This window comes from Pan paniscus, chromosome 7 (assembly GCF_029289425.2).
Source record: "Pan paniscus chromosome 7, NHGRI_mPanPan1-v2.0_pri, whole genome shotgun sequence".
In the NCBI taxonomy this organism is placed as follows: domain Eukaryota; kingdom Metazoa; phylum Chordata; class Mammalia; order Primates; family Hominidae; genus Pan; species Pan paniscus.
The window spans coordinates 21,704,983-21,776,665 of record NC_073256.2 but is presented as its reverse complement, the minus strand read 5'-3'; the positions used below and the strand labels follow the sequence as shown (position 1 = coordinate 21,776,665).

General features: G+C 46.4%; 3 protein-coding genes across 3 annotated transcripts; 2 read left to right on the top strand and 1 right to left on the bottom strand.

The window, feature by feature from the left end:
* Window positions 1-11,630: 11,630 nt before the first annotated feature.
* Window positions 11,631-12,404, bottom strand: LOC129395843 (histone-lysine N-methyltransferase SETMAR-like). Its single transcript, XM_055107263.2, has one exon. It carries the CDS (start codon window positions 12,065-12,067, stop codon window positions 11,654-11,656), a length of 414 nt encoding a protein of 137 aa, XP_054963238.2. The 5' UTR covers window positions 12,068-12,404; the 3' UTR covers window positions 11,631-11,653.
* Window positions 12,405-35,334: 22,930 nt separating this feature from the next.
* DEFA4 (defensin alpha 4) lies at window positions 35,335-37,820 on the top strand. Its single transcript, XM_003805345.6, has 3 exons — window positions 35,335-35,415; window positions 36,730-36,913; window positions 37,500-37,820. The coding sequence occupies exons 2-3, from the start codon at window positions 36,742-36,744 to the stop codon at window positions 37,619-37,621; spliced, it is 294 nt and encodes a 97-aa protein (XP_003805393.1). The 5' UTR covers window positions 35,335-35,415; window positions 36,730-36,741; the 3' UTR covers window positions 37,622-37,820.
* A 9,203-nt stretch (window positions 37,821-47,023) lies between these two features.
* Window positions 47,024-49,280, top strand: DEFA6 (defensin alpha 6). The gene is made up of 2 exons (XM_003805346.5): window positions 47,024-47,491; window positions 48,414-49,280. The coding sequence occupies exons 1-2, from the start codon at window positions 47,299-47,301 to the stop codon at window positions 48,521-48,523; spliced, it is 303 nt and encodes a 100-aa protein (XP_003805394.1). The 5' UTR covers window positions 47,024-47,298; the 3' UTR covers window positions 48,524-49,280.
* Window positions 49,281-71,683: the final 22,403 nt, after the last annotated feature.

Genomic DNA, 71,683 nt, shown 5'->3' with positions numbered 1-71,683 from the left:
TCCTCTGTTCATCTAGGGCTGTATGAAAAGACACCACAAGACTTAATGGATTAAAACAACATGATCAGGTCTTCATTCACACATTTGCAATTGGGAGGTGGCTCTCTCCACAGGCATCAGAGGAGAAGTGCTGCTGGGATCTGAAAACCTCAGGCCCAAGACACTTGTGAACAGGTGGCAGGGGGTGCTGGCTCAGCTGCAGCTCTGACAGGGCTGAGGGATGAGACCCTGTGAGGCACTGACTTCAGATCATGCCGGTTCATGAAGGAGGAGATTGGTGTGACACTTTGTATCCCACTCATAGCTAGCAGGATTTGCAACACTTAGACTTCCTCCAAGCATCGTATCCGGGCTTCAAAGACACAAGCAATCTGAGTGTATGTGGAGTGCTGGAAAAAAATACCATACACCAAGTGACTTAGAAACAACAGAAATATATGTCTTGGTGTTCTCGAGGCTGAGAAGTCCAAAACAAGGTGCCAACACACTTGGTGTCTGGTGAGGACCGGTTTTGTGATTCATAGACGGCACCTTCTCACTGAATCCAACTCGCTGCAGATGACATAATTTCATTCTCTTTTATGAATGTAGTATCCCATCATGTATATGTACCACATTTTCCTCATCCAGTCCAACACTGATGGGCATCTAGGTTGACTCCATGTCTTTGTTATCATGAATGATGCTGCCATGAACATACGAGTACATGTGTCTTTTTGGCAGAATAATTTGTTTTCCTTTGGATATATACCCAGTAGTGAGATTCCTTGGTTGAATGCTGGTTCTATTTTAAGTTATTTGCGAAATCTCTAAACTGCTTTCCACTATGGCTGAACTCATTAACATTCCCCTTAACAGTGTATAAGCGTTCTCTTTCTCTGCAGTCTTGCCAATATCAGTATTTTTTAACTTTTCAATAACAGCCATTCTGACTAGTGTCAGCTGGTATCCCTTTGAGGTTTTATTTTGCATTTCTCTAATGATCAGTAATGTGGAGCATTTTTTCATGTTTCTTGGCCTCTTGTATGTCTTTTTTTGAGAAGTGTCTGTTCATGCCCTGGCACGCATTTTAAAGGGGTCATTTCTTTTTCGCTTACTTATTTCTTTAAGTCCCTTGTAGAGGAAAATCACTTTGACCACGAGATCACCACCAACCAGCCTTTCCTTACTGCTACAAACACGGACCTCGCCATCTCCAGTACACGGGGCTGGCTCATGGCCAGTACCCAAACCCTTGCCTTGCTGCTTCCCTGACCTCATGCTTTGCTGATTACCCCAAAAATTACCTCAGTAGAGTGGAATTTTGCTGAGATCTCCATGTGCTTTCAGAATAAGCCCATTACTTTATGGTGCAAGGAACCCATAGAGCCTCAGTGAGATTGTAAAGCTGCCCTACAAGCTACGGAAAACTATGGACTTGGGAGAACTGTGTGTAAGAATACCACGCCCGAATCTCACCAGCTCTCCAGTGATAACGCTCATGCAGTGCTGCGGAAATGCCTATGGACTGGAGTGTGTTCTGTGTGCAGGAAGCAGGTCCAGGTTTCACTTCCGCAGGACATGGGACATTTCCAGAACCCGGAGATCTTCCTCTCGCTCATATACACCCCTTCATACTTAGTCCCTATAACCTCATCATTGCGACCCTGCAGGCACCTACTAATGCCCTGGAAGCTAAAACTGTCACCAGAGCCTCAGTTTCCCCAAATAACCCAAATTTCTTCTTATGCTGGGGTGAGACTGGTGCTCACTTCCTCCAAAGCTGAAGTTCCTGGGCCTGCCACACATCAGGAATTCACTGCTTCCTCAGAGGGACAGGAGACCCCACTGCTCTGCCACAGCGACTGCCCCTAGCAAGGCTTGAGATGCCTCCTCTACCTTAATGTTGAGGGAGATGCTTTAGTTCTCACTCCACTGCCCCCAGGCCTCCACCGGCCGATGCCTGCTGCCTTCACACAGAGCTGCAGGGGAGGACCTGAGCACTCAGCCTGTGGGACCAGCACTGTGCATGACCTTCCCATGGCAGCAGGCGCTGTCTGGCCTGTACACTGGGTTCAGCAACATCACCATAGGTATTTATTGCCTCTCGAGTGACTGCTTTCTTTTCTCCTTTCCAGAAACCTTATCACATCTACCTCACTATGAGAAGGAGGAGGAGGGTGGATAGTGGTACATTTTAAAATGTGCTCTAGTTTTCCTAGGACTTCTCCTCAGATAACACAGGAGGGACCACAGGAGCTCAATCCTGCATATCTCGAGTGGCCAGTGATCTTCCCACTCACGCTGTGTGTATGGAGGCTCTTAAGCCTGCCCAGAATTGACTTAAGAGCAAGGTATTTGAGAACACAGCACCAGGTGATGTAAGCTAACATCCATATTGCTTCTACCTTGGCCGCCTCCCTGAGAGACTTCCAAAAGACATTAGATCTCAAGCAGGAAACTCAGGAGTCCTTGGCGCCAGTGGTCCTAGACACTCGTTTAGCCTTAAACTGTCCATTGCCCAAGCAATGAGGCAATTGTCCGCTCCAGGGAACCACATGCTGTGTGCACATCCTTAACGAACCCAACAAAACCTGCCCTGCCTGGTAACAAGCCGACGTGGGATTCAGTCTCAACCAGGTGGTCTGCAACATCCCAACCCAGCCAATCGGCTTTGATGTGTTGTTATGGTTAGAGCACAGGTACTTGGGAGGCTGGTTCAGGCAAGATTCCTCATCCTCTCCTGTGCATGGGTGTCAGTCATAACTTGTCTCCCTAACAGAGTGTATCCTGTGATATGCAGGCCAGGCTCTCCTGGGGGCTTTAAGTATTCCCTGGGTGCAATTACCTCAGCCTGAGCCACCAGCACAGGCGTCTCGGGGTCCATTGTCTTAGGAGTCATGGAATCCATCATTGGTTGCTGCCTGGGCCTGGCCAGGGCTGACCGAGTTAGATGCGGGGTTCTCTGTGGACTCATGTCTACACCACAGCGTCCCTCCAAATTTCTCAACTGCCCTTGCCACCAGAGTTATTTAATGTACCCAACAGAAAGTAACCCAGGATATTAGGACACCTGATCCCAAATCACCCTTAAATAGGGAAGTCCCCTTCTGTTTGTGCACGGCTGCTCTTGCTACAGGAGACCAGGGACAGAGGACTGCTGTCTGCCCTCTCTGGTCACTCTGCCTAACTTCAGGAGCTGTAAGTAACACAGACCTTAAACTCTCACATTGAGGTTTCAACATTGAAGCTGTGCCCCCAGTCTGACCTGTGACTCCTGGACCACCCCAGAGGGACCTAGTGGGTGAATCCCCTGCTGTGCATTTCTCTCTGAACCTCTGGTGGTTGCCTGGGGCATTGGCTACGAGCTAAGTTAATAGAGACACTCAGGAAATTTCCTTCGAAATACACGTGTCCTACTTGACATGTCTAACAGAGACAATAGTAGCTCCTTGAAACATTATTTTATTTTGAGAGGAGCCTATCCTGCTCCTTGGCCTGTTTTTCAATCAGGTTATTTGTTATTTGCTATTGAGTTGTTTGACTTACTTATGTATTTGGATATTTACCCCTTCTACCACTTAGGGTTTGCAAATATTTTCTCGCATGTTCTGGGTCACTTTTTCACTCAGTTGTTTGTCTTTTTGATTTTTGCCATTCAGATGCTTTAATGTTCAATGCAGCCCCACTTGTCTATTTTTCTTTTCATTGCCTGTGTCTTTGCTGCCATAGCAAAGATATCATTACCAACATCAATGTCAAAGCATTATCTTCATATGTTCCTCTCGTCATTTTACGGTTTCAGGTCTATGTTTGGGTCTTCAAAACATTTTGAGTTGATTTGTGTATGCAGTATATGATAAAAAACCACATGTATATGAACATGAAATCCTAACACAGTATACAGTAGATTTATACCATTTTTAATTCCTATTCATATCTCAGTAGAGCTGGAAAAATTTCTTTTGGATGTGGATGAACTTTTTACCTCGATGTCATTGTGTTCATTTCACCTATCACGTGATAGGGTCATGGTCCTCTTCACACTGGCTCCTACAGGAGACTACTCACCCCATGACTTCATGAGGGTGGTCACGCCCTTGATGCCTGCAACAAATGGCTCTTCACTTGATAGGAATTTATGCCTGCTGCCAGAGTGTAGACCTCCAGGGAGTACTGGGGCCATCTGCAGAAAATGACACATTTGCTCCCTGAACTTATTGAACGAAAGCACTGCTGTTATCTTTTGGTTATTAAAAAGTAAATATGTAATGAAGTGAGAAACATGAAAAACATGCCAGGATCCTCATCTTCACCATCTTCTCCAAACACCTGCTCCATCTACTCACACTTTCTAGTGTGAATAGAGATTCACACTACAATAAAAGCTGAGAGATCAAAGGAGGAAAAGAGGGACATTGAGACCAAAGGGATCCCACACAATTCCCAGTGAAATGCACACCTCCTCTCACTGAGAAGTTTCCAAGTTTCTTGTCTCTGAGCCTTCTCTCTGCAGATCTATAAACCCAGGCTAACTCCTCTCTCCCCACACATCTGCTCCTGCTCTCCCTCCTCCAAGTCTCTGTAGCCATGAGGACCCTTGTCCTCCTCACTGCCACCGTTCTCTTTGTGGCCCTGCAGGCTCAGGCGGAGCCACTTCGGGCAAGAGCTGATGAAGCTGCAGCCGAGGAGCAGCCTGGAGCAGATGATCAGGAAGTGTCTGTTTCCTTTACATGGGATGAAAGCGCTGCTCTTCCACTTTCAGGTGAGACAGGCCGGCATGCAGAGAGCTGCATAGTCTAGAGGGTTGGACGGGAGAGAGAGTCTGGAATCGAGTCTCAGTGGTCCATGTCACTTAGGTGGCTTCATTTAGCATCTCTGGTCCTTCGTATTCTCATCTATAAATTGAATAGAGAGCCCAATAAATCTAACAGGTTTTCTGTCTTTAAAGACTTAAGGCTGCTCTGCCTGGAGAGTAGCCATTATTTTACTCTTTTACTTTCTTAATAATCCTTTCACTTTAGAAAAAATAAATAAAAAGGAAAGACTTGATTCCAAGATATGCCTGTGAAACTCAGTAGGTTTAAGATATGAAGAGATGGTCTGACTACTTCTTTCTGGATCTAAACAAGTAGACTTCATTATAGGGAGAATATTTTACTGTATCTATAGAATGGTTTTTAAAAAGTAGAGCCAAGCCTAAGAGTGTGTTCAGCTGTGTGTGTGATGGGGCAGAAGCACAAAAATGAGCGCAAATGAGAATGAGTCTCAAATCCTGTGTGACCAGCACTGCTCTGTGTATTTATTCCTATTGACTGAGGTTGTTCATGCTACCGGCCCTAATGCAGACAACATCACTCATCAGCTGGCACGTGACTTCTCCAAGATTCCCTTTACAACCCACTGTTGACCTTGGTGATCCATTTCTGATGCTGTCCCTGTGTCCCCAGGCTCAGGGAGAGGCTTGAGGTGCATTTGCAGATGAGGAATTTGCCATTTCTTTCAATGTCGCTTTGGGTCCTGTGCCCTTCCTGGTAGATTATACCGGATCTGCTGCTGCTGAGCTTGCAGAATCAAGAAAAATAAGCTCATTATTTAGTCTGAGAGTAAAAGAAATTCTTGTTATTCCTGTACCTTGTCCTTAATTTCATTTTCTCATCCTAAATAAATACCTTATCGCAAGATTTCTGTCTTTACATCTCTTTCACATTTGATGTGTCTTTGTGTCTCAAGACACTTGGCATGCACCTACCAGAATCCTAAGTTTTTAAACAAAACAAAATTCCACATTCTAGGAATTTCAAGCAGGAGTTTGGGCTTCAGACTGTAATTGAAAAGAAGGCCCATATGACACCACCAATCTCCCCATCCACTGCTCTGTCTTTTCACTCTGTCTCATTTTCTCTGGATCCACTCAAAGAGCTCCCATGTACTGGGCAAACAATCGGTGTCAGCTTAAAGTTCATGCAGTCACAAAATTGTTACTTCTCTGGGAAAACCACCATCCTCTGTGCTAAAGAATTGGAGTTTCACTGAACAATGTCAAATTGTACATTTTCCTTTTAAGACATAGGGTTACATGAGATCCATGGAAAAAACTTTCTTTAAGAGGGAAATGTGTTGTTAGCAAAGGTGGGATGCATGGAACAGAAAGCACAGCAGCTTACACTGGCATGTCCTCATTAAGAGCACCCACCAGCCATGTCTACTAAGACCTGGATTTCACACCCATAGACTCTTCTTCACACCCAGAAAATGCACAAACACAAATGCTCCACTGCCCTTTGCAACAGGCACTCTCTTGTGTTGCCTTAAAGCTTCTGAGAACTGAATCTGCCTGGAAAATACAGCTTCATAGGAGATAAGTGATGAGGGAGGGAAAGCATTTCACTGGGAAAATCGTAGCCTTCTTGTTGTTGCAGGGTGCTGAGGCAGCTCAGAGGTCCAGGCACCCCACTGAGACACTGCATGGATGGGGAAGCCACCAACACCAACCACAAATGCCCAGACCTCAGGAGGAGGGAGTAGGCATTCCCCACGTCCACCTCATGCAGATTCTGAGCAGGTCTCGGCCCCAGACTGAGGCTCTGCCTGTCTGAAGTGGCAGCTCAGGGATCCAGGCACCCCACTGAGATGCTGCATGGCTGGGGAACTCAATACAGATCTTAGGGACTATAGATGAGTCTATGTCTGACACATAAATGGTCCCAGCTCTACCTCTTCTTTGGACAAGGAAGGACACACATTAAGATTGAGAATGCAATGGCCAGACAACATTCCTTAGGTTCCTATAACTGCCACTGACTTGAAGTCACATGGTGCTTGCTTTAACTCTGCATATTGCTCCTAACTGTCCGCTGGGCTGGGCTGACTCCCTCACACGGCTTTTGCACTTCAACCAGAAGTCTACCTTTCTTGCACCCCAGATCCTGGAGTCTCTGCTAAAACTTCCCTTTGTCACTGAGGGCTTTACTGATTTCTCAATTTTAAATTGCAACTAGTTCCCCCTGGAAACCTCAATCCCTTTCTTCTCTTATTTTAAACTGTAGAGTTTCACACCATCTTACATTCTGTACATTTCACCTGCTTTCTGTAATGTTTGCCTCCCTACTCTAGAAGGTGAGCTGCAAGTTTTACTCATTGTTGGGCCACAGTACATAGACGACTCCCTAATAAATAGTAGAGGATCAGCAAATTCATTATGATTACATTAATTAGTCATATCTAACATCACATATTATTACAAAATCAGATTGTTATTACAAAACTTCATAGAATAAACCTGACACCTATGGGGATAAAGCACCCATGTGCCTAGTCCATGTGACAGCATTGCTTTAAAAATCAATAAAAATCATTTAAAACTAACAGGAGAATATCATGGGTAAAAAATGGCTTTGTGAAGCATCACTACCTTCTAATGAAGAACTAGCCATTTTGGCCTGTAGTGGCGAGACAAGAGTTTATGATATATCTTTAACTGAAACATACAAGATATTGAAAAATTCAATACATTAAAAAGAAGAGGTAGAGCAGTATTCTAGGTAAAGAAAATGGCATTGGGACAAGAAGTATGCAGGGTCAGAGAGACCTCCATTGAATTTAGAGGAATTGCTTTTGCAACTGAGAAGAGTAGAGCAGAATTCCGGCCGACGTGCTGAGAAGTATCCATCAATCCAAGGGAAGGGGGCAGATGAGGACGGAGCATCCCATCGTCCTCAACTGGGGGCACCACATGTGGCTTCTGCTACTGCAGTCCAGGGTGGCCAATGAAAGCAGCAAACTCTAGGGACGGAGAATGCAGGGAGAGATGTGAGGGTTTCCAGACAACCAGGGTAATTTTCGCAGCCTCAAATAAGACCCCGAAATCATTATTGAAAACACAAACTCTGTATGTACACTGAAGACCTACTAGGCATTTTAAAGAACCCACTCATGTGATCGAACGATAAAGAATAAGTCAGAGGTGGGCCATGTTTTCACAATGTGATTATCCCAAGACATAGCATCCCTGTCTCATTGTAGGGCTTCCACTGTGAGGCTCTGAATCCCTACAGGGCATGGAAGCACAAAGAAAAGTGTGCTTGGCAGTTTCATTTCCACTCACCCCCTTCTATTCTTAAGCCCTCATCCTTAAGATGTGAAGCTGTATCTAGAAAATCTCCAGGAATCTTCTCATCCACAATTTCCAGTCTAAACTCACTTGCCATTCCCCATGTTTACAACCTTCCTTCAGTGAGCACAGTCTACACAGCGTCCTACTGAATGTCTTCATACATTTCCTCTACACACTGTTCTCCACACTTGGAACTTAATCTCTCACCTCTCTCCTTGCCCCAGTCCTGTCCTCCTTCAAGAAGGACATGAAGCCTCTACTGCTCCACAGTGTCACTTGACTTTAGTTAGGCACTTACTGGGGACACGTTTTTTGGCACCAATGACAGGTGTAAGACAATTTTTCCATGGGTGGGGGTGCCGAGGGATTGTTTCTGGATGAAACTATTCTACCTCATATCATCAGGCATTAGTTAGATTCTGATAAGGAGCACACAGCCTAGATCCCTCGAGTGCACAGTTCACAATAGGGTCCACATTCCTGTGAGAATCGAATGTCACCGTTAATCTGACAGGAGGTAGAGCTCAGGCGGTAATGTTCGCTCACCTCCTGCTGTGTGCCCCGGTTCCTAACAGGCCATGGACCGGTACTGCTCCTCAGCACAGGGCTTGGGGACCCATGCCATAAGCACATGAAGGGATTTGGAAAAAGGGGCCTGGGATTCCAGCCTAGCTTTGACGATACTGGACCTTTATCCTTGGAGGCAACACTTTAATCCTATGGATCAAACTATAGTATTCTGTAAAATGAGAATACTAATGCATTCTTCCCATTTATGATGGGTTGAAGGCAGCATTGTGTGACATCATAAAAGTGCTATTAATTGGATAACTCCTATAGGCCAGACAGTATTCTCAAAACACAAAAAGATTTAATATACTAATATTAGCTAATATGAACTGATTACTAAGAAATATCCATCCATTATAATAACTAATACATTAATCCTATTAACTCTCAATTACCATTAAATATTTTTTTCAGAAATATACATTAAGGAGACAATGAACATTAGACAGATTATTTACCTTAATCAAAGTCAAAAATGATTGAGCAACAAGACTGATGCCAAATTCCATATACTTCATTCATACCCTATACTCTCTATCCTCTGAATTCTGCAGTGCTGGCTTCTGTAAGCTGCTGGGTTATTTGTGTTCTGAGCCTAGAACCTGACAGCTGCTGATGCTCAAGGGATATTTGCTGACTGAGGGTCTTACATGAGCATCACAGGCTCTCATCGGCACAAGCCTTTGTAAAGCCCCTCCTTTGGGATTTCATGTGAAGCATCTGGGATCTGATCTTTTGGTCCACATCCTTTAAGTAGCTGAAGTCAAGTTTATTACCAGACGCCACCAGTCAGAATTCCCATTGATCATCATTACTGAGTAAAGAGATTTATTGCTCTCAGAAAATGGTGGCTAGGAGTACTGTTGACCTCTCCACAGACTGGAGATAATGATATGGCCAGCAGGATGCACCCATCGGGGTCTACAGGTGCATGAGATTGTAGCAAGAACAGGTCCCCAAGACTGCAATTCATCTTGGGATCCAGCCCCTCCTGTGCAGAAGCAGGATCTGAATGTCTCTGAGGAGGGAAGAGACATGGGCTTCCTGTGTGTATAAGTCAGTCAGGTGCAAGATCAGAGATAAGGGCCTTCAGAAATGGAATTCTGTGCTTACACTGAAATGTGTGTACTTTGGGGAAGACTGAGGCACAGCACAGTGGGACAGAAGAGGTGAAACAGACCACACAGAGCACCTTTGTTGCTACAATGTCGCTTTGATGTTTCTCTGATCTAGCAGCTTCATCTACGGCCATGTTTCCTACACACTTGTTGGGCCTCTGTATGTGCCATTCATACGTCCAGTTGGTATGGATCCTGATAGCCCTCCCTGGGACAGCACAGCCTCCTCAGGGAGGGTGGCAGCAGATGGAAAGGCAACCCTGACTCATAGCGCAGAGCATGAACGAACACATGCAAGACTGAGTTTTACAAAGTTAAGTGGGAAAGACACAAAACTCAGAAAGCAACAAATAAATTTTAAATCTACATAAAAATAACTACACATCAAAAGAAACCCTATAGAGAATGACAAACTAAAAATATTTCTAATACACATGACAAAGTGTTAATTTCAAACTATATAAACAGATGCTACCAGTCAATAAAAATAAATAGGCCAAGAAGGTTTAAAAAAAAAAAGCACTTCAGGAAAAATAAATACAAGTGCTTCTTGGGCATTAAATCCTCTTGAGCCTAATTTACATGAAAAATGCAAACCAAGACTCCACTGTGATATCAAATTTTGCTTATCACGTTGGAAAAGATTTAAAAAGCTCTATAATGCATGTACCAGCTGCTTTCATCCACAAAGACCAGGAAACCCAAATAAACAGTGGATTTCAAAGGCCAGATCATGTTTCTCCTAAGTCGTGACACAACCAGAGGTGGGCAAAGAGGAGTGGATGCAGTATCTCAACCATGGCCTCAAGAACCAAACAGTCTTGTATCTTTCTGCTCCTCCATCCATATGGAGGAATTGTCTTCTTCATGGTAAAAAGACAGCTGTTTCTGCAAGTCCAAGTGCTTCCATGATCCAAGAAGAAAAAAGTAAGACCACATAAAACAATAATGGAAAATTATAACATGAAAACAGAAATTTATTTCATTATTTTAAAGACTACCCCTCTTAGGGATTATCTTTTATTGCTCAGAACAGAGCTGTCACTGAGCTGCAAGAGAGTCTAAGACGTCAAGTATTCCTAGAGGAACATATTGCTGCCCTAAACATAGGCAGGAAGAAAGGGCAATGACAATTGGTAAAAATTAGGTTGGTGCAAAAGTAATTGCAGTTTTGGACCATGAATTTTAAATCATTATAACTAGGCTCCAACACAGCTTTGTTAATCAAAATAGAAACCATTAAAATCAACACATTTTTGCCAACAAGAAATAAGTTTGTCTATTCCTGTAGCATAAAAATCCGTGCTTCTGGATTCAATGAACTCTTGGAAAGCATTTTCTGCATCCCGCTGGTTGTGGAAGCATTTTCCTTGCAAAAAAAGTTGTCCAGATGCTGAAAGAAGTGGTAGTCGGTTGGCGAGAGGTCAGGTGAATATGGCAGATGAGGTAAAGCTTCGTAGCCCAATTCGTTCAGCTTTTGAAGCATTAGTTGTGTGACATGCTGTCGGGTGTTGCATTGATAAGAATTGGGCCCTTTCTGTTGACCAATGCCGGCTGCAGGCATGGTAGTTTTTGTAGTTTTTGATGCATATCATGGATTTGCTGAGCATATTTCTCAGATGTAATGGTTTCTCAGGGATTCAGAAAGCTGAATCAGTAGTGGATCAGACAGGCAGCAGACCACCAAACAGTGACCATGACCTTTTTATGGCGCAAGTTTGGCTTTGGGAAGTACTTTGGAACTTCTTCTTGGTCCAACCATTGAGCTGATCTCCGCTGGTTGTCATATAAAATCCACTTTTTGTTGCACATCACAATCTGATAAAGAAATGGTTTGTTGTTGTTTCGTAGAATAAGAGAAGAAGACACTTCAAAGCGACTTTTTTTTATTTTCTGTCAGCTCGTGAGGCACCCACTTATTTAGCTTTTTCACCTTTCCAATTTGCTTCAAATGCTGCACAACTGCAGAATGGTTGATGTCGAATTCTTTGGCAACTTTTTGTGTAGTTGTAAGCAGATCAGCTTCAATGATTGTTCTCAATTGGTTGTCGTCAACTTCCAATGGCCGGCCACTATGCTCCTCATCTTCAAGGGTCTCGTCTCCCTTGCAGAACTTCCAGAACCACCACGGCACTGTAAGTTGGTTCGTGCAGTGGGCCACAATGCAATGTCCTGGGCCAAATGCATTGTTGATGTTGAGAGTTGTCTCCACTGCCTTATGACCCATTTTGAATTCAACTAAGAATATTGCTGGAATTTGCTTTTTGTCTAACATCATTTCCATAGTGTAAAATAAATATAAAATAGACAGAAACTAATAAGTCATTAGTAAAAAAAAAAAATAAAGTGAGCAATGTGCATTAAAATGGTCTATAATATAACCACATTTATTTAAGAATGTATTCCAATATCAAATGGCAAATTCCAACAATGCAAAAACTGGAATTACGTTTGCACCAAACAGGGCCTTCTAAAAGAAATTCCACTGGGCACAGCGATGGTTGGAGTGATTTTTGTTTCACTGTATTGGACAATCTTTAGTGAGGACAATGTAACAATAAATTCAAAATATTTAAGACACGTTCTTTAACCCAGAATTCTACTTCTAAAGACATATTCAAAAGATATTGTCACTTATGGGCAAACTGATGTCTACAAAATTATATTCATTGCTGTTTAAAATTGTCATGGCAAAGCTTAGAAATATACAAATTATGACAATTTGACACTATTTTCCCAGTATAAAAATAGTAAAGTGATGGCATGTGCAAACGCTGGAAAAGTATAGGGTATAATTGTAACGTTGAAGCTTGATGTGTTTTGATATACAAAGTGTACAAGACACAGCATTAGAGGGAAAAAGCAAGTGTGGAAGAATGTGTAAAACTGGGAAATGGTGGTTTCCAAGAGCAGAGCTGCAGGGCTGGGGAACAGATGGGAGCCTATTACCCTTTCTACCTGTTGTTCCGTCTGCATGATTTAAGATTTTATAATTAAAACAATCACAAAGATCCTAGAAGAGGGCTATAGGCATGTCAATTGTTTCGATATTTCTTAAAGTACAGATATGTTAATGGTACAAATTTTACCTGATCTGTCCAAATGACATTTGTTTATTGAAATTAACCTACCATTTGGCTTTAGTTTTACTTATTCTTGACCTAGTATCCTAATGAGCTCATTTCACCTGTAGCCTGATGAAGTCGTTTTGTCCTCTTCACACCGGCCCCAGGAGGAGGCTACACACCCTACAACCTCTTCATGAGGGTGGAAATGTCCCTGAATTCTCCAATGCATTAATTTTCTATGCCACTGGGTTCAGATCTGGGGCTCCAGACTGTGGCAGGGCCCATCTTCAGAAAATAAGAGGCATTTGTTCCCCAACTTAATGAATGAAATCATGGTTTCTTTACATTTTTCAATATCAAAAAGAAAATATTCAAGTAGATTGTAAACAGAAAAATAAATAAGGGTACTCAGCCTCACTATCAGCTTGGATCCAGTCCAGACACTAAACATAAAGCCTGAAGCTATGATGAAAGCTGGGAAAACACCAGAACACAAAAGGGACCTGGAGGGCAAGGGTAGCCCTGCCACAACCAATCACAAGCTCCACCTCCTGTCACTGCAGCATCTGTCTCAGGCCTTCTCCCAGTAGAGCTATAAATCCAGGCTTGCTCCTCACTCCCCACACATCCCCTCCTGCTATCCCTCCTCCAGATGACCCCAGCCATGAGGACCCTCACCCTCCTCACTGCCATTCTCCTGGTGCCCCTCCAGGCCCTGTCTGAGCCACTCCAGGCAAGAGCTGACTAGGCTGCAGCCCAGGAACAGCTTGGGGCAGACGACCAGGACTTTGCCATCTCCTTCACTGGGGACACAAGCTCAGGTTTTAGAGTTTCAGGTGAGAGCCGCCAGCATTGCAGAGCTAGGAGTCTAGAGAGGAAAACCAGGCCCCTCTAGAATCAGACCCAACAGCTGGCTCTTTCTCTTAGGTGATCACCTCCCCAGGCCTCAATTTCCTCATGTGTAGACTAAAAGGAAAGAACCAGATGATACTCCAGGGATGACTTTTCTCCAAAGATTTTTGATTCTATGACAATTCTGAGAAGCACACTTATTTTATGCTCTGCAGAAACATACTGGGCCATCTTCCCTGCATCATTGATGAGAGCCCACTCTTGAAGAAACATGTTTCACTTTGTCTATTAGAAGAGTTTTAGAAACTAGCAACAGGCCTATGAGTGTGATCAGATGCCTCGGTGATGGAGCAGGACTACAAAAAGGTGAGCAAATGAGAATGCGTCTCTAATGCTGCCTGTGAGCAGCACTGCTGTGTACATTGATTCCTACTGATTCGGCTGATCTTGCTGCTGCTCTGATGGGGCCACCGTGATTAACGCAATCAGCCCAGCAGGTAACTGCACGGGGATTCTGTCTACCACCCACATCTGACCCCAGTCCTAATGCCTGATGCTCTCTGTATCCCCAGGCCCAAGAACCTTCTTGAGATGCTCTTGCAGAATAAGAGATTATCATCTTCAAGAACGCAACTATGGAACCTGCACCTCCGGTGAGATTCACTACAAATTCTGCTTCCTCTGAGCTTGTGGAACAGAAGAAAGTAAGTTCATAACTAGCTTTCAGACCTAGAAGATAACTTTCATTACTACTGTACTTGGTCCCCAGCTTCCTTTCCTCATCTCTCATAAAGTCCTTGTAGCAAGTTTTGTGTTTGCACCTCTTTAATGTTTGATATGTGTCTTAGTCAAGACCGTGGGATGCAAGTACCAGAACAGTAAATTCTACATGTTAAACAAAAGCCAGTTCCAATTCTAGGAATATTGGAGATGAACAAAGGCTTCAGACACACATTGCTAGGAAAGCTCAAATGATGCTGCTCATCTCCCCATCTACTGCTCTGCCTTTTCACTCTGCCTCATTTTGATTGGATTCATGCAAAGATAATGCTTACGTGTTCCATAAACCATCATTATTGTCAGCTTCAAGCTTATATAGCCATAACACTGCTACTCCTCAGGAAAAGCCAGCACGTTCTTTCCAGAAGTGTTTGAGTTTCCCTGAGCAGTTCTGGATCGTACACCTGCTTTTTAGACCTGACGTGGTATCAGCTCCATGGGAAAAAAAACAATTCAATTAAAGTGGAACTGGCTGTTACAAAGACGTGATGAGTAGAACAGAAAGCACAGAGGCACCCCTCTGGGATGTCCTCATTAAGAGTATTTTCCAGCCATATCCACCAAAATCTAGATTTCATACACACAAAGTTGTCTGCACACATAGAAAATGCGCACACACAATTGCTCCACTGCACTGGGTGGCAGGCACTCTCTTGGGTTACCTTAAAGCTGCAGAAAATCTGGTTCTGCCTGGAAAATACTGCTTCTAAGGCATCAGGAAAAATGAAGAGAGGGACGAGAGTTCTCCAAGTAACCTGAGTCCCTGCTGGTGCTGCAGGGCGCTGAGGTTCTAATTCCCAAAGCATCCTGCACTTCAGTGAGTGAGCAAGAAACCAGGTCTGGGGAAAAGGGAATGAACCAGGAGCGCCCTGAGATGCTCACAGCATTTGTCGGGAAGGCCACAGCGCCCCCTGCTGTCCTGCCTCCAGCTGCAGCCTCCCCACCAGGCACAGCACACGCGGGGTCTGCGCCTTCCTGATCCTGTCTTCCTCCTCCCTTCAAGAGGACAGGGTCACTGCCTAACCCTGGTGTACCTGAGGCCAGGCTGACATCTTGCTGGGATGAGATGTGACCCTTCCACCTGTCTGTTCTCTCTTTCGCTCCCCTGATTCCCACAGACCCTTGAACCCTTGTCCAATATGTCCTGCAAATGTCCTTTCAGGACATGACCCCCCAGCCCAGAGGGGGAGTCCAGTGTGAGCCCCTCATATTTACTCTGGATCGTGTAGTTGCAGTCAGTGATTTCAAAACACATGTTTGGAAAAAAAAAAAACTATATTCAAACCATGCCTACTCTTAGCAGGTAGTCACTGTTAAAAGGTCCTAAGGAGTTTGACTGGGATAGAAAAATTACAGGCTTCAAAGAAAGGAAGGTGTCTCAAGTGGGTTATTCACCATTTCTGACTAAATCGTCTCATGGCCCAGACACTGCCGTGACCACCAACATTAACGACAAATGCCCAGAGCCCAGGAGAAGAATGCAGGTGTTTTCACGCCCACCCCATGCAGATTCTGAGCAGACCGTGGCTCCAGACTGAGGCTCTGCCTATCTGAAGAGGCAGCTCAGGAGTCCAGGCACCCCTCTGAGACACCGCACAGCTGGGGAACTCAATACAGGTCCCAGGGAAGACACAGTAAGTCTGTGTGTGACAGAGAAATGGTCTGAGCTCTTCCTCTTGTTGAGACAGTGACGGAAACATATTGGGATTCACCGTTGGAAGTGCAGGAGCCTTCCTTAGTTTCTAATAACTGCCACTGATTCAAAATCATGCGATCATAAGTTACTTTCCATATTGTTCCAAACTGTCATGGGGGCCGAGCTGACTCCATCTCGGGGCATCTGCACTGCACCCCGAAGGGCACCAGCTGGTTGCCCAGACCTGGAGTCTCAGCTAAAATTTCACCTTGTCACTGAGGTCTTTCTCGATTTCTCAATTTTAAATTGCAACAAGTTCCCCTAGTGGCCTCCATCCCTCTTGTTCTCTTTATTGCTAACTGTGGAATTGTAACTATCTCACCTTCTGTACGTTTCACTTACCATCTGTAACATTTCTCTCCCTGCAATAGAAGGTGAGCAGCATGTTTTGCTTATCGTTATACCACAGTGCGTAGATAACTGCCTAATACATAGTAGGGGATCAACAAATTCATTATGGATAAATTAATTATAACCAATATCATGTAATTATATAGAATTCTATTATCATCACTAAACTATATAGGAAAAAACTGAAACCTACTGAGGTAAGGCAGTCCATGTGTCTAGTGCCTGTGATAGCAAACCTTTAAGAAACAAATCAAAAACACTGAAGTCTGAAATGTAGAACAATATCCTGGGTAAAATGTGGCTTCATGAAGCATTAGGACTTTAGGAGAAAGACAGAGATCATTTTGTCTTAGAGTGGCAATAAAGGATTTCATGGTGAAACATGAGATATTGAAAATGTGAATTTTCAATGGTGAATTTCATGGTGAAACATGAGATATTGAAAATGTGAATAGATTAGAAGAAGGTGTAGAGCAGCATCTGCAGTGGAGAGAATGGCATCCTGGCCCTCAAACCAAAGTCGCGCCCCCCAACTTTAGACGCTGGAGGCTGTGGCCACTTTAGAGGGTACCCTAGGCCACTGGTGCCTCTCACCAGATCTCCAGCCAAGCAAGGGATGCTCAACTGCAGATGCCGTGCCCTGGTTAACACAGGCTGTGGCCAGCACTCCCTTGTTCCTGGGCCATCACCCTTTCAGCCCATTGACTTCACTGGGCCCCTCCCACACAGCCAGCACCTTTGCGTGCAGAAGCAGACACACAACCCTGCACTTCCATCAACTCTTCCAACACAAGACCCTTGGTGTAGCAGGTGCTGTCTTGCTGTGACATTTGCTTTGTGACATTTCCCTCTTGGAAACCACCCAATATCATTGATCAAGACCTAGGCTCCCACTTCAAGGCAGCAGTGCTGACATAGGAATGGGCATCACAGCATGAGGGTTTAGGGGACTCTCACTTGGCCCATTGCCCCCAAGCCACCAGCCTCCCTAAGCAGCACGGTGGCCTCCTAAAGTCATTCTTATTGAAGTTGTGGCATGAAACCCCAAGGGGACCAAGCCCCTTCTGAGAGTCCTAACTTTCTTAACTCTCTACCCTGTGGCCACCAGTGCCTCATTACAATTAGGCTAGGCCCACCATGGTGAACACTTTGGTAATCACAGAAGAGTCAGGTTCATTTTCCCTTACAGATAACATCATTCACATTTGCTCCAGTAATGATAACTCCTCATACTGTGATAAGAGGTCCATTGTCTCAGCATCATACATTTACTGGAAAACAGATTGTGGATGGATAGTAAGCTGTGAGTCCCTAAGGACTGGCGGCCCAGGCCCACTGGTACCCAGCAGGGCCACAGTGCTTCTGCTACACCACACCTCCCATCTTGACGTGCAGCTTCCAGCAGAAGCTCCAGTTCTTACTACTTTGAAACTTAGCTAATGTCTCCCACTCACCCCTCCCTGGAGGTAGTAGGGATTATTGCTCCAAGACTCAAAAAGGGCACAGACTGAGTCACTAAACAAAGAGAAGCCTTCAGACTAGTGGACATAGACTACATTAGCTGATGATCACATGGAAGTATCATTCCCAAATGTAGCCTGTGTCAATGGTGGAGGAAGACTCTGAAGAAACGCTGGTGAAAGCTCACACCATAATCGATGTCAATATCAAAGCCCTGAGTGATAAAATGTCAGTGCTCTTTATGGTTGGTCTTGCTTGGTATCTTATGTTCCCATGGCTTGTGGAGCTACTGTCAGACTCAGGATCCAAAGCCCAAAAGCTGCTAGAACATGACTGCCCTGGTCAGAACTTGTATCCCACGCTGGAAAGCTGGGAAGTGCTGGAATCCCATGCTAGGAGGGCTGTGCCTCAAATGCCACCTGACCTCTGTCCAAGGCAGGCAACTCAATCCTTAGATATTGAATGGGTCCATTGGCATCAAGCTTAAACACCAGCAGCCTTCACAATCACAAATAACATTTTAAAGACCGGCAGGTGGCTCACACCTGTATTCCCAGCACTTTGGGAGGCCAAGGTTGGCGGATCACCTGAGGTCAGGAGTTCAAGACCAGCCTGACCAACATGGAGAAAACCAATCTCTACTAAAAATACAAAATTAGCCGGGCATCGTGGTGTATGCCTGTAATCTCAGCTACTCAGGATGCTGAAGCAGCAGAATCGCTTGAACCCGGGAGGCAGAGATTGCGGCGACCCAAGATCGCGCCATTGCACTCCAGCCTGGGCAACAAGAGTGAAACTCCGTCTAAAAAAAAAAAAAAACCAGCAGGTGGCCCTGCCAATGCCAGCTGTGAATTCAAACCGTCTAACAACGCCACAGCACAAACCCAGACTGCAGCTTGCACATTGGAACCTCACATGCAAAGACAGCTTCCAAAATGATCACAGGCTCAAGGATATGCATGTGCTCTGATGTATAAGAGTTCTGGATGGAAACGTCCTACACCACTAAGGAAAACACGGCTCAAGCTTTCGCTGAATGCTTCCCTGAAGACCCACAGGGCTAACAGCCTGTGCAACAGCAGCAGTAAAGCAAATGCCCAGACCCCCACTTCCCTTCATGGGTGGCCACCTGGGAAGGCCACCCCCATGGGAATGGCCATGGCTTCAGACAATATCGCCCCTGCCCAAGGGGTCGTCAAGGGAGGCAATGGCCTTGCTGGAATTGGAGACACCAAGGAAACTTGCCTTGACTGTGGGGTCACCAGCAAAGCAGCCTCTCCTTACTAGTATATGATACTCCTTACTCCTTACTGCTGCACTGCCTACCCCAGCACATGGCGCTGGTTTATGGCACATACCCCGACCCTTGCCATACCGCTTCCTATCTGCAGATGACCCAATACGATGGTGTTTTGTGAGATCACCATTTGCCTTCAGAGTAACCCCATTAGCTATATCTCCAACAGCAAAGAAACCAAAGGACTAGGTCAGATCGTGGAGCTGCCCTACAAGTTAGGCAAAAAGTTGGGCTTCTGAGACCTGTGTGTAACAATTCCACACCCAAATCTAAACAGCTCTCCCAATAATAGTTCTCTCATGTGTTACTGAGAAAATGCCTATGGATTGGAGTGTTCTGTGTGCAGGAGGCTGGTCCAGGTTTGACTTCTGCAGGTCACTGGATGTTCCCATAACCACTGGACCTTCCCCACATACACGCCCACCCCTGCAGATTTTCTGTCTATATCCACATCCACTGGGCCCTCACAGGGCACCTACTAATGCCCTAGAACCTAAAACCATCTCCTGGTTCCAGTTCCTCAAAGAGCTCTAATTTGTTCCTCTGCTGGGATGAAACCAGGGCCACTTCCTCAAATGGTGAAATTCCTGGGCCTGCTAGAGATCAGGAACTCACTGCTTCCTCAGAGTGACAGCGACCCCACTGCTCTAGAACAGCAATCACACCTAGAGACCTGAGATGCCTCATCCCACCTTAAGATTACTGAAAACACTTTAACTCTTACTCCTAGACAATTCTTTAGCCTTAAGGCATCTAATTGCCAAGCAAGGAGATAACTATCTCCTCTAGGGCACCACGTGCTGCGTGTACTTGCTTAACTCAGGAGAGTCCAACAAAACCTGAGCTGCTTAGCAAGACAAGCCGAAGTGGTATTCAGTCTCACCCAGGTGTTCACCAACATCTACGGGCTTGGCTGAATGGCTTTGATGTGTTTTGACCGTTAGACCCCACGGCCTGCAGAGGCTGATTGAGAACAAAATCCCAAACCCTCCTCAGTGTGTAGGTTGGTGCTTTTTTCCTAGTCTCCTTAAAGAGTGTATACTACGCTATGCAAGCTGGCCTTTCCTGGTGGCTTTAAATATTCCCTCGGTCCAGGTAGTTCAGCCTCAGCCACCAGCATAGGCATTGTGGGCTCAAATGTCTTAGGAGTCATGGAGAATCCATAGGTGGTTGCTGTCTGGGTCTGGCCAGGGCTGACCAAGGTAGATGAGGGGTCCCTCTGTCGATGCCTGTTTGAACCCAAGCTTTACACCAAGTTTTTCAACTGTCCTTGTCACCAGAGTTATTTAATGTACCCAACAGAAAATAACCCTGGAAATTAGGACACCTGATCCCCAAAGACCTTTAAATAGGGGAAGTCCTCTCTGGGATGTGCACAGATGCTCTTGCTACATGAGACCTGGAACACAGGACTGCTGTCTGCCCTCTCTGCTCACCCTGCCTAGCTTGAGGATCTGTAAATAACACAAAATTTAAACTTTCACATTGAGGTTTCAACATTGAGGCTGTGCCCCCAATCTGAACTGTGACTCCCAGGCCACCCCAGAGGGGCCCAGCAGGTGAATCCCCTGCTGTGAACATCTATCTGAACCTCTGGTGGCTGCTGGGGGCATTGGCTACCAGCTAAGTTAACAGAGAAAGTCAAGCAGTTTCCTTCTAAACACACGTGTCCCAATTGACATGTCCAGTAGAGATGATCATAGCTCTTTAGAACATTCTTTTGAGAGAAGTCTATTCAGGTCATTGGTCTGTTTTCCAATCAGATTATTGGTTTTTTGCTATTGAGTTGTTTGATTTCCTTATGTCTTCAGATATTTACCCTTTCTATCATGTAGGGTTTGCAAATATTTTCTCTCATTTTCTGGGTTGCTTTTCACTCAGTTGATTGTTCGGTTGTTTTCTGACGTGCAGATGCTTTAGCTTTCAGTGCATCTCCACTTGTCTCTTTTCCCCTTTATTGCCCGTGTCTTTGGTATCATAGCCAAGAAATCATTACCCACATCAACGTCAAAGCTTTATCTTCATCTGTTCCTCTCGTCATTTTATGGTTTCGGGTCTATGTTTAGGTCTTCTAATCATTTGGACTTGATTTTTCTACGTGGTACAAGATAAAGGTCCAAATATATACATATATCAACTCATAAGGTAGTATACATTACACATATATAATTTTTGTCACTCACACCTAAATAGAGATGGAAATAATAGACATTTTTAGCCTTAGACAACTCTTTATGTCACTGAGCTTGTTTTACCTGTAGCCTGATGAGGTCATTGTCCTCTCTACCCTGGCCCCTACAGCAGATTCCTCACCACGTAACCTCAAAAACCCCTTCATGAGGGTGGTAATGCCTTCAAAGCATGGAATGAATTAATTCTCTACTCCACTGGGTCCAGGTCTGGACTTCCAGAGAAGAGTAGAGCCCATCTTCAGAAAGTAAGAGGCTTTTATTCCCTGAATTCACTGAATGAAAGCACATCATCATGGCAGGGTCCTCATCATCACCATCAGCTCCAACCCAGCTAAGACACTCAGCATAGAGATGCATGCTAGAATGAAAGCTGGGAGAGCAGAGAAGGAAAGGAGGAACATTGAAGCCAATGGATATCCACACCCTCTCCAACGAATGTCCACCTCCTCTCACTGAGAAGGTTCAAGAAGGTTTGTCTCTGAGCCTTCTCCCAGCTATAAATCTAGGCAGACTCCTCCCTCCCCACACATCCGCTCCTGCTCTCTCTTCTCCAGGTGACCCCAGCCATAAGGAGCCTTGCCCTCCTTGCTGCCATTCTCCTGGTGGCCCTGCAGGCTCGGGCGGAGCCACTCCAGGCAATGACTGATGAGGCTACAGCCCAGGAGCAGCCTGGAGCAGATGATCAGGAAGTGGTTGATTCCTTTGCATGGGATGAAAGAGCTGCTCTTCAGGTTTCAGGTAAGACAAGCCGGCATGCAGAGCTGCAGTGTCTAGAGGGACAGACAGGAGACAGAGTCTGGAATCGAGTCTCAATGGTCCATGTCACTTAGGTGGCTCCACTTAGCATCTCTGAGCCTTGATTTTCTCATCTATAAACTGAGTAGAGAACCAAAGAAATCTAAGAGATTTTCTCCTCCCAAAACTTCATTCCAAGATATGTCTGTGAAATTCACTATGTTTAAAATACAGAGAGACATACTAACTAGTTCGTTCTGGATCTAAACAAGTAGACTTAATTATTAGGAGAATATTTTTCTCTGTCTATAGAGAATCTCTTTTAAAGACTCGGGATGGGCCTAACAGTGTGTTCAGGTGTGTATGTGATGGGGCCGGAGCGCAAAAATGAAAGCAAATGAGACTGAGTCTCAAATCCTGTGAGACCAGCACTCCTCTGTGTATTTATTCCTATTGACTGAGGTTGTTTGTGCTACCGGCCCTAATACAGCCAACGTCACCTATCACTCAGCATGTGACTTCTCCAAGATTCCCTTTACCACCCACTGCTGACCTTGGTGCTCAGTTTTGGATGCTGTCTCTGTGTCTGTAGGCTCAAGGAGGGGCTTGACCTGCACCTGCAGATGAGATTCCTGCAGTCCTGGAGAATACCGTAGAGGGACTTGCAGTGCTCCTGCAGTACGCTACCCATACTGCTTCAGCTGAGCTTCCAGAAGAGAGAAAAAGGAGCTCATAATTTGTCTTCAGAGCTACAGAGAATTGCTGTTACTCCTATACCTTGTCCTCAGTTTCCTTTCCTCATCCCAAATAAATGTCTTCTAACAAGACTTTTGTGTTTACACCTCTTTAACGTGTGGTATGTGTCTGTGTCAACAGATTTGGGATACATGTATGTGAAACCTAAATCAAATTTTTGAACAAACTATAATTCAAAATTCTAGCAATTTCAAGCAGGAATTTGAGCTTCAAACCTAAGTTGAAGTGAAGGTCCAGTGTCACCACCAATCTCACTGTTCACTGTTCTGCCTTTTCACTCTGCCTCATTTTCTTCGGATCCATTGTGTGCTGGGCAAACACTCAGTGTCAGCTTAAAGTTTATGCAGTCACAAAATTGTTACTTCTCCAGGAAAATCAGTAGCCTCTGTGCTAAAGAATCGGAGTTTTATTGAACATCTTCAGGTCACACATTTGCCTTTTAAAACGTAGGGTTACAGGAGATCCACTGAAACAACTTTAATTAAGAGAGAAATGGGTTGTTAGCAAAGGTGGGATGCATGGAACAGAAAGCACAGCAGCCCACACCGAGACATCCTCATTAAGAGCACCCTACAGCCACGTCTACTAAGACCTGGATTTCACACCCATAAAGTTGTCTTCACACCCAGAAAACACACACACACACAAATGCTCCACTGCACTTTGCAACACGCACTCTCTTGAGTTGCCTTAAAGCCACTGAGACCCTGATTCTGTTTGGAAAATACAGCTTCGCAGGGGAAAAGAGAAGAGAGGAAATAAATTTCATCAGGAACTTGGCGGCCCTGTTGTTGTTGCAGGGCACTGAGGCTCTGATACTCAAAACATCCTGCACATCAGTGAGTGAGCAAGAAACCAGGCCTGGGGAAAGGGAATGAACCAGGAGCGCCCTCTGAGATGCTCAGAGCATTTGTCGGGAAGGCCACAGCGCCCCCTGCTGTCCTGCCTCCAACTGCAGCCTCCCCACCAGGCACAGCACACGAGGGGTCTGCGCCTTCCTGATCCTGTCTTCCTCCTTCCCTCCGAGAGGACAGGGTCACTGCGTAACCCCGGTGTCCCTGAGGGCCAGACTGACATCTTGCTGGGGCGTGACGTGACCTTTCCTCCTGTCTGTCCTCCGTTTCCCTCCCCTGATTCCCACTGACCCTTGAACCCTTGTCGAATATGTCCTACAAATGGCCTTTCAGGACATGACCATTTTCAGGAGTCCAGCATGAGCCCCTCGTATTTACTCTGGATCTGGTAGTTGCAGTTGGCCAATTTAAAACACGTTTGAAAAAGAAACTATATTCAAGCCATGGCTACTCGTAGCGGGTGGTCACTGGAAAGATGGTGCAAGGAGTTTGAGTGGGACAGAGATTACAGGCTTCAAAGAAAGGAAGGTGTCTCTAGTGGGTTATTCACCATTCCAGGCTAAGACGTCTCACGGCCCAGACACTGCTGTGACCACCAACACCAACCACAAATGCCCAGAGCCCAGGAGAAGGGAGCAGGTGCTGCCCACATCCACCCCATGCAGATTCTAAGCAGCTGTCAGCCCCAGACTGAGGCTCTGCCTGTCTGAAGAGGCAGTTCAGGGGTCCACACACCCCACTGAGATGCTGCACAGCTGGGGAACCCAACACAGATCCCAGGGAGGACACAGTGGGTCTGATAGACACAACGGTCCCAGCTATCCCCCTTGTTTAGACAGTGACGGTGATGGACCCAATAGGATTCAGGGTGTGAAGGCTGTGCACCCTTCTTTGGTTTCTGGTTCACTACCACTGATTCAAAGTCCTCTGGTCATGAACTAACTCTGTATATGCTCCTAAACTGTCATGTGGGGCAGGCTGACTCCATCTCAGGGCATCTGCACTTCACCAAAAATTCTGCCTGGCTTGCTCCCCAGCTCTGGGGTCTCAGCTAAAATTTCACTTTGTCACTGTGTTCTTCCTCAATTTCTCAATTTTAAATTGCAACAAGTTCCCCCTGGTGACCTCCATGCCACTGGTTCTCTTTATTGCTAACTCTAGAATTATAACCATCTCACCTTCTGTACACTTCACTGACTCTCTGTAACATTTGCCTTCTTATGCTAGAAGGGAAACTGCATGTTTGGCTCATCGTACCACAGTGCATAGATGATTGCCTAACACATCATAGGGGATCAATACATTCATTATGAATAAACTAATTAATAATCTCTAACATCACGTATCATTACAAAATCACATTGTTATTACAAAACTGTCGAATAAACCTGAAAACTACACAGTTAAGACTGTCCTTGTTTCTAGTTCCTGTAATACCATACCTTTAAGAATCAAATTCAAAACATTAAAGGCAGAAATACAGAAAAATATCTTGGGCAATATGTGGCTTAATGAAGCATTAGGACTTTAGAAGAAAAAAGAGATTATTTTGGCTTGCAGTGGCAGTAAAAAATTGTATGGTTAAGCATAAAGATATTTAAAACCTGGAGACACTTAACAAAGGAGTAGAGCAGCATGTTCAATGGAGAGAATAGCATCAGGGCAAGAGATATGCAAGAGGAGGTCAATCTCCACTGAAATGAGAGAAATTACTGTTGCAACAGAGAAGGATGGAGTAGAATTCGGGCCTATTTGCTTAGAAGCATCCATCAATCCAAGGGAAAGGGGCAGATGAGGACAGAGCCTCCCTGCTCCTCTGTGTGGATAAAGGCACACTGGGAGCACCACATGTGGCTTCTGCTACTGCAGTCTACGGTGAGCAATGACAGCTGCAAACTCTAGGGACAGAGAATGCAGGGAGAGGTGTGAGGGTCTCCAAACAACCTGAGCAACTCGCTCAGCCTTGGATGAGATCCAGAACTGTTCCCCGGGATGCAGATAGAGTCTAGGTTCACTGAAGATGTATAAGAGATTTTCTACCTTGAGCCACTCGTATGGTAGGACAACAAAAGAGTAAGTCAGATGCCTCATCCCTATAAATGTAATTATGCAAGGGTATAGCAGCCATGTCTCTGTAGGAGAATAAAAGCCTAACTCCAATAAGCACAAATTAGCCAACACAGATGGCCCAATCACACCGGTCAACTTCCCTCCTAACGACCTCCAGAACTATCCCCCTAACTCCAAGCAGGGATTACATTCTTCTGCCTTTGGCTTTAGGAGAGTGTAGGACAACCGTTTTCCCTATTGCAACATTTTGACTTTTTTGCAACAGTCTTCAATAAATGCTTCCTTGCATTTCTGAAACGTACGGGTGAAATTGTATTTTACAATAAAAGACATAGGCTATCTTTTCTGTTTCTCTGTTTGATTTTTCTGAACTCTGCTTACAAGAAAAAGCAGAATGTAATGGATGGGAAAATGATTTGTTCCCTTTTCTGAATATGTGTATTTTTTTTCTTTGCTGCTGAAAGCCAAATAACTCATTAAGAATCCTGGGAAAAGAGTTCAGTCTGCTATTACCTGGCAGGTCACCCTCCCAATCTCTCACTATTTTTACCTTTGAATGACAGTGACCCTCAACAATCTTTTTTCCAACAATCTTTGTTTCACCCGCTGGACACCCACTAATTCCTGCCAGCACCTAGAATTCCTCTAGCTCTGAACATCAACCAAGAAGCTCCCCAACCCTGATCTCATCAACTGTCCTTCCAGCCTCTCATGTAGCTGTCCCTCCCTCACTGCTGATAAGCATCAGTAAGGCTGTTCTCGGCTGGGCACAATGGCTCATGCCTGTAATCCCAGCACTTTGGGAGGCCAAGGCGGGTGGATCACCTGAGGTCAAGAGTTCAAGACAAGACTGGCCAAAATGGTAAAACCTCATCTCTACTAAATATACACATATATGTATATATATATATATATATATATATATATATATATATATATATATATATACATACAAAAATTAGCCAGGCATGGTGGCAGGAGCCTGTAATCCCAGCTACTTGGGAGGCTGAGGTACAAGAATGGCTTGAACCAAGGAGACAGAGGTTGCAGCGAGCCGAGATCACACCATTGCACTTTAGCCTGGGCGACAGAGCAAGACTCTGTCAAAAAAAAAAAAAAAAAAAAAAAAAAAAAGGCTGTTCTCCAACGGGGATGTGCATCAAATAATTTACCTGGGAGCCTGATGCCTAGGCTGCACCCGGCACACCTGTCCTCTGCTCTCATCTCCTGTCCTTGTGCACTGCACCGTGTTTGCATCAGGTTCTCTGAGTTTGGTAGTTGTGATGTTTTTCAGTCATCTTAGTTGGGTCTTGAATTCGAGTGTCAGAAAGCATGATGAGCTAAGTTAACATTTTGACTACTATATCTTGGAATATTCCACAGATTACCTCAAGGCCTCTAGTCAACAGCGCAGCCATTGTGGAGAGGACACCAGCCCATGAGCCAGGTGGACAGAGACCCAAGGTAGCCACCGAAACAAGACACAAAGACCTCAAGCCCAGCTTAACCCCTGCATGCCTCCCATGTGAAGTCCCCCTTTTTAAACTCTTGTCTTCTCCCCAAAAACTTGAAGTGGTTGCTGTAATGTGAATCCAGCCATTTCCCCCTTCGTAGTTTTGGTTAATAAAGTCGCTCTCTTTCTACCCCACCTCCGTCCAGTTATCCCCCCTGCACGTGGCGAGCAGCGGGACCTGTGTTCAGTGACAAGTCCTCACATGGTGGAAGGAATGACGTAGTGCTCTGGGGTCGCCTCTCCAAGGGCACGAATCCCATTCATGAGGACCGTGCCCTCCTGATCTCATCACTGGGTAAAAGCCCATACCTCTTGATGCTATCACCTTGGGGTTTAAGATGTAAACATATGGATTTCATAGGGACAAAAATATTCAGGCCATAGCACCATCCCATACTGAAGAAGTGAAAGATAACAGTTAATTAGTATCTGATCCCAGAAGAGAACATAGCACTAAGTCAGGATTATTTTACTTGTCAAAATATCACCCAGACTAGATTCAAGAGGAGCGGAGATAAACCATCCTTTCTTTGGGAAGAGCCACGGATGCAGGATGTAGGGCCCATATTTTTAAAGCTGTTCAACGGACTTATTCTCTCATAGTATATTGTAAAATGCAACAACACCAGACACACAGACAGCCTGAGAGGTGCTGGGAAAGACGGACAAAGGGCAGGGACTCGGAGCTCCTGCCTGTCCCAGCTGGATCTACAGGTCCAGGAGTTGCTGTGTGGCACAGGCAGCACCAGGACCCTCCCTGCAGGACAGTGGACAAAGGGCTGAGGGGAGGGGCAGGGTGGTGCACTCTGAAGAGCTGGGAGGTGGCCGGTCCTCAGAGCTCACCCCCACACAGCCCCCGCCCTGCCCTATGCTAACGTGCACACTGCGGTCCACGACTGCCCTTCCCTACCAGGACAAAATCATGTACCAGAACCCCACCCAAGGTCCACACACCCTGTGTCTGCTGGGGCCCCTGGACACCCTCAGCATGTGTGGGAAGATCCTTGCTGCTCCTGGAGGTCTCTCTCCTCCCACACCCACACCTGCACCCCCACCCACAGCTTCACCAGAACGTGGTGTCAAGGTTCTGATGGTGTCCAGGTTGATGGTGTCGAGGCTCTTATTAAGTGTCCAGACTCGTTTAAATATTCCCTGGAAATTCAAGACCGTGTGGATGAGAGAAGAGTTTCAGCCACGTCTACTGTGCCTGGGAGTCGATATTGGTGAAAAGAATGGGAAACTCAGGCTGGGGAGATCATGGATGGAGATGGAAGTGAAAGTGTTGCAAAGATTTTTAGACAAAACCAGTTTTTTTTGTTTGTTTTTTGCTTAAACCTTAGAGTTCTGCCAAGGTTCTGGTGCAGCCCAGAAAGAAAACTGAAAGAGACCACAAGAGATGAATCCCTCTCTTCTAATTTGGGTTGGAGTTTGAGAGTCACGTGGGCGAGAAGGAGGTAAAGCACAGGTGCAACCTCAGCACAGACTGAGTCCGCCCCTGCCACAGAGTAACGCCCCCCAGCCTACAGTTACCACCCCTCCAGCCATGCATGGGAGGGAATGACCTCAGGACACTGGGTTGGGGATGGAAAAGGCAGAACCAGCAGCCACCATTGACTCGAGCAACCTGCAGGGCATGTGTTCTCTTTGACCTCCTGAAACCACTCCGGGTGCTGCTGGTGAGGCTGCCACATGGGCCAGGCCACACTCCTGCTGCAGGGCTACTACACCTGCTCTCCCTTTTCCTGGACCCATCCAGGTTTCTGCAGGACTCACCCAGCCCCTCCTGGCCTCTGCTCTGATGTTCTCTCCACAATGAGGCTGCCATGGTGACACTACTGAGCAGCACCCTGCCCCCAACACCGTGTCACCTGGGCACTCCAGGTCACCTCAATGTTATCCTTTTATTCTGTATAATAACCACTGGCTGCATAGTGTATCATACCCATCATAACTTTGCCTATTGTTTGTCTCCTCCACTAAAATATAAGACGGAAACAGTGCTTGCCACTCTGTGGTGCTGGAATCCAAGTAGAGCAGCCACCAGATTGTCCTCCAGGACCATTAAGGCCCTGATTCCAGATACAGTCAAGTTAACAGAGGGCATACAAAGGCCCAGGGCACAACATTTCACAGCAGGAGACTTGGCCAATGCATTCTGCCCATTGCCATCACAGACGGGTCGCAGTCTGTGTTTGCTTTGACTTTGGAAGGGACCCAGTGCACATTTACCAAATTGCACTCAGGCTGTCTCAGTAAGCCAGCTACTGCCCATAACTCGTGCCCCCGGGACTTCCTGTGATTCAGTGTGAACCCCTGTACCTTGTGGCATTACATTGATAGCATTTTCCTCAGAAGCCCCTAGAAGAAGGAAGTGAAAACCATGCTGGTCATTTTAGTGGCTTCCTCCAACACCATGGCTGGGCCACAACCCACACAAAGTTCAGGCCCCGCACTGCTGTAAAGATTCTAGAGATAACCTGGTCCTCAGTGGGCCACCAAATTCACCTTGCAGTTAAAACCAAAGTCTTCACCATTAGGGTGCCAGCCACTTTGTGGCAGGCCCTGCTCATACTGGGACATTCCGCCTGCACCTACACCTCACTTGTCCATTCTGCAGAGGCCCACAGATGCTGTCACCCAGAAGCCCTCCATGTCTTAACTGGGGCCACAGCAGGATACAGCATGCAGCTGGCTCAGTAGGTGGTCTCTCAGGCCATGCCCAGGTCCCGGGTTCTGAGTTTCATATAGAGGCCCTCAGTACCACCAATCATGACTCCCAGAGCCTCTGGAGAAAGCACGTCCATCCTGGCTATGGGCTTCTGCAGGCATAAACTTCCTGACAGCTGCAGCTCATTATCCCCCGTTAAAAAGGTGGCTACCACTACACACAATGCCCGTATAGACATAGGCACTACAGGAGAGGTTCTGGTGCTGCTGTGTCCCCAGACTCCAGCCATGCCCCATGTCTGACTCCTCCTGACAGAGGCTCAGCCATTCATGTCTCCCTGGGAAAATGGGAACAGCACTTGTAGGACAAGCCAAACCTTGCACTTAAGTCCTTTCAAGTGACAGGAAGCTGAGGCCATGGTTTCCCTGTTATTCAGCTCCTGCCTACAAGCAGAGAGAAATAGCAGCAGCGACCCTATTGCCCGAACAATTGGTGACCTGATGAGGCCATGGGAAGAGTTGGACATGGGAAGTCCACATACCTCAGGGAAGGCAGCACTGCCCTGCAGGCCGGGAGCCCACTGGCCAGCAACCACCTCCCACATTTATCACAGCAGGGCCTGCATAGGAGGGGAGGGTATGCTGAGCCCAGCCATACAGCTGGTGGTGCCGGTTGCAGGGGAGGTTGCTGTGGCCATAACCCCCACTCGGGGACAGTTTTTACAGATTCCTGGGCTGTGCCCAACATATTGTGAGTGCCCTGGATCCAATGCCTCTGGAATGGCCTCTGTGGCGTGGACCTGTTTGGGTCAAATTAGGGGACACTCCAGTCCTCCTACAGGTGATTCAGGCCTCATGCATTCAGAAAAAACATACCCAGGCTACTTTCCACCACTCGAAGGGTGAGGCATCCACAGTGAGATGACTGCCATCTTTGGCCTCCAGACTGAGCCTGCTGACAGCCCCTGATGTCCTGTCCCCAGAAGGTTAGCGGTCAGATGCACCTCCCAGGGCTTGGGTGAGATCCTCTTATTTTTACAGACTCCAGACTCTCAAGTTCTGTATTCCTCAGGTGCTGACAGAGTGGAGTCCTACAGCCCCAGATCATGAGAGCTACAGCCACATTAGAGGGCACCACACACCACAGCTGTCTCCCACCACAGCTTCAGGCAAGCAAAACTGTGGCCAGCAATCCCTTGTTCCTGGGCCATCACCCTTTCAGCTGGTGGCAAATGGACTGCACTGGGCCTCTCCCATCACAGCCAGCACCTTCTGCTGTGCAGGAGCAGACACACATCCACCGCACTTCCATTGACTCTTCCAACCCAAGGCTCTTGGTAGAGAAAGTGCTCTCTTTCTGTGACATTTGCTCTATTACCTCTTGTGAACCACCGGATATCACTGATGCAGATCAGGGCTCCCACTTCAGGGTGGTGGTGGGCAACTCAGCAAGGGGGTTAGGGGACCCTCACTTAGCCACTGGCCTCCTCAAGCAACACAGTGGCCTCCTAAAGTCATGCTTATTAAAGTTGTGGCATGAGCACAGACTAAGTCAAATTAGGAAAGGCTCCAGTCCCCCTACAAGTGGTTCATCAAGGGAACCAAGCTCCTTTGAGAGCCTTAACTATCTTAATTCTCAACACCATGGCCACCACCTCTTCTATAATTGGACCAGACCAACCATGGCACCCACCCTGGTGATCACAGAAGAGTTGAGCTCTTTTTCCCTTATGGATACCATCACCCACATTTTCTGCAATAATGAGACTCCCTCGTACCATCACAAGATGTCCACTGTCTCAGCGTCAAACATTTACTAAAGACTCGATCGAGGATGGACAGTGATATGGTTTGGCTGTGTTCCCACCCAAATGTCATCTTGAATTCCCATGTGTTGGAGGGACCTGGTGGGAGGTAATTGAATCATGGAGGCAGGTCTTTCCCATGCTGTTCTCATGGTAGTGAATAAGTTTCACAAGATCTGATGGTTTTATATAGGGAGTTTCCCTGCAGAAGCTCTCTCTTTGCCTGCTGCCACCCACGTAAGACTTGACTTGCTCCTTTTGTCTTCTACCATGATTGTGAGGCCTCCCCAGCCATGTGGAACTGTGAGTCCATTAAATCTCTTTCCTGCATAAATCACCCAGTCTCGGGTAGGTCTTTATGAGCAGCATGAAAATGGACTAATACAGATAGTGAGCTGTGATCCTCTGGGGACTGATGGTCCAGGCAGCTGCCACAGTGCAGGCCTAAGATGCTTCTGCTACACCAGACCTCACCTCTTGACATACAGCCTCCAGCAGAAGCTCCAGTTCTTCCTGCTTTGAAAGGTAGCTAATATCTCCCACTCACTCCTCCCTGAAGGAAGTGGGGATTGTTTCTCTGCAGCCCAAAGAGGGCACAGTCTGGGTCACTAAATGAGGAGAAAAAGCCATCAAACTAGAGGACGTCAACTACATCAGACAAAGACCACATGGAACTACCATCACCATGTCCTGTGTCGATGGCAGAGAAATGCTCTGAAGAAATGTTGGTAAAAGCCCACCCCATAATCAATATCGACATAAAAGTACCTTGAGAAAATCCCTGAGTTATAAGCTGTCAGTGCTCTCTATCTTTGGCCTTGCTGGGTATCTTACGTATGTAAATGTTGTACGGCTGCTCTTAGGCCTGGGGCCTGGCATCCCAGAGAGCTGCTGGAACAGGACAGCCACTGTGAGAAATTGAACCCCAGGCTGGAAAACTGGCATGTTGAGGCAATGTGCTAGAGGGGCAAAACCCCAAATGCCACCTGACCTGGATCCAAGCCAGGAAACCCGATCCTTAGATATTGAATGGTACCCATGGCACTAAAGCTTAAACACCAGCAACCCCCACAATCAGAGGCAGGTGGCCCTCCCCATGACCAGGCATGAATACAAACCAGCTAATGATGCCTCAGCACAAACTCAGTCTGTGGCCGGAAAGGTTGGAGCCTCACATGCAGAGAAAGCATTCAAACACGTTCATGGGCTTAGGGATACTTCTGTGCTCCAAAGTATATGAGTTGTGGATAGAAATGTCCTATCCCCCCACCAAGAAAAGCACCACTCAAGCTTTCACTAAACGCTTCCATGGAGTCCCACAGAGGCCAGCGGCCTGTGCAACACCAGCCCATGCCCTCTCTCTTCTTGAGTGACCAGCTGGGAAGGCCACCCCTAACCAAAAGGCCATCACCTCAGAAGACAGTGCTCTGATCCAAGGGTTTGTCCTAGGAAACAGTGGCCTCACCAGAACCAGAGACACCAAGGAATCTCATCTTGACTGTGGGGTCATCCCCAAACCAGACTCACCTTACTCTCCTTCCTGCCGCAAGGTATGGATCTCACCACCCCCAGGACATGGCGTTGGCTCACGTCCAGTACCTGGACCCGTGCTTTCTTAGCTCATGCTTTCCTGAGGACCCTGCAGATGACCCCTTAGAATGGTATTTTGCTGGGATCCCCATTTGTCTTCAGTGTAACCCATTAGTTAAACCGCCTACTGCAAGGAAACCACAAGGCTTGGATCAGATCATGAGGCTGCCCTACAAGTTATGCCAAAAAATATGGACTTGGAAGACCTATCTGTTAAAATATCACACCCAAATCTAACCAGCTCTGCCAATAACAGCTCTCTCCTATGTTACTAGGAAAATGCCTATGGATTGGAGTGTGTTCTGTGTGCAGGAGGCTGGTCCAGGTTTCACTTCTGCAGGACACTGGACAACCCCACAACCACCAGACCTTCCCCACGTGCACACACACCCCTTCTCATTTTGCCTCTACATCCATATCCACTGGGCCCTTCAGGCACCTACTAATGCCCTAGAACCTAAAACCATCATCTGGGGCCCAGGTCCCCAAATAGCCCTAATTTCTTCCTCTGCTGGAATGAGTCCAGTGCCCACTTCCTCCAAAGGTGAAATTGCTGGGCCTGCAACAGATCAGGAACTCACTGCTTCCTCAGAGGGGCAGCCGACTTCACTGCTCTGGAACAGCGACCAACCCTAGCGAGGCTTGAGATGCCTCTTCCCTCCTTAAGACTGAGAGCGCCGCTGCCCCCAGTCCTCCATAGCCCAGTGCCTGCTGCCTTCACGCAGAGCTGCAGAGGAGGCCCTGAGCACCCAGCCTGCTGGACCAGCGCTGTGCACGACCTTCCCATGGCGGCAGGGGCTGCCTGGACTGCATACTGGGTTCAGCAACCTCACTATAGGTATTCATTCCCTCAGGAACGACTGCATTCTTTTCTCATTTCCAGAAACCTCATCCCGTTTACCTCACTACAAGGAGGAGGATGGTGGAGAGTGGTACATTTTAAAATGTGCACTAGTCTCCCTGGAACTCCCCTTCAAATAACCCAGGAGGGACCACACAAGGGAAAGCTTATGCATCCCACCCACCCAGTGACCATCTTCCTAACTCTGGGTGTAGGGAGACTCGTAAGCCTACGGGATTGGTTTGGGAACAGGGTATTTGAGCTCACAACACAAGTTGATGCAAGCTAACACCAATCTCGCTGCAGCTTTGGCCACCATCCTGAGGGACTTCTGACAGACATTAGGTGTCACGCAATCATTTGATGAGTCCTTGGCCTGGATGACCTAGACAGTCATTTAGCCTTGAACTATCTAAGGCCAAGCAAAAAGGTGACTGTCCCCTCTAGGGAACCACATGCTATATGCACATCCTTTACTCGGGAACCTGCAACCTGCCCTATCCAGCAACACAAGCCCAGGCGGTATTCAGTCTCACCCAGGTATTCTCCAACCTTACTTGTCTGAATGGCTTGGATTTGTTTTTATGGTTAGACCCCAGGGCCTGCAGAGGTCAGTTCAGACCACATTCCAAATCCTCATCTGTGTGTGGGTGGCATTTTGATCCTAGTCTCCTCGCAAGGTGTACACAACAATATGCAGGCCAGGCTCTCCTGGTGGCTTTAATTATTCCCTCGGTCCAGGTAGTTCGGCCTCAGCCACCAGCATAGGTATCATGGGGTCAATTGTCTTAGGAGTCATGAGGAATCCACAGTTGATTGCTTCCTGGGCCTGGCCAGGGCTGACCAAAGTAGACGAGGGGTCGGTCCCTCCGTGGACTCCTGCTTGAACTCCAGCTTTCTGCCAAATTTCTCAACTGCGCTTGTTAACAGTTATTTAAAGTACCCAATAGAAAGTAACCCTGAAAAATTAGGACACCTGATACCAAAAGACCCTTAAATAGGGAAGTCCTCTCCTCTGTGTGCATGGCTGCTCTTGCTACATAAGACCTGGAACACAGGACTGCTGTCTGCCCTCTCTGCTCGCCCTGCCTAGCTTGAGGATCTGTAAGTAACACAAAACTTAAACTTTCACACTGAGGTTTCAATATTGAAGCTGTGTCCCCAGTCTGACCTCTGACTGTGGGGCCACCCCAGAGGGACCCAGCGGGTGAAGCCCCTGCTGTGAACTTCTATCTGGGTGTCTGGCGGCTGCTGGGGGTAATGGCTACCAGCTAAGTCAATAGAGAAACTCAAAAAGTTTCCTTCCAAACACACGTGTCCTACTTGACATGTCCAATAAAGACGATCACAGCTCCTTAAAACATTATTTTATTGTGAGAGAAGCCTCTGCAGGTCCTAGGTCTGTTTTTCAATCAGGTTGTTTGTTTTTTGCTATTGAGTTGTTTGACTTCCTTATGTATTCAGATATTTACCCCTTCTACCACGTAGGCTTTGCAAACATTTTCTCTCATTTTCTGGGTTGTCGTTTCCCTCAGTTGATTGTTTCCTTTGCTATGAAGATGCTTTAGCGTTCAATGCAGCCCCGCTTGTCTATTTTCCCATTTGTTTATTGCCTGTGCCTTTGGTGTCATAGCCAAGAAATCATTACTCACGTCAATGTCCAAAGCTTTATCTTTGTATGTGCTTCTCGTAGTTGTATGGTTTCAGGTCTTTTCAAGTCTATGTTGAGTCTTCAATCCATGTTGAGCTGATTTTTTACATGCTGTGAGAGAAAGGACCACGTGTATGCACCTAGCAACTCATGAACCTTACACAACTCTTTATCTCTCTCACTGAGCTCATTTCACCTGTAGCCTGATAAGGTCATTGTCCTCTTCACTCTGGCCCCTACAGGAGACTACTCACCCCATAACCTCAGTCGCCCCTTCATGAGGGTATAATGACCTAGAAGCCTGCAATGAGTTACTCTCTACTCCACTGGAATTCAGGTCTGGCACCAGTGTTTAGACCTGAAGAGAATAGTAGGGCCCATTATCAGGAAATAAGAGGCATTTGCTCTCTTAAATTATTGAATGAAAGCACTGTTTCCATTCTTTTTAGAATATTAAAGATTTAACCAGGAAATATTAGGTATTTCCTGAAAACAGGAAAAAATGCCAGGGTCCTCATCATCACCATCAACTTCAACCTAGCACAGACACCAAACATAGAGCTTCCTGTGAAGAAAGCTGGGAGAGCAGAGGAGCATTCCAGGGACGCCAAGGCCAATAGGAGTCAGCATCCTCTCTAACGAAATGCACACCTCCTCTCACTCAGAAGGCCAGAGGTTTCTTGTCTCTGAGCCTTCTCCCAGCAAAGCTATAAATCCAAGCTGGCTTCTCCCTCCCCACACAGCTGCTCCTGCTCTCCCTCCTCCAGGTCACTCCAGCCATGAGGATTATCGCCCTCCTCGCTGCCATTCTCTTGGTAGCCCTCCAGGTCCGGGCAGGCCCACTCCAGGCAAGAGGCGATGAGGCTCCAGGCCAGGAGCAGCGTGGGCCAGAAGACCAGGACATATCTATTTCCTTTGCATGGGATAAAAGCTCTGCTCTTCAGGTTTCAGGTGAGAGAGGCCAGCATAAAAAAGCTACCGAGTCTAGAGAGACGGATGGGAGATGGGCTCTGGAATCACATCTCAATGGTGGATGTCACTTAGGTGGCTTTACTTACCACCTCTGGGCCTTGATTTTCTTATCTCCAAACTGAATAGAGAGACAAACAAATGTAAGTAGTCTTCTTTCTCCAAAGACTTGATTCCAAGGTATGTCTATAAAATTTGCTAGGGTTAAGATATGGAGAGACAGATTGACCAGTTCTTTCTGGATCTAAACAAGTAGATATTATAGGGAAAATATTTTATTCTGCCAACAAAGGAAATTTTAAAAACTGGAGATGGGCTTAAGAGTATGTTCAGGTGTGTGTCTGATGGGGCAAAAGCACAGAAATCAGAGCGAATGAGAATGAGTCTCAAATCCTGTATGAGCAGCATTGCTCTGTGTATTTATTCCTATTGACTAAGGTTGTTTGTGCTACCAGCACTAATGCAGCCAGCATCACCTGTCAGCCAGCATGTGACTTCTCCAAGATTCCCTTTACCACCCACCGCTGACCTGGGTGCTTAATTTCTCATGCTCTCTCTGTGTTCCCAGGCTCAACAAGGGGCATGGTCTGCTCTTGCAGATTAGTATTCTGCCGGCGAACAGAACTTCGTGTTGGGAACTGCCTCATTGGTGGTGTGAGTTTCACATACTGCTGCACGCGTGTAGATTAACGTTCTGCTGTCCAAGAGAATGTCATGCTGGGAACGCCATCATCGGTGGTGTTAGCTTCACATGCTTCTGCAGCTGAGCTTGCAGAATAGAGAAAAATGAGCTCATAATTTGCTTTGAGAGCTACAGGAAATGGTTGTTTCTCCTATATTTTGTCCTTAACATCTTTCTTGATCCTAAATATATATCTCGTAACAAGATTTCTTTGTTTACACCTCTTTAAAATTTGATATGTGTCTGTGTCAAGACACTAGAAAGCAACTGCCAGAATCCTACATGAATATTTTGGAACAAATTAAAGTTTCAAAATCTAGAATCTTTAAGGAGGAGCCATGGCTTCAGACACAAATTGAAACGAAGGCACAAATGATGCCACTGATCTCACGATCCACTGCTCTGTCTTTTCATTCTGCCTCATTTTGAATGGATTCACTCTCAAAGACAACTCTCATATACTAGGCAAAAGAATCAATGTCAGCTTCCAGTTTAGCTACTCACAACCTCACTACTTCTCGGGAAAAAAACACCATCCTCTGCGTCAAAATATTGGAGTTTTATTGAACGTGTCCAGGTCACACATTTGCCTTTTAAGACATAGGGTTATAGGAGATCTACTGAAACAACTTTAATTAAGAGGGAAATGGGTTGTTAGCAAAGGCGGGGTGCATGGAACACAAAACACAGCAGCCCACAATGGGATGTCCTCATTAAGAGCACCCTTCAGCCACGTCTACTAACACCTGGATTTCACACCCATAAAGTCGTCTTCACACCCAGAAAACGCACACACACAAATGCTCCACTGCACTTTGCAACGCGCACTCTCTTGGGTTGCCTTAAAGCTGCTGAGAACGTGATTCTGCTGGGAAAATACAGCTTCACCAGAAACCTTACATTCCTGTTGTTGCTGCAGGCTGCGGCTCTGATAACCACAACATCCTGCACATCAGTGAGTGAGCAAGAAACCAGGTCTAGGGAAAGGGAATGAACCGGGAGTGCTCTCTGAGATGCTCAGAGCATTTCCCGGAAAGGCCACAGTGTCCCCTGCTGTCCTACCTTCAACTGCAGCCTCCCCATCAGGCACAGCACACGTGGGGTCTGTACCTTCCTGAGCTTGTCTTCCTCCTCCCCTCCAAGAGAACAGGGTCACTGCCTAACCCGGGTGTCCCTGAGGGCCAGGCTGACATCTTGCTGGGGTGTGATGTGACCTCTCTTCCTGTCTCTCCTCTCTGTCCCTACCCTAGAAACCTACTGTACCTTTAACAATAGTTGAGGATGTCTTGTCAATGGCCTATGAGGACATGATCACAAAGCTCCAGGGACAAGTCCAGCTTGGGCCACAGATTTCTTATATTTTGGATCTAGCAGTTCCAGTTTATGAATCCACTACACATGCTTGGAAAAATACCTTCTCTGTTCAAGCCATGGCTCCTCTTATCTGGAGGGTCATTCATAGAATGCCCCCACAACTTCCAAGAGTGACAGAGAAACTACAGTTTGCAAATAAAGGGACAGTGATTCTAGTAGGATTATTCCCCATTCTTGACCAAAACAATCTGATGGGCCAAGACACAGCTGTGACCACCAACACCAACCACCCACAATGCCCAGAGCCCAGAAGGAAGCAGGTGTTCTCCACATCTACCCCATGCAGATTCTGAGCAGGTCTCAGCCCCAGACTGAGGCTCTGCCTGTCTGAAGAGGCAGCTTAGGGGTCCAGGCACCCCAATGAGACACTTCACAGCTGGGGAACCCAATACACGTCCCAGGGAAGACACAGTGGGTCTGTGATTGACAAAGAAATGGTCCAAGGTCTTCCCCTGGTATCGAAGGTGAAGGTGACATTTTGGGTTTCAGGATGTGAAAGGCGGACAGTCTTCCTTGGGTTCCTGTAACCGCCACTGACTTGAAGTCACGCAGTTCTTGCTGTAACTCTGCATATTTCTCCTAACCGTCCACTGAGTCGGGCTGACTCCATCACGCGGTTTCTGCACTTCCCAGAAGTCCACCTGGCTTGCGCCCTAGATCCTGGGGTCTCTGCTAGAACTTCCCTTTGTCACTGAGGGCTTTGCTGATTTCTTAATTTCAAATTGCAACAAGTTCCCCCTGGTGACCTCTATCCCCCTCTTCTCTTTATTTTTAACTGTAGAATTGTAAGCTATCTCACATCTGTGCATTTCATTTACTCTCTGGAACATTTGTCTCCCAACACTGGGAGGGAAGCTGCATGTTTTCCTCATCATCTTACCACAGTGCATAGATGACCACCTAATACATTGCACATGATCAATAAATTAATTTCAACTAAATTAATTAATTGTACTCAAAATTTATATTGATACAGAATTGCACTGTTTTTCCTAAGCAGCTTACAAAAAAAATACTGAAGCCTACAGAGGTAAAGCAGCCCGTGTGTCTAGTCCATGTGACAGCATTCCTTAAAAAAGACTAATTAAAACTAATTAAAAAGACTAAAATATAGGAGACTATGATGGGTAAAATGTGGTTTAATGAAGCATTAGGACTTTTGGAAGTAGGAAAAGACCATTCTGTCATGGAATGCCAAGGATAGATTTCATGGTGAATCTTAAACTGAAACATAAAGATGTTGAAACTTTCAATAGATTAAAAGAATGATTAAAGCAGAAAATTAGGTAGAGAATGTAGAATCAGGGCAAGAGCTATGCAGGAGGAGGTCAACCTCCATTGAATTAAGAGGAATTGCTGTTACAACACAGAAGGATGGAGTAGAATTCAGGCTGATGTGCTGAGAAGCATCCATCAATCCAAGGGAAAGGGCCAGACGAGGAAGGAGCCTCTCTGCTCCTCTGTGTGGATAAAGACACACTGGGAGCACCACATGTGGCTTCTGCTACTGCAGTCTAGGGTGGGCGATGACAGCTGTAAACTCTAGGGACAGAGAATGCAGGGAGAGGTGTGAGGGTCTCCAAACAACCAGGGCAAGTTGCTCGGCCTCAAGTGAGACCCAGAAACATTCATTTGGATGCACTCTATGTTTACTGATGACATACAAGACATTTTCTACCTTGAATCACTTGAGTGGTAGAACAATAAAGAGTAAGTCAGATGCCTCATCCCTACAAATGTAATTACTCAAGGGAATAGCAGCCTTGTCTCTGTGGGAAAATAGGAGCCTATCTCCTAATAAATTAGCTAACAAAGATTGCCCAATCACACTGCTCAACTTCCCCACCAACAACCACCAGAACTTTTCCACTAGCTTAACCCAGGGCCTACATATTCCTGCCTTGGGCTTCAGGACAGTTGAGTTCAACGGCTCACCCTATTGCAGCGTTTTGACTCTTATTTCAACAGTGTTCAATAAATACTTCCTTGACATTTCTTAAAAGCCTCCTGAATTTTTTTTTAATACAAGACAGGCATTTTTTTCTTTTCTGTTTCTCTGTTTGAGAACTTGAACTCTTCTTACAAGCAGGACCAGAATGGAAGACATCAGACAACTACTTATTCTCTTTTTCTACACCTATGTATTTTTTCCTTTTGCTGCTCAAAGCCACTCAACTCACTAAGAAACTTAAGATTACGGGAAACGGTCTTTCACTGTAATGTTACCTGGCCGGTCACCCTCCCAGCCTCTCAGTGCTTTGTCCGCCTGGATGACAGTGACCCCACCCCCTCTTTGTCCCAGCCCTCCACCCCATGGCCACCCACTAGCTCCTGCCACCACCTGGAATTCCTCCATTTCTGAACATCAACTATGAAGCTCCCCATCCCTGACTCACCCGCTGTCCTTCCAGCCTCTAATGTAGCCGTCCCTCCTTCCCTGCTGATCACCATCAATAAGGCTGTTCTCCCCGGGGCTGTGCATGGGAATCACCAGGGAGCCTGATACCCAAGCTGCTCTTGGGACACCTGTCATCTGCTCTTAAGCTGCACTGGGACACTTGTCATCTGCTCTCATCTCCTGTCCTTGTGCACGGCACCGTCTTTGCCTCAGGCTCTCCGAGTTTGGTATTTTTTATCTTTTTCAGGCATCTTAGTGGAGTCTTGGAGTAAAACGTTAGAAATCAGGTCAAGCTGAGTCACCATTTTTTTTTAAGAGGCAGGGGTCTTGATATGTTGCTCAAGCTGGTCTCAAACTCCTGGCCTTAAGCAATTCTTCCTCCTCAGCCTCCCAAAGTGCTAGGATTACAAGCTGAGCTACCTTGTCCAGCCCTGAGTCAACATTTTCACTCCCATACCTAGGAATTCTGGCTTTAGGAAATGCTTGGTCCAAGGACTCAAAGCATGAGTTACTTTGTTGTCTTTACCTTTTCTCCCCTTTGTTTCTCTTGATCTTACTTTGGGATCTCTCCCCAGGTGACAGCCATGTCATTCATGGTCATCTCTCTGTGCCCTTCGCAGCTAATCTCCTAGAGAAAATCCCTACTTCTTTCCCTGTTGTTTCAGCCAACTCCTGAGTCCTATGGCCTCCTCTGAGTCTGTTACTGAGGGCAGAGGTTGAGACTCCACCTGGCTCCCACACCACCCCTGCTCCCAGCGGGAAGAATTTAAACTAAGAATGGGTGAGAGGGTTCTTCGGTCACTCCAAACAGTCCACAATCTCATGCTCCCACCACCATGGGCTCTTTGTGACACTTTGGGAATAAGGTAAGAGGATTCAGTCCTACTTCGCCAATATTTTAGAGAAGCAGAAGTTTACACACGCAGAAATGCACAAGTCCAACTTCTCGCCAAGACTGTGACAATGCCCTCTGTTCATCTACTGCTGTGTGGAAAGATGTCCCAAACATAGTGGACTGAAACAGCACCATTAGGTCTTCACTCTTACCTTGGCAATTTGGGCCTGGCTCAGAGGAGAGGTTCTGCTGGGATCTGAGGAGCTCAGGGCTGAGACACTCGCGCACAGGTGGCAGGCAGTGCTGGCTCGGCTGGGAGCTCTCACAGGGCTGAGGGATGGGACCTTGTGATGCGCTGGGGCCAGATCATGCCGGCTCATGAGAAAGGTGGTTTGTGTGACATTTTTTAAACCGTCCAGAGCTGAGAGGATTCTAACCACAGAAATTTACAAACACTGTAAATCGGAGTTTTGGTTTTTCCCAGAAAGCTGGCTGTTCTGTGTTCTCTAGCTCACCCTCGCAGGTGCCCTCAGTTCATCTTCCTGTGCGAGGCTGAGGCTTCCTCAAAACACGGTGTCTGGGCCCCCAAGTGACCAGCTGTCTTAGTCCGTTTGAGCCACTATTTTAAAAAAATACCATAAACTGAGTTGCTTATGAACAACAGATATATTTTTCAGTGTTCTAGAGGTTGAGAAGTCCAAATCAAGGTGGCAGCAGATTTGGTGTCTGCTGAGAACCAGCTTTTTCGTTCATAGATGGCACCTCCTCACTGTGTCCTCACCTGATGGAAGGAATGAAGGAGCTCCTTGGGGTCTCTTCTATAAGGGCACTAATCCTATTCATGAGGTGCCCTCCGGACCTACTCACCTCCCCAGAGGCACCACCTGTTAATGCTATCACCTGGTGGTTTAATATTTCAATATATGAATTTGAGAGGGACAAAAATATTCCAACTGAAGCGCCATCCAAGACGGTGAAAGTGAAAAATACCAGTGTCTTAGCACCTGGGCCCAGCAAACGGCATGGTGCTAAGTCAGGTGCATTCTATTGGTGAAGATGTCACCCGACCTAGATCCAACAGGAAAGAAGTAAACCTCCCTTTCTGTGGGAGAAGAGTCCAAGAACTGGGACCACATTTTAAAACAGCCCAAGAGAGTTATTCTTTCATAGTCATTTGTAAAAATTGCTGCAGGCAACAACACCAGACACATAGACAGCATGTGAGAGGCGGCTGGGAAAGGCAGACAAAGGGCAGGGGACTTGGAGCTCCTGCCTGTCCCAGCTGGATCTGCAGGCCTGGGAGTTGCTGTGTGGCACAGGCAGCACCAGGACCCTTCCTGCAGGGAGGTGAACAAAAGGCTGAGGGGAGGGACAGGGCGGTGCACTCTCAGGGGCTGGGAGGTGGACAGTTCTCAGAGCTCACCCCCACGCAGCCCCCGCCCTACCCCACGCTAACACACACACTCTGTTCCAAAACTGCCCTTCCACACTGGGTCAAAACCATGTCCCAGGGCCCTGCCCAAGGTCCACACTCACTGTGTCTGCTGGGGTCACCAGACAGCCTCGGGGAGTGTGGGAATATCCTTGCTGCTGCTGAAGGCCTCTCTCCTCTCACACACACACCTGCACCCCCACCCAGAGCTTCCCCAGGATATTTACCCCAGCTTGAGGGTGTCAAGGCTCTTGTTGAGTGTCTGAAAGCTTAACTGCATGTGTATGAAGGAACAGTTTCAGTTGTGTCTACACTCAGAGTTGACACTGGTGGCAAGTCCAGGACACTGTGCTGGGGGCAGGGTGGGTGGGGGTGGAAGTGAAAGTGTTGCAAAGACTTTTACATGTAGCACCATTTTTTGCTTAAACCACTGATTTCTGCCAAGGTTCTGGTGCAGCCCAGAAAGAAAGGTGAAAGGGACCAAGAGATACAGACTCACTCTGTTCTAATTGGGGTTTGGGAGCCACCTGGGGGAGACAGAGGCAAGGCCCAGGTGAGACCTCAGCACAGACTGAGAACCTGACCTGCCCTGGCTGTCGAGTCCCCACCACAGACTGGGAAGGAGGCAGGGACAGGAGCATTGCCACCCAGGAGAAAGAGCAGAGGCCCCCAGTCTCAGGTCCTCAGCCCCGCAGCCAGCACAAGGGGGAACGACATCATGACACTAGGTTAGAGACGGGGCAGGCCAGCCTTCCAGGGCCAGCAGCTACCGCTGACACGGAACCAGCAGCAGTGTATTCTGTGCCCCCTGAACTAATGTTGTAATATGTACACTTTGGGGTGCAGAAGAAAACAATGTGTTTGCTGAACAGCACTTTACAGCGCTCCCATTTGAAGTCCCTCTTGGGTAAACTCCTGTTTAAGGGCAGGAGTGCCACCTGCTGTCCTTAAGGTGCTACTACAGTGCTGCGCGCCCAGTTCTCTGTAAGGGCAGGTTCTTCTTTACTGGAAGATGGTGTGGGCTCTGCTAGGTGAGCGTCTGATGTGTGAGGACATCTCAGGGTGGAGGTATGCTGGAGCCACTGAGGACAACAGAGACAGCCCTTGGCCTAAGTCAACTTCATCTCGGTGGCATCTCCAAGATGCTCGCTTCTTATTAGGGCTTCCATGTGGGAGTGCGGTGGGGTTAACTCAAGAAAGGCAGTTAACAGAGATGAAGTCCTCGTGACTGCGGGTCACGGTAGGGAGGTTACTTCTCTTGCAGGAGCCTGTTGGCTAAACAAGGGGGAGATACACCTGCCTCGATTTTGTGCATGATCATTGAAAGCTGGATCCTAGAGTAAACGGGCTCTTCAGAATAGAGCTTGTGCTTCAGTATTTGCATGTATGTGACTCTAGGGGCAGGAAGGTAAGTAGAGAGAGGGAAAGGAACTACGTGAAGTTCCCTTGTCCCTGACACCCTTTGATGTTCTACTGTTCTAGAAGTTCTGTTTACTTCCAGGCGTTCGGTCTGTTAGCGTGGTGATTGTGGTGACTTTACAAGCTGCGATATGGATCCTGATAAGCCTTCCTGCACCCCATCTGTCTAAACATTTACCAATGCCCATGGGGATTGGTCTGCATTATCTTCTATTTCAATTAAAATAGGCTAGGAACACTTCTTAGTTTCCAAAGATAGAGCACACAATTCCAAAATGCTCCTTTAAGTCAAGACAAATTAGATCACTTATTTACAGAAGTATCTTGTCCTGTTAGCTAGATCAGGGTATCTGAGTAACAGCTCCAGGGTAGGATTTCCAGGTGATAAGAGTAATTATTGCCTGTCCCATGAACTACTGGGGAAAGAGGCATAGACAGCTATAAGTCACAATGGACAATTACAGTTTGGGTTGGAGAGGGAAAGTTTAATTCGAAATTTAGATGTTAGTTAAATGGTCATCTCCTGCTGGGTAAATGAAGGCAAAATTCAAATAAATACAGAACAAATGCATTTTTAAATGCCCATAGATTCCCTAACAAAACTGAAACAAAAATCAAGAAACAATTCCATTTACAATAGCATCAAAAAATAAAACACCTAGGAAGAAACAAGGAGGTGAAGGATCTACACACTGAAAATGAAAAAAAAAATAGTGAAAGAAATTAAAGAATGTAAAAATAAATGGAAAGATATCCTGGGCTGAAAATTGGAAGAATTAAGATTGTTAAAATGTCTATCCCAAACAAAACAATATACAGATTCAGCACGATTCCTATCCAAATCCCCATGGCATTCTTTACAGAAATAAAAAAAAAAATCCTAAAATTTGTATGAAATGGTGAAAGAACCCAAACAGACAAAACAATTCTGAGAAAAAAAAAACAAAGTTGAAGACATCACAATTCCTGGTTTTAAATTATATTACAAAGCTACGGTAATCAAAACAATATGGTACTGACATAAAACCAGACACATACCAGTGAAAAAAAATTGAGAGTCCAGAAATACATCCAAACACATATGGTCAAGTAACTTTTGACAATGGCATCAAGAAGACACAATAGGGACAGGGGAGTCTCTTCAATAAATGGTGGTGGGAATACTATTTCCATACGCGAAACAATAAAACTGGACCCTTCTCTTTTGGCATATACAAAACTTAACTCAAAATGGATAAAATACCTGAATAGAAGACCAGAAACAAGAGACTATGAAAATAATGGTAGAGTTCTATATGTTTTGAGCTACCAAGTATTCAAATTACAGCATTAGGGAGAAAAAACAAAGCGCAAACCAATGTTTAATTTTTAAGTGGAGATTTCCTGGAGCAGAGCTGCAGGGCTGGGGCAAGGATGGAGGCTCATTACTCCTTTTACCCTTTGAATGGTCCTTGTGGGCAATTCAACATTTTCTAAAATTAAAAATAAAATTTCAGAGGGGGATTGGGGACATGTCAATTGTTTCGATATTTCTCAAAGTGGAGAGAAATACCTAGTATATATTTTACTTGATACATTCAGATCACATGGGTTTCTTGAAATAAATCTTTTGGCTTTAGTTTTACTAACTCTTTACCTAGTATCCCACTGAGTTCTTTTCCCTTATAGGCTGATAAGGTCATTATCTTCTCCACACTGTGCCCCACAAGAGCCTATTCACCCCATAATCTCAAAGCCTCCTTCATGAGGGCAGAAATGCCCCCTGAATCCTGCAATGAATTAACTTTCTACTCTAGTGGGATCCAGCTCTGGCCTCAAGGTCTAGACCTCCAGAGAGTGGCCAGCCCCACCTTCAGAAAATAAGAGGCATTTGATTCCTGAAATTATTCATTGAAAGCACTGTTCTTTTCTTTTTTGAATATTAACAAGTAAATATTCCAGCAGATGGAAAACAGGACAATGTAACACTGTTCTTATCATCACTATCAGCTGGGACCAGAACAGACACTCAATAAACAGCCTCACACTACAATGAAGCTTGGAGAACAAAGGAGCATCAAAGGGACATGGAGGGCAAGGGTAGCTCTTCTGCTCCCCAATCACATGCACTCCCCGTCTCACCGCAACATCTGTCCCTGAGCCTTCTCCCAGCAGACCTATAAATCCAGGCTGGCTCCTCACTCCCCACACATCTGCTCCTGCTCTCTCTCCTCCAGCGACCCTAGCCATGAGAACCCTCACCATCCTCACTGCTGTTCTCCTCGTGGCCCTCCAGGCCAAGGCCGAGCCACTCCAAGCCGAGGATGAGCCACTGCAGGCAAAAGCTTATGAGGCTGACGCCCAGGAGCAGCGTGGGGCAAATGACCAGGACTTTGCCGTCTCCTTTGCAGAGGATGCAAGCTCAAGTCTTAGAGCTTTGGGTAAGAGACACCAGCATTGCAGAGCTAGGAGTGTAGAGAGGAAAACCAAGCACTTCTAGAATTAGATCCAACAGCTGGCTCTTTCTCTTAGGTGATCACCTCCCCAGGCCTCAATTACTTTATGTTTGTACTGAAAAGGAAGAATCAGTGATATTCAAGGCATGACTTTTCTCTAAAGATTTTTTAATTCTATGATAAGTCTATGAAATTTTCTAATTTTTTGCCATGTTGAAATGTATTGAGGAGTCTCTACTTCAAGGAAGAGAGCCTAATTTTAAAGGAATGTTTTGTTTTGCTTTGTTTTGTTTTGTTTTGTTTTGTTTTGTTTGATGGAGTCTCGCTCTGTCACCCAGGCTGGAGCGCAGTGGCACTATCTCAGATCACTGCAACCTCCGCCTCCTGGGTTCAAGCAATTCTCTGCCTCAGCCTCCCAAGTCACTAGGATTACAGGCACCAGCCACCAAGCCTGGCTACATTTTGTATTTTTTTTTTTAGTAGAGACGGGGTTTCACCATCTTGGCCAGGCTAGTCTTGAACTCCTGACCTTGTGATAAACCCACCTTGGCCTCCCAAAGTGCTGGGATTACAGGTGTAAGCCACCACATCCAGCTGCTAAAGGAATGTTTTTTAATCTGACTTTTATAGGAACCGTTGGAAACTGGAGACAGTCATATGGGTGCATTCAGATGTGTGTGTGACAGGGCAGGAGCAGATAAGTGCAGCATATCAGAATGGGTCTCTAATCCTGTGTGTGACCAACACTGCTCTGCGTATTTATTCCTATTGATGGTGTGATCATGCTATTGGCTGTAATGCAGCCAGCATTACATGTCAGCAAGCATGCAACTTCCTGAAGATTCTCTTTACTGCCCGCTGCTGACCCTGGTGCTCAATTTCTGATGCTCTCTCTCTCTGTCCCCAGGCTCAACAAGGGCTTTCACTTGCCATTGCAGAAGGTCCTGTTATTCAACAGAATATTCCTATGGGACCTGCACTGTCATGGGTATTAACCACAGATTCTGCTGCCTCTGAGGGATGAGAACAGAGAGAAATGTATTCATAATTTGCTTTATGACCTAGAAGGAAACTGTCGTGTGTCCTGTACTTTGCCATCAACTTTGTTTCCTCATCTCAAATAAAGTCCTTTCAGCAAGTTCTTTTGTGTTTGTGCTTTTCTGGAGTTTGATAATTCAGGATTCTTCGGATGCAAAAACAAAAACCCAAGTCGTATATCAAAACACTAGCTCTTCGAAAGAGTTTTCTATGTAGACCAGAGAAGTGGTAGAGAGGATGTTGAGAGAAGAGAGGATTTGGGTTTTTTGTTTTTTGTTTTTTGCTTTCTGAGATGGAGTCTCTCTCTATTGCCCAGGCTGCAGTGCAGTGGCACAATCTTGGCTCACTGAAACCTCTACCTCCTGGGTTCAAGTGATTCTCCTGCCTCAGCCTCCCAAGTAGCTGGGATTACAGGTATGCACCACCATGCCAAGTAATTTTTGTATTTTTAGTAGAGACAGGGTTTCACTGTGTTGACCAGGCTGGTCTCGAACTCCTGACCTCAAGTGATCTGCCCACCTCGGCCTCCCAAAGTGCTGGGATTGCAGGCATGAGCCACCGCACCTTGCCTTAAGCACTCTGTTTTAAGGTTAATGCTGGCTAGCTGTGCCTGAATTCCAATGGGCGGAGCGTATAATGAGGTATTCCTGATCCCCACGTCCCATCACGGCCTGAACCAGTGTTTGAGGTTAACATTGGAATGCCTTGGGCTGAGAGGAGGTGTCCATTCAGTTGCTTGGAGGGCTTAGAATTTTAATTTTGGTTTGAATGGGATACAAACACAGGAGGAAGGAACGTGGGGTCCTGGCCCTTCCGACTCTGGCCAGAACCTTGCCAACCCTATGTCCCACTAGGGTGAGCCCACAGCCATAGCCAGTCATCCTACACCACCCACTCTGCTTCCTCATGCACACCACATGTCCACAAGAACATAGGCCCTCTCTCTTTGCCTTGTCCCTTGTCACTATGTCCAGAGACAAGAGGGTGACAACAGTCCTGGGTATAACAACAACCCTGACATTCATCCAGAGGTCTGGCCAGACTCCCAGTTCTTCTGCCCTTCTGCTGGGTCTTCTTACCTCTTTGTAGGAGAGACCATGTTAAAGTGGCCTATTTTCCAGTTCTCTAAAACACAGACAGAAGACGTGGAGGGAATGGTTCTCCAAGGCAGGTCTGAACGAGGAGAAACATGGAGTCACAAAACCCATTTCCAAGCCTGACTTTGCCACTTTCTACCTGAATGGACTTGACAAACCCAGCACGTAAGTGGAGGCTTCATTTCCTCCTCCATAACCTTGTGGCAGCTGTCTCAAAACTTGACTATGGGACCTAACAGGATTCTTGATAACGGTGGTCAGAGACTTAGACATCAAAGGTGGGGAATAAATAACACAGTCAGATAGGAAGGGTGGGGGAGTGACCTAGCAAGTGGGGGTAACTTACTAAGTTGGGGGTAACCTAGCAAGTGGGGGGTGACCTAGCAGCGGGGGGTGACTTGACCTAGTAAGGGGGGTGGCCTAGCAAGTGACGGGGTGACCTAGCAAGTGACGGGGTGACCTAGCAAGTGGAGGGTGACCTAGTAAGTGCGGGTGACCTAGCAAGTGGGGGGGTGACCTAGCAAGCGGGGCGGTGACTTGACCTGGTAAGTGGGGTGGCCTAGCAACTGCGGGGGTGACCTAGCAAGTGGAGGGTGACCTAGTGAGTGAGGGGGTGACCTAGCAAATGGGGGTGACCCAGTGAGTGGGGGGTGAACTGGCAAGGGGAGACGTGACCTAGCAAGTTGGGGGGTGGCCTAGCAAGTGGGGGGATGGCCTAGCAAGTAAGGGGGTGGCATAGCAAGTGGGGGGATGGCCTAGCAAGTGGGGGGTGACTTGACCTAGTAATGGGGGTGGCCTAGTAAGTGGGGGGGTGACCTAGCAAGCGGGGGGTGACTTGACCTAGTAAGGGGGGTGGCCTAGCAACTGAGGGGGTGACCTAGCAAGTGGAGGGTGACCTAGTAAGTGGGGGTGACATAGTAAGTGGGGGGGTGACCTAGCAAGTGGGGGTGACCTAGTGAGTGAGGGGGTGACCTAGCAAATGGGGGTGACCCAGTAAGTTGGGGGTAAACTGGCAAGGGGAGACGTGACCTAGCAAGTGGGGGGGTGGCCTAGCAAGTGGGGGGTGGCCTAGTAAGTCGAGGGGTGACTTAGCAGGATTCTTTGCTAAGATGGGGCTGGACAGACCAAAGACAGACAGGACCTACTTGAAAAGATGGCTCAGAGGAGCCTGACTAAAGTTTGGTCAAGGGCAGAGTCTTGGTTAGCGTTCCTGACCTGAGACCCAGATGATGAAAGGGCTCAATTCATGCAGATCTCAGGGGCAGAATTCCAGAAAGGGAGGCAGGGGAGCAAATGCAAAGGCCCTGAGGTGCTAAGACAGGGTTTGTGCTCGGAGCCAAGAAGGAGGCCAGGGACTGGGGGCTGCAGGACCAGTCAGAGCTGTAGGAGGGCCCAGAGCACAGCGGCCTGCAAGGGCCAAGAGGGGCTTCTCAGTGCAATGAAGTCACTGGAGGATGTTCCTTAGAAGAAAGGCATGATTCCTGCTCTGTCTGCTGTGTAGGGAATGCAGTGCAGCAGATCGGGAGAGGAGGCAGGGAAGGGGAAGGTGTGGTCTGGGGCTGGATGGGAATGCTCCATGTCACAATGGGGACTGGCGTCACACAGGTGAACACATTCGCCAAAACACACCTGGCTGAACTCCCAAGATTGGTGCTTTTCACTCTGCAAATTATGCTTCAATATAAATTGTAAAATATAAAATGTAAACTTTATGAAAAAGTCCATGAGATCTAGAAAATGAAAATTAACAAGTCAGAGGGAGGAGGGAGTCAAGGGTCATCCAATTCCCCTCAGAATTTAATAGCATTCTAGTGTGCACTGTGCATGTGAAGTGTGTTCTTCCTTTTGTTCCACCTGGCAGGACACGCCTGCAGCAGCTGAGCAGTTCAAGTCCACAGGACGGGCTGCGGTGCCTGCTTCAGCCTTCTCAGCTGGGTGTGGCTTGAGAAGAACGATCCCAGCTGGTGCCACTTCCTTGCTCACCGGGAGTGTGAAGATGGCCACCAGTCACTAATGGAGCAGGTGCCTGGGGGAGCACCTGGTGTAGTTCCCTAGGTACACTCAGGAAACAGGAGTGGAGAAGAAAGTGGTGTCTTGTCTAGACTTGTCTGCCCAGAGACACAGCTAAAGGTGACCACCTGGAGTTTGCCCCAGGACAGCCTGGATGGTGAAGGAGAGGTAGAGGTCACATCAAAGAGACAGGCACAGGAGCCCCAGGCTGCAGACGTCGCAGCCTGCTGAGCACACCTGAGCAAGCATAGCCGTGCTCTCTCTGTCCTTGCTTCTGGGGGAGCCCCTGTGCCTTCTCACCAGAGCCCCAAACTGCTTCTTTCCCCAGGACCAGACCCTGGCAATAAGCAAATAGAGAAAACACTCTCTGAAAAAGGATGGGATCATCGTAATCCACAATGTAAGCACAATGATTCCCCATGTGAAAAGTCCTACCTTGCTCACCATCATTTCCTTCCCCAAGTAAACCCTTAAGACAGGGCTAAACATTCCTGCTTTATGCGAGGCTGGTGACGGTGCCGCAGTCACCGAGTGTGAACCAGCCTGATGTCCATGCTCAGCATCGGGGCCCCCGGAACACAGAGTACCAGGGCATGACTGGCGCTTCCTAGGAACCTCCAATACCTCAAATCTGTCTCAAAGCTGCCAAGGGCCAGAAACCCATCCTTGAGGAAAAGGAGAATGTGGCTTTGGGGGTCAGACGCCAGAGAGCACGCAAACCTGAGAAATGCCTTTTGATGGTTGACGTTATGCCTGGGCCAGGGTTCCTGGACAGTTGGACAAACAGTACTCTGGATGTTTCTGTAAGGTTGTTTTCATATGAGATAAATATTTAAGTTGGTAGAGTATGAGATAAATATTTAAATTGGTAAAGCAGATGGTCTTCCATAATGAGGAGGGGACATGAATGGAACAAAGACTGACCTCCCCAGAGCAAGAGGGAGTTCTGGCAGCAGGTGGCCTCGGCACTGGCCTGCAGCTCCTCCCCGGGTCTCCAGCCTGCTGGCCTGTGGCTCACCACACCCCACACAGTGAAGGAATTGGTTCTGCTTCTCCGGAGAACCCTGACTAACACGTAGCCTGAGCAAATGATGGGGAAGAGACCTCCCAGGTAGCGCTCGATGGCCCCCAGGGTGGGCTGTGGCTGTCCGGGCTTTGCAGGGACTACCTTTATCCCGGCTCCTAAACCTTGCAGACAGTCCTCCACGCAAGACAGCCCTGAAAGTTCTCCAGGCCTCATACCCAGCCCCTTCCCCTAGAGACATGGTACAGGCTCTAGCTGAGGATGGCTCAAACAGCACGGACCACGTGGCCCAGAAACCCCGCCGTAACTGACAAAGCCACACACACACACACAAAGACAGCCAGATGGGAGAGGTGGACGGAAGCTGAGAAATATGCAGCAAGGTCCAAGTGTCAGGTAGACAGGGCCCCGGCAGCTGGAGAGGAGGGTTGGCTGAGGAAGCAGAGAGATGTGACGGGAGCTCCCCACTTGTGGAATTGCAGCAACTCAGGGGAGCCCCAACACTGTCTCTGTGGAGACCACAGGACAAGGCAAAGATGTCAGGATGTCCCTGAAGCCCAGATGGCCAGCCCTGAATGGTAGCCTGGACGTCCCTCCCCATGATCCCTCCTAGGGAGTCCCATCCCGGAGCTCACCTGGGCAGAGTGAACACACCTGTCTTTCCTCAGTGCTCACCTCCCTGCACAGGCCAATGGGTAGAATAAGGACATGGCACAGGTAAACTGCCCAGAACCCAGGTCGACCATGCTCAGGACTAGATTCTCTCTATTCTCACCATTCTTCTCCTGCTAAAGGCAAGGCAGGCTAAGGAGAAATTGAAAGAGAGGTGAGCAAGGGGAGGACAGAGCAGGGGAGGAAGTGAAAGGAGCAGGTGCAGTGGAAACCATTTCACTGGAACCCAGGTCACTCCCCTTAGTAGACATACATTCAAAATAAAGAGAGCTTGAAGTTACTGGGATCTTCAGCATGCACCAAAGCAATGCTTAGCAACCAGGATTGTGTGTGCCCCTCTGAGGGAACACTAGGGTGAGGGTAACTATTGAATAGACGTATGCATATTCAGGGTTACAGTATTATCTGTATTTGACAAGTGAAAGAGACAAAAAGAAATTTTGCTTTTTGTATTACAAGCCTCAACAACGATTACACCAAATCTCAGCTGTCAAAATTGTGCAACAAATTCAGTGATTCTCAAACAGACACCGCTAACAATCTCTGGGTCAGGGAAGGGGGTTTAAGTGTAGGGTTTTCATGTTATCCAAAAAAGATGTGAGGTTTTGTTGTTGTTGTTTGTTTGTTTGTTTTTTGAGACAGCATCTCACTCCATTGCCAAGGCTGGAGTACAGTGGCGTGATCTCGGTTCACTGCAATCTCCGTCTCCCAGGTTCAAGCAATTCTCCTGCCTCAGCCTCTGGAGTAGCTGGGATTACAGGCGCCTGCCACCACACCTGGCTAGTTTTTCTGTTTTTAATAGAGATGGGGTTTCACCACATTGGTCAGGCTGGTCTCAAACTCCTGACCTCAAGTGATCCAACCGCCTCGGCCTCCCAAAGTGCTGAGATTACAGGCCTGAGTCACCATGAGCGCAGGGCTAGGATGTGACTTTTTGAGGCTGGAAAACAATGACAGAGAGGAGACCCCCTGGTGGTGGAGTGCATCTCTATTCTACCACTAGAGGGTGGCAGTGTGTCCCATGGTGTCCCCAAGCCCCTGGACAGCCAGGTTTCCACGAACACCTAGGGGTTCCGCTCATGCTACCAAAGTCCCTGCTAAAGAGAAAGCACTTTCAGAGAAAACAAAGTGGCCCAAGGCCCAAGGGAAACAAGCTGGCAAAAAGGTTCCGCCACACATCCACCTGGCAGCACCCACTCCGTCTTCCCTCCCAAATATTCTCTAGTGAAAGACCCTTTTCTCTTTCTTTCCATTTTTTCTTGTGCCAAGCTGTAAATTTTTTAAGGCATATATATAATTAGTTCTATTTTTATTATTTGTTTCCATAAACACAAAATTACATGCCAGTAAATATAACCAGAACAAAACATGGTACAGAGAAAAAAAAATCTCTGTACCTCTTGTTTAATGCTAGTGTGCTGGGAGGCATGAAACAGAGAGAATCACTGTCCTCTTTGTAACTTACTGTTCTTTCTCAATTATAATTAAGCAAAAGTTATACATGAAATAGTGGCTATCCATATTAAATGCCTATAAATATTTTGAATGAAGACTGCCTATTTCATATTTAAAGTTTGCTTTTGCTTGGTGATGTGTCTCAGTCAGATTGATGACAAAGCTACTGGCAGGAAATACTATGTATGTGAATAATTTCTATGCTTTGTTTCAACAACACATCGAAACAAAATAATCTCAGAGGTATCTGCAGAAATAAAAGAAGAAGCAAAAACCTGCAGCAAACTCAGAATATTCTTTAACTTTTATACAAAATAAAATGACACTGTATTTTTAGATTTCATCTTTAACCCCTCATCAGCAGCCAGTTTCAACAAGTAGTGGTTTCATTTCAATTAGGTTTCAATAAAAGTAATCGATTCTGGTTCCTGGATTTCCTGTGCATCAATCTTATTCGATGAAACAAAATTTCAATGTGCTACCTATGTCATAGGCTGTTCAGTGATACAAAGATAGAGAGAGTGTGAGAGAGAGAGAGACAGAGATTTTAGATACAGACCTGATAGAGATAGAGATAGAGATAGAGACACAGGTATCCTCCTCCTGTTTGCTCACTATGCCAGGGTATTCTCAAAGCATTTGTTGAACTTAACAGAGCCACAGCATAGAAGAAACCTGGGTCTTGAATGACTGCATGGAGCAAAGGCTGCCCCCACATGAGTGCCCCAATGCCCCCCATCCTGCAGCCTATTCCATGAGTGATAAATAAACCTTTATTGTGTTGAATCACTATGAGTTGGGGGTTATTTGCTCTCATATTTGCAATATTTGGAAATAATTGTACTAATAAAAATTGTCATTTCTCCGAAAGTCAGATTAAACTGAGTATCTCTTTATATTATCTGCCAACACTAAATTTAATTAACACAAGCAAAAGAGAATAGGACACCTGCAGCCATCTGTTTTTAAAGCACTTTTTGATTTTGGTTATTTCTGCCCTAGTTGCTTTCATTATACAGTGAGAAGAAACAATCTTCGGACTATCTCACGTTAATAACATCAAGAGTTGTTTTATAACAAAAAATACTATCAAAGTCAAAATAAATAAGGCGATTACTAATACACTGATCTCTCTGGAGGGAAGGGTTATAACAGATAGGTGGCTTTTTCTTGAATTCTTCAGCCCGAGTGGACGCAGCAGGGTCCAGAATACAGGGTATTGGGGCACCTATGCAAGAGCAGACTCTGCTCCATGCAGTCATTCAAGACCCAAGTTTCTTCTATGCTGTGGCTCTGTCGAGTTAACAAATGCTTCAAGGATACCCTGGCATAGTGAGCAGATAGGTGGAAGATATCTCTATCTCTAGCTCTATGTCTATCTATATTCATAATCTATCTGTCCATCTATTTATCTATCTTTCTTTGTATCACTGAACAGCCTATGATATAGGTAGCACATTCAAATTTTGTTCCATCAAATAAGATCAGTGCACAGGAAGTGCGGGAGCCAGAACCTATTTCTTTCACAGAAAGATAATTCAAATAAAATTGTTTTTTTTGAGAGGGAGTCTCGCTGTCTTGCCCAGGCTGGAGTACAATGGCACGACCTCAGCTCACTGCAACCTCCGCCTCCCAGGTTCAAGCAATTCTCCTGCTCCAGCCTTCTGAGTAGCTAGGACTACAGGCATGTGCCACCATGCCCGGCTAATTTTTTGTAATTTTAGTAGAGACGAGGTTTCACCATGTTGGCCAGTTTGGTCTCGAACTCCTGACCTCAAGCAATCCGCCCGCCTCGGCCTCCCAAAGTGCCGAATTACAGGCGTGAGCCACCGCGCCCAGCCAAAATGAAACTATTACATGTTGAAACTAGCTACTGATGAGGGGCTGAGCCCTGCTGCCTTGCGTTTCTTGTCTCCTCTCTACCACTTTCTAGGCAGCTGATCTTGGTCAAGTTAACGGGAAAAAAGTGGCCTTATCTCCAAGCCTCAGCCTTTTACCTCATCTTCGAGCTCCATCTGTAAAATGGGTAAAAACATTCTCTACTCTGCCTATATCACTGTTTATTGGAGGAATTAGATGACAAAATGGACTTGAAAGATCATGAAAATTTTAAAGCACTGTAGGAATGTAAGTAACATCTGCATCTTTAGTGGAAAAAGCATAAATTCTCCTGAAGGGGAGAGGGACTGTATTTCCTTTCAGATAGAAGCAGTCAACAGAGTTTTCTGCCACTTCAGGGAGGACATGGTTACCTCTCAAAGAATGAAAGGGGAAAACTATGACGCTCTCCCATTAAGAAAAAAATAGTTTAATTAACTTAAGAAAAATGAAATGATTAACTCTGGAAAGTGATGCCAAGTTGACTTTTTTCTCTGACTGGTCTGCTATGAGGACTCACATGGACAAACACACACAGGACTGCAGAGTGGGAGCAGATTGTGTCTCTCTCTTCCCTGGATATTGTCAGGCCCCTTAACTGTCTTTTTTCCTTTTGTAGCAAGAAAATTTTGTTAATTTCTTTTTGTTTCTTTTTTTAATTTTTTTCTTTTTGTTTTAACTATGTTTTTCTCTCTCTTTTTGTCTTCTACTTTGAACCCCAAGAAGCTAGCAAGAACATTTTATTTTCTTTTTGTTTTTTTAAATTTTTTTATTTCTGTTTTAAATACTTTTTTTCTCTTCTTTTTTTCCCTGTACTTTGAACCCTAAGAAACTAGAACATTTTGAACCATAATCATCATTTTCTTTTTCCATCTTCTTGCATGAAATCCACTAGAAATATTTTTTTGACTAAGTAAAGATTTGTACATCATTTTATGCTTTATTTGCATAGAAAGATGTCTATCAAGTTGACCACTGTCTCTTAAGTATATCGAATGCATGACCTCATTGGATTTATTTTTTTGTGGATGCGAAAAAGCATCGGAACAGGATCTGTGTTCTAAAAATGCTTGAGTTTGTTTTAATTAGTCATGGTAAACTCACACACGCATGAAGTGATATTATGAAGGAAGAAGCTGATGCTCACAGATTCCCAGAAGCAGGGGGTGTGGCCGCCACACCAGGCCATGAGGGAATCACCACGATGCGTCAGGAGGCAGCAAGAGGAAGAGGGGAGAGCATGGCCCAGAGCCTTCCTTGGGTTCTCACAGCAAGGAATGGATGAGGCAGGGCAGGTCTCCTAGGTCTCCACGCTTAGAATTGGATACTTGGGATAATTTTGACAGGCTCTGAGCTGTAGGGGTGACCCCTGATTTTGTGGTACGTGGCTCTAGGGTGACTTAGGGCAGGCCAGGGAAATATTACTTGCTGTGCCCAAGTTTGATAGAGAAGGTAGTTAGGGTATGGGCTCTGGTTCGGGGAGTGTGCTCACAGGGAGCTGCTTGCTAGCTCTAGCAGAATGAGGGGGACGATACACTGAAGGACAGGACATGTGTCCTCATCTTGGTATCCCTCTACGTAGATGGGAATGTTCTCTGTTCAGGGGCAGGGCCTGAGTTGAAGCCTGTATTTCCCTATTCTCTCAACTGCAGTTGAAAACACTGTCTTTTTTTCCTCACTGATCTTGATGGGCAGTCCCTACAGGATCAAGGCACCAAACACCACAGCATCAAGAATATAGAAAATGCAGTAGAAAATGCAGTCAATGCTCTTTGAGTAATATCATTTCCTCTCCTCAAATGCTTCCTGCAGGAGCCGTTGAAGAAATTTTTTGACATTTTCATCCTGTGTCATTTTATTGACTTCAGGGCATCAAAAGTTGACTCCAGCCTTTGCTAGTCACTCATCCACTCTCCTCATCATTTATCAGGTGTTCCCCAAGCCCCTGTGATGTGCAGGGACAATGCAAGGGACCCTGGGATGGAGAAGCCCACCTCTGCCTTCCAGGGTTGGGGTGACAGAGAAATCTACAGTTACCAAATTGCCAGGTAGGTGCTTAAAGGGATATGAACAAGTTGATCAGGGTGGGCCGTAGAAGTGACACTGAGCTACATTCTGAGGGGTGTGGGGGCGAGGGAGGGGTGAGGTTTGGAAACAGAATGAGGGACTAATGCACTGAAGGGTGGGGTATGTGTTCCCATCTTGGTGTCCATATATGCAGTACATGGGATTTTCTCTGTCCAGGGATGAGGTCTGGGTTGAAGCTTTTATTTCCCTATTCTCTCCATTGCAATTCAAAACGCTGCCTTTTTTTCTCATTGATTGAAAAAAAACAAACATTTTTTTGAGGTCTATCATGTATCAGCAATTGCCTTAGCCATGTGGAATTCAGGAATGGACAAGAAAGTCAGGGCCCCTGCCCTCAGGGAGCTTACATTTTGGTGAGAGAGAGCAGCAACCAACCGACAAAGGAGTCTCTGCCTTTATGGGTGAAGAGTGAACAATTAAACAAGTGTCTACTATAAGCAATTAAACACAGCATCCAACGTTAGGTGGCCACCCATGCTGCCAAGAAAAACAAAGCTGGCCAAGGAAACAACGAGGGAGGAGGATGAGGACTCCAGAAAGTAAAGTAGCACGGGGGCGATGCGTTCATCCCAGATGATCAGGAAAGGTGTTGATGAGGTCTGAGTGGCAAGGAGGAGTCGGGCGCAGGGAGCTGCGGGCAACAACCACCTGCAGAGGAGAAGGCGAGTGCAAGGGAGAGGACGTGCTCCTTGTCTGTGTACCACGAAATGTCACGAGGGAGTAATGAGCAAGGAAATGGCGTAATCTCTGATTTACATCTCAGAAAACTCACCTTGATAGAAATAGTAGACACTGGGGGCTCTGAAGAGCAGGGGAGATGGGGAAGCGAGGGAGTGAGGGTTGAAAATGTATCTGTCGGGTACAATGTGCACCTTTTGGATAATGGGAACAGTAGAAGCCCAATCCCCACCAGCACACAATATTCCCATGTAACAAACATGCACATGTACCCTCTGAATCCAAACTAAAAAAATTTTTTAAAGAAAAATCACTTTGGTTGCTGAGTGGCGAAAGGGTTAAAGAGGAGAAAGGACGGAAGTGGGGTGACCGATTAGGGGGCACCACAGTGAGCAGGGAAGGAGGATGCATGCGTACAGAACATCCAGGGGAAATGAAGGCAGCATCCCAAGAGTAGGGAAATCACAACAAGCTCACATCTGCAAGCAGCATGGCCCAGTGTGCAGATCCCCACTCCACGGCTCCTATTACACCATCTCTTCCAAGGCTTCCTTTCTCTGGCCTTTGCCTCAGGGCCAGTAGGCTTGGGCAAGTGACCCAGATTCAGTGGCTGATGTTCAGTGGCCCATGCGCAGATCCACACTCAGCTACTTAGTGTAGAGAAAGTCACTTAAAACTTTCTCAGTCTCATTATCTTTATCTGTAAAATTTAAGGTAGTCCTTATCTCTGGGTGTTGTTACAAGGAAGAATTGAGATACTATCTCAATTCTTTGAAATCGAATCCTATAAACATAAAAGATGGTTTGAAAAACCAGATCTGCTCTGTAGTCCAGCCTCTGGTTGAGGCAAAGCCCAAATCATTAACTTGAGGCCCATTTGATTCCTTGGAGGAATTCTTCGTGTCTAGACCCCAGGTCTTGAGATTATTGCACCCTAGGACAAGCTAGGTTGCTACTCCTAAAGGAAGGCTGGTGGCCAGGCTTCCATCCCATGCAAACGTGGTCCAAGTCATTTTATCCCATTCACCTTGGCTGTGGAGAAATCAGGAAATCAGTCATGCTGGGATGGATTAAGGATGTCGGCTACACACGAGGATAGAAAATGCTCCAGAGCAAAAGTCTGTCCTCCCTCCAAGCATTCACAGGGAAGGTTGGCACATGACGCCAAAAGAAAATAGTTGCCTTTCCTACTTATGTTTTGCTGAGAACCTCACATGGACATTTCATTCCTATAACTTTCATGTTGGCCTGCTCCAAAGAAATTAACTATTCAGTTAGAACAATAGTGTCCCCTACAACTGGGGTTTGGTTTAGCTCCTTCCTGAATGGAAACTTCCTTCATTTTCTCTAAGCCCAGTTGCTCAATGTGTAATGCTGGGTACGATGTCCTCACCAATGTCCACACAGCGACTTTCGCAGGCTGGTTGTCATCATGTCACTCAATGTAGACTCACAGTTCAGTTCATTAAAAACATATACATGTATCAAAGAAGAAAACTCATGTTGTTAGCACATGTGGTGGCTCATGCCTGTAATCCCAGCACTTTGGGAGGCCAAGGCGGGCAGACTGCTTGAGCTCAGAAGTTCAAGACCAGCCCAGGCAGCATGGTGAAACCTGTCTCTCCAAAAAAAAAAAAAAAAAAAAGAAAATTAGCTAAGTGTGGTAACACACACCTGTACTCTCACTACTCAGGAGGCTGAGGTGGAAGAATGACTTGAGCCCAGGAGACTGAGGTTACAGTGAGCCATGATCGTGCCACTGCAGTCCAGCCTGGCTGACACAACAAGACCCTGTCTCAACAAAACAAAACAAACAAAACAAAACAAAGCAAAACAAAACAAAAAACTAATGTCTTAATGTCTCCCTGTAGGTTCCCCTGTCAATCTGGCTTAATCGGGGGATTTTAAAAAAATATTTAAAGAGGTTTATTCTGAGCCAGATATGAGTGGCCAAGGCCCCCGACACAGCCCCAGGAGATCCTTAGAACATGTGCCAGAAGTGGTTGGGTTACATCTTTATCTTATACATTTTAAGGGAACAGAAGTTACAGGCAGACATTCATCAATACATGTAAGATGTATATTGGTTTGGACCAGAAAGGGGGGACAGCTCGAAGTGGGGGCTTCCAGGTCACAGGCTGATTGAAAGATTTTCTGATTGGCAATTGGTTGAAAGAGTTATTATCTAAAGACCTGGAATCAAAGAAAAGAGTGTCTGGATTAAGATAATGGGTTGTAGACACCAAGGTTCTAATGGTGCAGATGAAGCCTCCAGGGAGGCTTCAGGGAGATTGGACGGTAAATGTCTCTAATCAGACCTAAGAAGGTGTCAGACCCTCAATTAATCTCTCCTGGTGGTTCCATCGTGTAAAGGTGGGCACCCTGGGCTCTGAACCCAGGCGTAATTTTTAAAGCACCAAAAGAACGAAGCATCCTCTACACAGAACGTGTCTCCTGCTGCAACTGTGGTAAGTGCTGAGGGGAGGGCATTGACAGGAACATCCCAGCAGATGCCTGGGATGCAGACGCTCTATGTTCTCACTGCAATGCCTCCTGGTTTCTTTTTACCACAGTTCAACTGGAAAAGACGTGCTTTTGTGAAAGGCTGTCATCCTCTGGAGAAAGTTGAGGCATCTTAGGAGGCCACATCCCTCCACAGAAGGCCAGCCCACTTCCATTTGGAGGAATGCTAAGAACGCATTTATGCACAAGGTCACAAGTCTCCCCAGAAAGAAATGGTGGAGCCACTTTAACACACAAAGGGCTGTGTAGTGGTTGTGTGGCTTTGCTTCTCTGAGCCTCAGTTCCTTTCCTCGGGACGCTGTGACTGGAGAGGTCTGTGATTCTAAGGCATGGCCTCTCCCTCAAAGAACTTACAAACTCATATCAAATTCATACCAAACCGAACAAAGGCAAAACAAGGCAAAACCATAAACCATCCAGGGCCGAGTTACATGTCAACAACAGATAAAAAGCCATTTTTGGGGAAAATAAAACAGCTGGTAATGGTGATATTTTTACTAAACCCCATAAGATAGGAGGAATTCGGTAAGGCAGAGGTAAAGAGAGAAGTGATTAGAGCAGCACTCTCTCCCTTCTCACCTGACAAGGGATTGCTGTGTAAGTGAATCTGCATCCATTCATTCATTCATTCATTTCTTCAACAAATATGTCTTCAGCATCTCTGCTGTGCTAGGCCTGTTTCTCCAAGCTGGGGACACAGCAGGAAAACAAAGGCGTTAAGCCCCCTGAATGCACTGGGCTTACATTTTCCTGGACTGATAAACATATAATAAAGTAAAAGATGCATCTGCCCAGGCAGCAAGGCTGGCTCCCTGCTAAGAGGCTCTTCCCTTTTACGTCTGATGCAGGTTTTACCCCAGGAGCTGCCTCCTCCCTCTGACCCTACTTCAGTGACTCACCTTTTTTATTTGGGAGCTTATACTTCCCCTGCCTAGGGCTTTAGCACGGATCTCATCAGGGAGGCATTCAGACTGGCGACTCCATGTAAAAAAGAACAATCTAAGTAGCGGCTGACAGTCTGTGTTCAGAACCTGCTTGCAAATCCAACACCGGCCCAGCATGGTTGGCCCAAGCGTGTGGTCTTCACATTCTCTTAACCGAGCCTGGGTTCTTTGGCCGCGGAGCAACTCAAGCTCTCTGCCACCTACGCAGACTCCATGACACATGTAAGTCTGCAGGGAGACCACAGCTTATGCTGTCACTCTGGGTCCCCTGTCATACGCAGTCACCTCAAGCAGAAAAGGCTTAACGTAAAGACATTCCCATCCCGATCCCTTAATTTCTCATGCAGATATACCAAGCACCAGCTTTCAGGCGGCAGCCCTTCCACTGCCAGATTTCATGACTCTCTCATGGAGTTTGCTCCTGGATTTTCTTCCAACACGGCTATAGCTCAGTTCCCCCTCCTGCTGGTTCATGATCAGCAGACATACCAGGCTAAGCCATCAGCACAGGGCAATAGGCCACTCAGGTGAGTCGCCTGTCCCCAGACCAGGGCGTCCGCCAGGGAACATCTGGCTCCAGCAGGCCTCACTCTTCCCATTTTCCACTTTAATTGTAGTAGAAGTAATGACCCCTGACATCCAGCAAGTGCTTATTACTTCCATGTTTTAATTAATGCACTACACATATTATCTCACTTATTTTTCAGAACAATTCTATGATATAGGCACCAGGATTATTTCATGTTATAGATGGAAAAAGCTGAGTCATGGGTATTAAATAGGTTAATTGCCCATGATCGCATGTCTTGAGAATGGTTGAGCTGGTGTTCAAAACTGGGCCTGTCTGTTTCTAAGGCCTTGTTTGCCATGAGACACAACCTTGTTTGAGTATAACTTGCTGGAAATCTGTTGACTTTAAGGATTCCCAGGGCTGAACAAAGGAAGAAGTTCCCTTGCCAAATACACTTCCTTTCTCCGAAACAGAAAACAAACACATGAAGTCATCCTTCCAGGTAACACATTTATATCAACCAGTAGATCTTGATGAGCTGGTTGGGAAGAATTTGAGATGACTCCGTCTTCACCTTTCAGCCTTGTGGTACCTGGGTTTTCATTTTTCTCTGTCAGTTGGCCCTAAAGCCTGGAAAAGGGCCCTCCCTCTCCAGAGTCATTGAAAATATTAATGCTAAGAGATTTGATCAGCAATTCCATGTGTCAGTAAAAGGGACCCACATTCCACTGACCCTCAAACCAGCAACTGAATTTTGTTGATTAACTATTACTGGGTGTCTATTTGGAACCAAGCACTCTTCTAGGTTCTGGGAATAAAGCAGTGAACAAAATACATTTTTTAAAATCTCCAGCAACCTAGATCATTACAACAGCCACTCGGTTTGTCTCATTGGATCTTCCTTGCCCTCGTTCCAATCTACTTCCTCCACATCTTTTTAAAATGAAAAGGAATTAGACCAGGTGCAGTGTCTCATGCCTATAATCCCAGCACTTTGGGAGGCTAAGGTGGGAGGATCACTTGAGTTCAAGAGTTCAAGACCAGCCTGCGCAACAGAGTGAGACCTCATCTCAATAAAAAAATAAATAAACAGCTGGATATAGTCCCAGCTACTCTAGGGGCTGAGGTGGGAGGTCAAGACTGGAGTGTGCTGTGATTGCACCACTGCACTGCAGCCTGGGTGACACAGCAAGACTCTGTCTCAAAAAAAAAAAAATGGCTGGGTGTGGTGGCACATGCCTGGAGTCCCATCTGCTCAGGAGGCTGAGGTAGGAGGATTGCTTGAACTAGAGAGGTCTAGACTGCAGTGAGCTATGACTGTGCCACTGCATACCAGTATGGGCAACAGAGAAAGACCTTGTCTCTAGAAAAAAAAAAGAAAAACGAAAATGATTTCTCACATCATTCTCAATACCTTCGATGACATCCCATTGTCCTCAGGAAGCATCCTGAAGTCCTGTAAACGGCTTATCAAAAAGGCAGCTGTGAAGTGGCTCCGTCACACGTTGTGCCACATGCATGCGTCTAGGCGGACCTAGGTCTGGATCATCCTGTCTGTTCCATTTATTCTGCCACCTTTACCCAGCCAAGCGCTGCTGAAATAATCACACAGCCCTATGCACATGGCCTTCAGTATTGAAGGAAAGGCAAATGCAGACACCTGGGGGCCCATTTCCTCCCCATTATGCAGCTTAGAGAGGGCCGGCCCTGCACACCTGAGTCAGCTCGGTGGGAGATGAGGGTGTGCCAGTCCCTGCCACCAAGATGTCCCCTTTCTAAGAGAGCCACTTCTCTGAGCAGGGAGCATCACTCTCTGTGACATTTAGTTGTTCCTTGACCTAACCTCTAGTCCATCCCTGAAATAGTGATCACTACGGAGGACAAGGCCTCTCTCTGTGGACTGCCTACCAAGATCCTCGCAGGCCACCTATGCTGACCCACACCACGCAGTCCCGAGAGTTCCAGGGAGCCAACGGGCTCCACCACGGCTGTTCCTAAGTCCGCGACCTCTGATGCCCTCTCTTCTCTCCCCGAAGTGTGCCTGTGGAGAACGTGGTGAGCACCTGCAACATTTTTGCTCAACGCTATTTCTGTTTTATTTATTTGTTAACTTTTCTTTTTGAAACAGGGTCTTGCTATGCTGCCCAGGCTGGTCTCGAACTCCTGGGCTCAAGCAATCCTCCTGCCTTGGCCTCCCAAAGTTCTGGGATTAGAGGCATGAGCTGCCACAACCAGCCACTCAACATTTCTCATGATCTTGTTCAAATCTACTTCCTGACGTGTGTTTAAATTCCATCAGGACCAGGGACCTCTCTGACCTATCCCCTATATTCTCCGAGCCTAGCACAGAACCTGGCATACAACAAAGGACCAACAGCTGTTGCCTGAAGGAAACATGCTCCTATGATAACTCCTCATGTTCTGGTTGTTGGTGTGTCTTTTTCCTCAATTAAACAATCTTCTGAAATGGTCGAAACAGTATTTTATTTATGGTTGTAATTCCACACCCTAATGGCACACTTGCAGCACACTTGCTCAATAAATGCCAAATGAATGAATAAAGGAATGAATTAATGCCGTCCCTCCCCCTCTCTGGGCCTCCTCTGCAAAACGATCAGGTAGAGGAGAGGACCTCTTTCACGGCGCTGCTTCTATTGCTCTGTGATATCAGCATTGCACAGGCAGCCGTGTTTCTGAGTCTCTGAAAGTTGGAGTCCACCACAGAGAGCTGCATAAAATGTTTACTCAAATGGAAGGATAGACAGAGGAGACAGTCGGGAATTCTAGCTAGAGTGTGTCTTTCTAAAAATTTTGAAGTCATATGCCAAAGTCAAAATTTGTAAAGCTTTGGTTGAGTGGTACAATGAATAATAACCAAACATTAAGTTTCCAGATTCTGTTTCTTGCAAATTAGTTTTGTTAAAGAGGTTGGCTAAGAAAGTGGCTTTTAGGCCAGCCATGGTGGCTCACGCTTATAATCCCAGCACTTTGGGAGGACGAGGGGGGCAGATCACCTGAGGTCAGGAGTTCGAGACCAGTCTGGCCAACATGGTGAAACCCCATCTCTACTAAAAATACAAAAAAAATTACCTGGGCATATTGGCGTGTGCCTGTAATCCCAGCACTTCCGGAGGCTGAGGCGGGTGGTTCACGAGGTCAAGAGATCAACACCATCCTGGCCAACATGGTGAAACCCCATCTCTACTAAAAATACAAAAATTAGCAGAGCCCAAGTGGTGGCAGGCGCCTGTAGTCTCAGCTCCTTGGGAGGCTGAGGCAGGAGAATCACTTGAACTGGGGAGGCAGAGGTTGCAGTGAGCCGAGATCATGCCGCTGCACTCTGGCCTGGTGACAGAGCAAGACTCCGTCTAACAAAAAAAAGAAAAAGAAAAAGAAAAGAAAAACAAAGTGGTTTTTAAACTACATTTCAAGTTCCCAGAAGTCTTTTTGGTAGGGAGAGATGAAGTTGAAGTTTCCATATAATATAGATATAGTGGCCGCAGAAATCTGTGTTTAACTACAACCATTATATTTAATATGTATTTTACGTACGTTTATAAGTAATTTAAAAATATTTTATGTTTATAACATAAAACAAACATATATAAAATATTTTTAATTATCTCATTTTTCAAAATTAATAGTTAGGGTGTGTACATGTTACAGTATTGCCAAACTGCCAACAGTTTGTGAGCATCAAAATAACGTTTTTTCTTTGAATTTGATTACTTCTCAGATTTCCATTCTTTTTTAAAACTTTTTTAAAAATGGATGTTTTTGCTGTCAAGGTTTGTAAGCACCTTAAGAAATTGTTTTGACCTGACCAAACATTGTTCCAGAGGCAGAAGCAGGAACTCAGCCATCCACGAGTTGCACTCTTGGTCATGTATTCCTATTCCTTGAAACATTGGTGCTCTGTGAGACCTCTCAGGTGTGCCATGAGAATTTAGAAAAAAAATCCCAAATTGTACCAAAAATATTTAAATAATAACCATCATGACAATATTATTTCTAGCTCTCATGAAATTTATCTCTTTAGTTATTTCGACATGGTGCTATTCAGATTTGGGGTTCTGAAATTAAATGAGAAAATACAGTCAAAGCACCCAGAATCCAAGTGGCCCCTGGTGCTCCCCTCTTCTCTCCTCCACTGGTGTCCCTCCCATGGTAGAATCACTTTTAGTGGCTTCTTCACTGAAAAAGATAACTGAAGTCAAATGTTCACCCTCTCCACCACTCCCTTAAAAGATCCTGCCATGGAAAAGATTCTGCCAGGGATCCAGGGCGCCATGGATCCTTTCATGGCACCTTTGGGGTTTGGCATTTTGCAAGCTCTGGGAGGGTTTGCAGGGAATTGGTGATGTTGTGATAACAGAGGCCTGAGAAGAAGGGGTATTGGAGTTCTACAGGACCCCTCTCTTCTGTGCTCATGGGTGGGTGGATGACTGGAATCGAACAGGACCACACAGTGAGTGGGCTCCAGCGGCATGCATAGCTCAACCCAGCTGTGGGTCAAGAATTACTTTAGTTGTACCGTTAAACTGAACATGGAACTACAGCCACACTCATTCTGTGCTTATTTACTGAGCACCTACTATGCGAAAAGTGGCCAGAGTGCAAGAACTATAAGAAATATGGCCTGGTCCCTGCTGTTTAGGAGCTCCCACTTTTCCATGCATCTGCGTAGAAAGCTTTCTATTAGTTGGTGCAAACATAATTGCAGTTTTTGCATTGTGGAAATTTGCTGATTGATATTGGAATACCTTCCTAAATAAATGCGGTTATATTATACATTTCAATGCACAGTTCTCACTTTTTTTGGCTAACGGCTTATTACTTGCTATTTATTTTATATTTATTTTGGACTATGGAAATGATGTTAGACAAAAAGCAAATTTGAGCAATTTTCTTATTTGAGTTCAAAATGGGTCATAAAGCAGCGGAGACAACCTGCAACATCAACCACGCATTTGGTCCAGGAACTGCTAATGAACACACAGTACAGTGGAGGTTCAGAAGAGAAGCGTAGTGGCCGGCCACGGGAAATGGACCACGACCAGTTCAGAGCAAGCATGGAGGCTGATCCTCTTACCACTACCCAAGAAGTTGCCAAACAACTCAACGTCGACCATTCTACGGTCATTCGCCATCTGAAGCAAATTGGAAAGGTGAAAAAGCTCAATAAGTGGGTGCCTCATAAGCCAAACACAAATTTAAAAAACAAAATCACCATTTTGAAGTGTCACCTTCTCTTATTCCATACAACGACAACCCGTTTCTTGATCAGACTGTGACATGCGACGAAAAGTGGATTTTATACGATAAGCGGTGGAGACCAACTGAGTGGTTGGACTGAGAAGAAGCTCCAAAGCATTTCCCAAAGCCAAACTCGCACCAAAAATAGGTCATAGTCACTGTTTGGTGGTCTGGTCTGCGCAGGTCTGATCCATTATAGCTTTCTGAATCCCTGAGAAACCATTACATCTGAGAAGTATGCTCAGCAAATCCGCAAGATGCATCCAAAACAGCAATGCCTGTAGCTGGCACTGGTCAACAGAAAGGGCCCGATTCTCTCCTCGACAATGCCCGACCCCAAGTTGCACGATCAATGCTTCAAAACTTGAACGAATGGCGCTACGACGTTTTGCCTCATGCACCATATTCACCTGAACCTCTTGCCAACCAACTACATCTTCAAGCATCTGGACAACTTTTTGCAGGGAATACACTTCCGCAACCAGCAGGATGCAGAAAAATGCTTTCCAACGGTTACTCAAATACTGAAACACAAATTTTTACACTACAGGAATAAACAAACTTATTTCTTGTTGGCAAAAATGTGTTGATTGTAATGGTTCCTATTTTGACTAATAAAAACGTATTTGAGCCTAGTTATAATTTTTTAAAATTCACAGTCTGAAACCGCAATTGCTTTTGCACCAACCTAATATGAACATGAGGTCTCCCCAGCTCCTGGGCTGAGTACACACATCCTGTCAGAGGAAGACGTGAAGTGCATTCCATCACAACTGCCACACGCCTGGGCCCGGTGGAGCCAGTCACCCCAAACTTGTATTCAGTGCAGCATTTTCCCACATTTTGCCATCTGGTCTTACACAAAACAGGTGTTGTTTTGCAGCTACAGAAAATGTGACCCGGGCACTTTGGTTATATACTCCCAGTTACTTGTCTAATAATTAGCCATGCTGGAATTCACTGTCGCAGACACTAAAGCCTGGGATTCTTGCAATGCTACAGCCATGAGCCTAGCCACACAGAAGGCACTGGGCCTTAGCCCATTTGACCTCCACAGCAACCGTCCTATAAGGCCACTGTCACCCTACCTCCCAGGATGAGACAGAGACTCAGGGAGACAAGTACTTGCACTCTACCTGCCCATCTTGCATACTCCACTGGGCTAGAATTCACCTTACAGCTCTGCCCTTGTGCACATCAGGGAGGAGGAAGGCAGCCTTTACACGCCACAGACTTACAGACACCATTTATAGACATTTCAGGCAGCACAGAGTGGAAGCCAGGAGGGCTTGATAGGCTTGCAGTGAGAACAGTCATCTTTGTGCCCCAGGCTGCACTCATGCCCTCAGTTCACACCAGTCCTTGGAGTGCCTACACTGGTGACTGGGGCTGAGGGATGGTGGATGGAGGGCATGCTGGGTCAGAAAGAATCGTGGGGGGGCTTCATCCAGCCTGTCCTTTCTCTTCCCCCATCCTTTCTCTTCCCCCTGTCCTTTCTCTTCCCCCTGGGTCCCTGCTGCCCCTGGGCTCCTTCCCAGCCTGTGCCTCATCTGGGATGTGTCCTCTGAGGCAGCAACTGCCCTTGACCTTATTGTTACCTACCCTCTAGGCTCCTCTCCCAGCTTTTGCGTTTGGGTGGAGGATGTGGCCAGCAGACACCGTGATGCCTGCGTGTCTGGGCAAAACAGGGGAAGAGAGGAAATACCAGCCGGCTCAGCCTGTGTGTGTATGTGCACCCGTGGGTCAGCATGTGCATGTGTGTGTCTGTATGTGTGTGTCTCTGTGTGTCTGTGTGTGTGTCTGTGTGTGTGTGTCTGTGTGTCTCTGTGTGTGTGTCTGTGTGTCTGTGCATGTGTGTGCCTATGTATCTGTGTGTGCCTGTGTGTGTGTCTGCATGTGTGTCTGTGCATGTGTGTCTGTGTGTGTGTGTGTCTGTGTGCATATGTGTCTGTGTGTGTATGTCTGTGTGTGTCTGTATGTGTGGGTGTGTCTGTATGAGTGTGTCTACGTGTGTGTGTATGTGTGGCTGTGTGTGTCTGTGCGCGTGCGTGTATACAATATTGGTGGCTCCCCCTCCAGAGAGGCCTTCTTAGACTGCCTCCTCTTAAACTAACCTCTTCATCCACTTATCCTGATTAATTTTTTACACACTTTCCCCTGCCTGACACCATATTTTACACACACACGCACACAGAGTTTATGGGTCTGTTTTCCCTCTTTTCCACTGGGTTAACCTATTCTAGTAAAACAGAAGTTCTAGGAGGAAAGGAACCTTGCTTGTCCTGTGACTCCATGTGATTGGCATCAGGACAGAGCCCCTGCAAGTGGAGCCAGGAAACAGGGAGGGCGGGCGCAGGGGAAGTGTCGTCCTCCAGGCTGCAGACCAAGGTCACAGAAGCCTCCCCACCCATGGCTGTGGCCTGTTGCCGAGAAGGCTGAGAAACCTCCACCAATCTCCAAGAATGGTGGCCTGCACTTCACCAAAACTGTCCAAATCCCGCACGAGTTCCCCACAGTAGTGAACCCTGACTCAGGCCCACACGTGGGAGGGACAAGAGTGTTGCTGCTGAGGGCACAGCCAGCTGGGAGACAGGAGGCTCCCAGATGCACAGCAAGCAGTCAATCAACATCCATGAATAAATGGGCAAACTAATAAGGAACCCATTGATATTTAGACTGATTCAAATGCACTAGAAAGGGCCAGGCGCAGTGGCTCACGCCTGTAATCCCAGCACTTTGGGAGGCCAAGGTAGGCTGATCATTTGAGGTCAGGAGTTCGAGACCAGCCTGGCCAACATGGTGAAACCCCATCTCTACTACAAATGCAAAAATTAATCAGCTGTGGGGGCGCCTGCCTGTAGTCCCAGCTACTCAGGAGGCTGAGGCACCAGAATCGCTTGACCCCAGAGGGCAGAGGTTGCCGTGAGCCAAGATCATGCCACTGCACTCCAGCCTGGGCAACAGAGTGAGACTTGGTCTCAAACGAAAAAGAATGCATTAAAA

Coding starts and splice junctions, on each gene's coding strand:
- LOC129395843 (XM_055107263.2), bottom strand. CDS start 12,067: ATGGAAATGATGTTAGACAAAAAGCAAATTCCAGCAATATTCTTAGTT.
- DEFA4 (XM_003805345.6), top strand. CDS start 36,742: ATGAGGATTATCGCCCTCCTCGCTGCCATTCTCTTGGTAGCCCTCCAG. Junction 36,914..37,499: donor CTCTGCTCTTCAGGTTTCAG/GTGAGAGAGGCC, acceptor CTGTGTTCCCAG/GCTCAACAAGGGGCATGGTC.
- DEFA6 (XM_003805346.5), top strand. CDS start 47,299: ATGAGAACCCTCACCATCCTCACTGCTGTTCTCCTCGTGGCCCTCCAG. Junction 47,492..48,413: donor CTCAAGTCTTAGAGCTTTGG/GTAAGAGACACC, acceptor CTCTGTCCCCAG/GCTCAACAAGGGCTTTCACT.